General features: G+C 41.1%; 2 protein-coding genes across 2 annotated transcripts in view; both read right to left on the bottom strand.

The window, feature by feature from the left end:
* The window catches only part of srm (spermidine synthase), a 14,902-nt gene extending 2,845 nt beyond the window's left edge, over positions 1-12,057 (bottom strand). The window contains exons 1-28 of the mRNA XM_080534543.1: positions 11,923-12,057; positions 11,500-11,636; positions 11,281-11,404; positions 11,065-11,169; positions 10,588-10,747; positions 9,656-9,764; positions 9,494-9,569; positions 9,263-9,373; positions 8,240-8,383; positions 7,903-8,093; positions 6,577-6,733; positions 6,332-6,480; positions 6,153-6,203; positions 5,933-6,044; positions 5,605-5,652; positions 5,420-5,495; positions 5,230-5,339; positions 4,040-4,132; positions 3,860-3,928; positions 3,606-3,699; positions 3,394-3,467; positions 2,907-3,084; positions 2,673-2,737; positions 2,434-2,516; positions 1,078-1,227; positions 477-597; positions 260-352; positions 4-157 (exon numbers count right to left, since the gene is read on the bottom strand). Of these exons, the coding sequence (XP_080390669.1) occupies positions 4-157; positions 260-352; positions 477-597; positions 1,078-1,227; positions 2,434-2,516; positions 2,673-2,737; positions 2,907-3,084; positions 3,394-3,467; positions 3,606-3,699; positions 3,860-3,928; positions 4,040-4,132; positions 5,230-5,339; positions 5,420-5,495; positions 5,605-5,652; positions 5,933-6,044; positions 6,153-6,203; positions 6,332-6,480; positions 6,577-6,733; positions 7,903-8,093; positions 8,240-8,383; positions 9,263-9,373; positions 9,494-9,569; positions 9,656-9,764; positions 10,588-10,747; positions 11,065-11,169; positions 11,281-11,404; positions 11,500-11,636; positions 11,923-12,045 (3,157 nt within the window). The 5' untranslated portion in view covers positions 12,046-12,057. The remainder of the gene's footprint in view (positions 1-3; positions 158-259; positions 353-476; positions 598-1,077; positions 1,228-2,433; positions 2,517-2,672; positions 2,738-2,906; positions 3,085-3,393; positions 3,468-3,605; positions 3,700-3,859; positions 3,929-4,039; positions 4,133-5,229; positions 5,340-5,419; positions 5,496-5,604; positions 5,653-5,932; positions 6,045-6,152; positions 6,204-6,331; positions 6,481-6,576; positions 6,734-7,902; positions 8,094-8,239; positions 8,384-9,262; positions 9,374-9,493; positions 9,570-9,655; positions 9,765-10,587; positions 10,748-11,064; positions 11,170-11,280; positions 11,405-11,499; positions 11,637-11,922) is intronic.
* An 11,468-nt stretch (positions 12,058-23,525) lies between these two features.
* Positions 23,526-46,944, bottom strand: cntn3a.2 (contactin 3a, tandem duplicate 2; the record flags this gene model as incomplete). The annotated part of the gene is made up of 22 exons (XM_080534072.1): positions 23,526-23,623; positions 24,976-25,141; positions 25,651-25,763; positions 26,625-26,811; positions 27,358-27,467; positions 28,059-28,293; positions 29,208-29,278; positions 29,639-29,788; positions 29,870-30,028; positions 32,505-32,622; positions 33,690-33,859; positions 34,959-35,086; positions 35,382-35,532; positions 36,100-36,229; positions 36,834-36,970; positions 40,796-40,980; positions 41,712-41,814; positions 42,417-42,620; positions 42,742-42,837; positions 43,118-43,293; positions 46,227-46,362; positions 46,890-46,944. 22 exons carry the CDS (start codon positions 46,942-46,944, stop codon positions 23,526-23,528), a joined length of 3,078 nt encoding a protein of 1,025 aa, XP_080390198.1.
* Between the last annotated feature and the right edge of the window lie 25,145 nt (positions 46,945-72,089).

The following is a 72,089-nucleotide window of genomic DNA, read 5'->3' as shown; positions in this document are numbered from 1 at the left end:
CACCAACAGGGTCTGAGGAATCTGTTATAATGACATCAAAAGCATCCTGGTTCTGTTTCATGAACTCAAATCCATCTCCAACATTCAGGGTGAGTTTGGGACTGAAGAAACCTTTTGCCATTCCAGGGAGGTACTTCTTTGACACGTTGATTACATCCTGAAGGGAGAAGTGATAAGAAAACATTACTGATCAAACTGGAACGGCTGGTTAAACAGAATGAGAAGTGACTTCTGAGTGATTCCACTCACGAGCACCCACCTCATCTATTTCACACTGAATCACTGACTCAACAAGCGAGTGCTTCACCACTTCTCTCAGCACACCACCATCTCCCCCACCAATAATCAGGACCTGAAAAATGAATTCAACAATACAAATGAGAAGACATAAAGAACAGTAGTTCACACAACACCAGGTTGAAAACTGGACAAATACTGCAGGTACTCTCATTGTATGCATCATGGGAGGCCAATACCTTTTTAGGAGAAGGGTGACTGCAGAGGGGTAGATTGGCTATCATCTCTTGATAGGAAAACTCGTCCCTCTCTGTGCATTGAATAACTCCATCCAACACCAAGACATTTCCATAGGTTTTGCTGAAAATAAAGAAAGATGTGTAATTCATCAACACAACATCAATGTTAGCTAGCAAACAAGTCGCCCAAGCAGAACAGAAGGAGGTGGTTTGCCTGTTGTCAGTACCTATTGACATGTCAGATAACAGCTAGAAGAAAACGTGGTTAGCTAGCAAGCTAGCATAGCTATGTAGCTTAGTAATACAATATAGTTTTTATCCTGTGTCAGATTGAAACAGATAGATACTGAGCTAGCTAGATAGAGCTAACATGTGATTGGTAGCTAGCTAAAGCTTGAATAGAGGGGTAGGTAAGAGCTAGTATGCTAATAATAGGCTGTCATTAGCTAGCTAGCTAAAGTTAGCTTGCAAGTCAGGGACTGAGGATACCATAGTGAACCAGTGTAGCTAGCTGACATATACAAACACAAAATAAAAAAGCCTAAATGTAACGCTGCCAAGCTAACAAACTGTTATCCAAATTAAACAGCTAGCTACTGACCTCTTGAAAACCATGACATCTTGAAATTTGGATTTTTGGTGGTAAAGAACCTCTTCCACTTGAAGACTCATCGCTTGCCCCGGCCATAGCGTACATGTTTCTGTGAACCATCCGTCTTTTATGCTATCCATTATTATTGACACAGCAGAGATTTATGGAGCCAAAAAACTGATTTGTTGGTGTTTCATTAACTGCAACGTGACTATGTCAGTATACCAGCAACAACTGAATGACACGTTGGGCGTTTTCTACAATCTACCACCGAACTTAATTCGCATAACTTTAACGAATGGCAATTCACTGACGTCAGAAAATGATCTATATTGACCAATGGTATTCTTTGAAGGGGCGGGTTCAGTGGAAGTTTGTTTGACTTCAGGCCGCCCAGGCGCCCACGTGAAAGGTCCTGTAGGATACAGAGTGAGCAGGCAGGCAGGCAGGGGCACCGGTCAGAGTAGCTCTGGAAGAAACTTCCTGGGTTTGTTTCAGTTGCTATTTAGAAGTATTTCTATGTAGCGTTCATGTACTGTAATTAGATTAACTTTATTGTCATCGCAGAGTACAAGTACTATACAACAAAATGCAGTTAAGCATCCAACCAAAAGTGCAAATAGTGATATAAGGGGCATGATATAAATAGAACAGAAGGGTAGAGATAGGTAACTGTCATACACAGTATGTGCAGAGGTAGTATTGTAAACATCAGTATAGTTTAGATGTATAGACAGTTATGAGCTATGTACAGTGAGGTAGTTTATGTACAGTATGTATCCAATGTGCAGTGGTAATGGTATGTATGATGGTGGTAATAGTATTCGCTGCAATAGTGGTGGCCGTAGTAGTACTAGTGTTTGTAATGAGAGAGGTTTTAAAGGAATATTCTCTATATTTGATAATGGTATTTGGGGTACAATTATATCTACAATCCTGGTTTTAGGCTACATCAGACATACAACTCAACAAGTTGACAACACAGTTTTCTTTCTCTACAGTCACTTTATTGAGACTACATATGGCACACATTCCATACAACACACAAGAATCTGCTAAATGTCTGTAGCCTAATGTAATCTTGTAATAAGCAGGTTATGTAAATTATTCTTGGTTACAGATAAAAACATGTGCACCGTTATATTTACATAGGGTAAATAGATATAGATCCGCAAAAATTAAACATTTTGAAAATGTATGTTTCCCCCTTCTGGAGAAAAAGAAGAAAAAAAGTAATTGATGGGTAGACCTATCTTTTGGGCCAGTTATGAGAGAATCCTCTGAAAATAAAAGAACCAAATCATTGATCATCATTTAAAACAAAATGGACATTATGTATTGACGACAAATAATTACCCTTTTTACCTTTCAGATTTTCCAGCCAAATAGGACATACTTCTGTTGGCAGCACTGAAATTGGATGCTTTTGCGTTTGCTTTTGCGTTTTTCTACAGAAAAAAAGTTCACTTTTAGCTTATTTGTTAAATACACATGCAAGCGATTTTCAATATCTATAATATATATTTTCAATAAATGAAGTATTTCACATTGCTAAACGTTTATACATCTGTGATGATGGAAACAATATTAGGGTTAAATGTTACCTTTTTCCTTGGTTTCTCTCCTTGTCTGTTTGGATCAAACTGTGAACCATCCTTTCCTTTGGCTCCTAGAAGAAGAGTTATTTATTTTGATCACAGAATGTCAACAAGAAAGGTCATACAAAATGTGTGGGGGTGTGAATGAATCTCCACGGGCATAAACCACCTCTAGAATAGTATTGCCTAACCGTAGTTCCAAAAAGAATGTAAACAATCAAAGAAGATTAATATACATACCAGTAAAGGCTTTGAAATCAGATTGGCTGTAGTCATAGGGTTTGAAAGCTGGAGGTGGAGTCAAGTCCTCACGGGGTGTCTCAGCAGCTTTCATGAGTTTCTTATTGGGTTTGGGGGTCGACTCTCCTGCCTCACTGACAACCCTCTCTCTTTTCTTTCCTCCTGCTTTAGCAGATTCCTGATGAAAATGTAAAAAAAAAGAGGGAAAAAAAGGGATAAGTGCAATGAAATAATAAGACTAAAAAGTGTACATTATGTTAAGTATAACTATAACTATGTATTTACATAGTTATACAAAGATCATTTTAGGTAGGCAGAAATTACCAAGCAGATACAAACATGTTACCTAACATTATGATCAAGAGTTTATGTACATGTACCTATATTATAATACCTACATTAACTGTGTTTGCAAATGGACAGAATAGAGACTGTCTACCGTTAATAAAAGCAAACTTGGCAAACAGGTGAGGAAAACATTACTCACTTTAGCTCGCTGGCGCACAGTTGCAACATTCTGAAGTGATTCCTGGTAGCTTTGTTTTGCTTTTTTTCTTTCCTCTGAAGGACAAGAAACATCACCATTATATAGCGCAACAAAGGCAAGCATTTCTTATTCATTCACTGTACCACATTCAAGGGCTTATTGGGAATTGGTTGCAGTGAATCTGAATTAAATACACTGTATAGACACCTTACCTGTGGCTGCCCTTGCCTGTTCCTTAGCCTTTTGCTTTTCCTCTACTTCCTTCTGCTGTTGCTCAACACTCTGTAGCTTCCATCTGTTACTGATCTGTTCACAAGAGGTGGAAAATAAACATGTAAAGCACATGGAAGAGCAAGACGTGGGTATGTGTTTGACAGTGCAAGATCATTCTGACCATCTTAGTAGGTATTATTTCTGTCACAACATACATTTTTAATTGGATTCATGAATGAAAATCCTCAAATACCTCATATATTTTCGATGAGGGGTCAAACTTGGCATTTTTGGAGAAGTGGATGTTGTTCGAAGGTAGATACTGAAAATAAGTGGACAAATATCAGCCATTCAAATTGTGAAAATATCTACATTTGTTTATTTAATACAAAACGTGGTTACCCAGCATAATGATTGGTGGCAGCACATTTACCATTCGGAAAGGGTTCTGGAAAGACTCAATAACACTGTAGGATTTCTGCTGTGCCACTGTGAGTTGACCAAGATCTTTGATTGGGTCCTCGTCCTTCAAAACAAGAAGAGAAAAACTAAGTTCCCAATCCACATATATTCACATTTCTAACAGACAAGGCAGATCTGAGAAAAGCACCAATGGGCTGAAGCACACACACACACACACACACACACACACACACACACACACACACACACACACACACACACACACACACACACACACACACACACACACACACACACACACACACACACACACACACACACACACACACACACACACACACACACACACACACACACACACACACACACACACACACACACACACACACACACACACACACACACACACACACACACACACACACACACACACACACACACACACACACACACACACACACACACACACACACACACACACACACACACACACACACACACACACACACACACACACACACACACACACACACACACACACACACACACACACACACACACACACACACACACACACACACACACACACACACACACACACACACACACACACACACACACACACACACACACACACACACACACACACACACACACACACACACACACACACACACACACACACACACACACACACACACACACACACACACACACACACACACACACACACACACACACACACACACACACACACACACACACACACACACACACACACACACACACACACACACACACACACACACACACACACACACACACACACACACACACACACACACACACACACACACACACACACACACACACACACACACACACACACACACACACACACACACACACACACACACACACACACACACACACACACACACACACACACACACACACACACACACACACACACACACACACACACACACACACACACACACACACACACACACACACACACACACACACACACACACACACACACACACACACACACACACACACACACACACACACACACACACACACACACACACACACACACACACACACACACACACACACACACACACACACACACACACACACACACACACACACACACACACACACACACACACACACACACACAGTTATTACCTCAAACAATGTGATTTTTGCTGAAACGGTGAGCCCACTTGTCATGTGTTGTATGTCCACCTCTACCTGCTCCTCATCAGAGAAGAGCTTACCCTGTTTGGTCGGGAGTTCTGAAAGTGGAGTCATAGGGTAAGTTTAAGGTCTCATTGACAGTCAAATATTTCAGAATTCATGATAGCAATCCGCTTACCAATTGAAGAAAGGTCGGGGAGATCTCTCTCCGACACTCTGGATGTATCATGAGGACCAAACAAGGTAACTTCAGGCTGCAAGATGAACCAATGCATGACATTTCATCTCAAAGGGCCATTTATCACAAAACAAATAGTGATACAACAGAGCAGATTTTGTATCAATAAAATCAATTTCACAAACCTTTTTTATAGGTGTGACTCCTTTCTTCTTTTCAGTCACAATTTCAGCCTGTATACAAAAACAACATAGTTTTAAGTTTAATCTTGCTGATCCAATAATTCAACAATTACTTTGGTGAGCCTCTACATTCAACAATATTAAAGCACCCACACTGCTAACAAAAAGTTATACCATGTTCCAAACTGAGGCAACTGGTTGCATAAGACAGAGAAGCCAACACTACCACTGAGCATGGGTTTGGGCATGTTCAGTTGGTTGAATAGTACTATGCACTGAACAACACATTGTGCTAAATGTTGTGCCATGCTGAATACAGACCAGGTCATACCTTGAGGAGTGGCATGTCTCTGGCCTGCTGCACCAAAAGGTGGAGCTCATTAATCTGTTGCCGCACCATTGGTGGGACAGGGTTACAGCAAGCGATGATGCCCTGAGGCTCTCTGGGTAAAAGACAGAAGGTGAATGTTCTAGCAGCTTAACTGTGTGAAACAGTGGTTGAATTATGGGTAATACAGCTGGATTGGTGTGAATTATCATAATAAACTTACTTTGGGAGTTCCTCAGATATCTTGATCATCATATGATTGGGCAGGACATACCTTAAATAGAGGAGGCATGTTTAATCGAAATGAACTAAGGTGATGAAACAACTGTCTGAATTCAAGCCGAACACTATGAAGATCAGGGTGGCCTAAGCAAGAAAATGAAAACAACAATAACAGCATACCCAGTGCTCTCGTCCTCCTGCCTGGCCAGCTTGTCCCTCCAGCCGTAAAGCAGCCTGAAGGCAGCTAGCTGCTGGGTGTTGAACGTCCTCTTCTGCTTCCTCAGCAGGTCCAGGTATGTGTCCTCAGTGAAAATTGGCTTCACATATTTCTGCACAGAGGTACATGATGAGCATCTTAACAATGTGTGATGGGTATTTGGGAGACAAGCTAACAATCTGATGAGCCACCCAGTTTACAACCGTACCTTCAGTGAGACGTCTGTGCTTTTGTTCCACACCACCTGCAGCAGGGCAGGCTGCCCATTGCCCTTTTCGTACAGGTCTACTCTCAGCCGATCGTAAACGTAGAGGAGGTAGTGGGTGTCTGCCCGAGCATAATGGAACATCTCCTCTGGCAAAGGCCTACAGTAAAATTACACAACCCATTCAATAAAATCAGATTTTGTTTACAGGTGGGCTAATATTAACCACAGTATTGAGTGAACAATCAATGAACCATTGACTAGGGGTGTAAATCACCAGCTTCATCACGATACGATATTATATCGATTTGTTTGTATGACGATACAATGTTTGACGATATCACAATGTCAGTCACGATACGATTTCGATTCGATTCGATTCAAGATCGATATGACGATATGATCGATATGACGCGATATCATATGCCAATCTAACACAATTATCAATTGTAATAAGTGGTAATTAACATACAGCTCATTAACATACACACACACACACACACACACACACACAGGTTCAGAGAGACATCCAGACACACACACACACGTCCACACACGTGTCACACACGTCCAGCAGGTCTGATATTGGTCTGACTGGATTCGCCTCGATGAGTAGATGTTAAAAAATATCTTTGGTGTCCAAAACGGTCAATGTATTCGCCCATTAGACTCCCGTTAGACGCACTCTCATTAGACGCACTCACACAAGCCGAACATTTCCGAAGATTACCGGAGATTGCCGAACGCGAGAGGAGGAGGAGCCGAGAAGTGGAGCCGAGTGTTTCTCAACCCTCTCCTCGGGGCGCCCCAGCCGCTCCACATATTTGATCTGTTCCACCACCAGCACACCTGATTCAACTGATCAAGTCCAAAGCAATTATGATTTGGACTTGATTAGTTGAATCAGGTGTGCTGGTGGTGGAACAGATCAAATATGTGGAGCGGCTGGGGCGCCCCGAGGAGAGGGTTGAGAAACACTAGACAGTCACACACGGTGAATGCGAAGTCATTGCGAACGCGAGTATGTGAACTTCCCTGGTTTAGAGAGATGTTCCAAAATATATATTAGAAGGGACAGACTTACTGTCTCTCATCAAAAATGCAAAACATTCGTATCTTTTTCAAGTCTCTCTCTCTCTCTCTGCGCGCATAAGATGACGATATAGATCGATGTTTTTACATTGCATCGATGTAATCAGATCGTTAGTCAATGAATCGATGCATCGATGTGAATCGATGTATCGTTACACCCCTACCATTGACCACTGTGGATTTTCTCACAGGAAGCAGCTTTGCTGGCACAGTCCTGCTCTAGAGTAGCTGCATTACCGTATTCTCCAGTCGGCCAGCTGGTAGCGTTTGTCAGAGTCTACGTTGCAGAAGAGCTTCAGCAGGTGGTCCAGAGAGTGCCTGCCCAGATTGAGATTGCGGGAAGCTTGGTGGGTGTCAAACATGTTGACAACGTAGAGGCCAAAGTCCTTCTGTAGCCACTCAATGTCAGAGTCAGCACCGTGGAAAACCTGAAAAACAAGCAAATGTTATTTGTCAACTGCCCTGTTTAGGAACAATCCCATTTCAAAAGCATCATTTCTAATTAGTGGCACAATTTGTATGACCATAAAGTTTCACTGTATAATAGAACAGGTAAAGCAAAGTGAGGAATTACCTTGACAATAGATGGATTTGTGAAAGCCTCGTTCAATATGTACATATCACTGCGTAGCTCCAAGGTGTCTATAATGAAGTCTTCGTCCCTTGTTGAGATCTGCATCAAGCAGGTGATGCCCAGGAAGCTTCTGTATGAGTGGTGCTGGGAGAGAAGAAAAAGATTTAGACAGTCAAAGGCAAAGCTTCAATAAACATCACTGAATTCTAGGAATTGTTGATTGATTTACCAAATGTTTGATGGTTGATAGTTTACACATTTGTTCATTGAGTAAAGATAGGCAAAGGGGGAAAATGCCATTAAGACAATAAATAACACCCTAGAAAGACTGTGCCTTGGGCTGATGACATTCAACCACGAGTTGTCTTTGGCAAAAAGAGTTCAGTTGTCAATTCAGTTGCTGTGTTTACTGTTTTAACCTGAGATTAAATGGAAGTATTTAATGTGAGCTAAGCAATAAGTCTATTGTAGTCAAGAGTATGATAGCTGTATATCGACCCATATATTAGCAATAAGATCGACATCTCTTTTGAAAAGACTTGTTTTGAAGGGGTAAAGACATTTTATGGGATGTATAGAAAGCTTTTGAAGAGGCAATGATAGAGGCCTACTGTTGTAGTTAATAGAGGCAAAAGCATATACATTGCAATGAAGAATGAAGCCATATTTTACAGCATCTTCATGAATTCTATATTACAAAATGTATTAAGTATAAATACAGCTCACTAACCTACAGCGTAGCCAAGTGTGTTAGTGCTGTGGTGAAACAAAAGCATTCAGGACTGGCATTGGCTATCCCTAAATCAATTACTTGTTTTTGTTCAGTTGTACTTTTAACAAAGTGCAAGGCAGTGGAAAGTTGAACATTAGAGTTACTTGTGACTATGCACCTGTACAACATCTTTTGGCCCTTTTAATGCCAACATAGCCATGTATTTTCTATTTTTTTAGTATCAGAAGTATGGTAAATGTTATTTCCCCTAAGAAATTAGTCAACAGACCTCAAGCCCTCTACCCCTTTACCTCTAGATCTACTGCAAACACAGACGTCTTGACCAATTTTTCGTTTAATGCCACCAGGTCCCCTAGAGTGTCTATAAACAAGCAGTTGGTCTCAGCAAGTGGTTTGTACATCTGAAAAAAAGGCACACAACAAGTGTTGAGTCTGATAATCTAATTGAGTCAAAACATGAAGAGAGAAAAACACTCATTTAGTTAATAGTATTAGACCAAAAAAGATGTCAAATGATTTACGTGAGGTTCAGGCTTGGACAGCAAACTCTCTGCCAACAACAGATGATCCAACTCGTATTGGTATGGGTGAGCAAACCTAAGGGGACCGAATGGTAAATAGTTCAAATAAAAAGTAATTGAAGGTCAACATTAGACAAAGAAGGTAAACTGAGCATGTCTTACATGTCTTCCACATGCTCCTGAGTTCTCTGATGGTGAATGAAGTCAGCCAGGGCAGCGGGAACATCCAAATCCTCTGGTCTCTCTTTACGGATGTGTTTGTTGGTGAAATCTGCAACGGAAAGAGAAGAACATAGATACATTAGCATTTTATTTGACATCAATAACAACCGGTGCAACATTGCTGTTTTTTTCTAGCAAAAAACCCCCAACTACATCCACCATGGTGGTAGGCCTGATCAGTAACAATGATGAGTCGGCCTACAGGGAGGAGGTCCAGCACCTGGCGGTATGGTGTGCCGACAACAACCTGGCCCTCAAAAGAAGAGGACCATGGAGTTCTGCTGCAGACCCCCCCCCCCCCCCCCATCTACATCAATGGGATGGAAGTGGAGCGTGTCTCAACCTTCAAGTTCCTGGGTGTCCACATCTCCGAGGACTGGTGCCCAACTCCCTGCCATCGAAGTCCCCCCCCACCTCCTCTCCCAGCCGCCCCCTCCACCCAACAAGAGGAACATTGACTCCCAGTATCAGTGTACCCTCCCCCCATGTCTACTGGCTGCACATTCAGGACTTCAATTTAGCTTTTGCACTATTGCTTGTTTGCACAAAACATATTTATTATATTAGTCTCTAATTACACTCTAATTAATCTTATACATACCTCAAGACATATTGCCCCTGTTCAACTGTACATGTCATATTGATATTCATCTCATGTATATTCACTTTTTATATTAATTCACTTATACCCACTGTGATATCTTATAATACTGTAATACCATGCACTGTCTACAACATCATGTCTTTTGCACTGGTTACATGACAAACTATATTTCATTGTCTCTCTCAATAGAGAAAAAGGTTGCACTGTACATAAAATGGTGAAAAAAGTCATGAAAAGGATGCCATGTATAACCGTCACTGTAGCTTACATGAGGGAAGTGGTTTTACTGCATTGGGCTTGATGAAGATCTTCGGGGTAAATGGTGTGTTGCTATTGTCAACCTTTTCCCGGAATTTCAGCTGGGGTCTGTTGACGTTCTTGGCATGGAGCAGATGGAACGTCTCAGAACCACGTCCAGACTCTCTTCCCTGTTCAATACACATAGAAAACAGTCAAAATGGAATTATAGAGTTAGAACCTTTCAGAACTTAATTTCATTAAATCATTTAGCAGAGGCTTTTTCCCCCAAAGTGACTTACAACAGAATGTACAAAGTACATTAGTCTCTAGTAAATGAACTATACGACAGTCATTGTAAGTAACCCTTTGATAAGAACGAAGTCACAGTGCTAAAGAAAGGAATACATTTATTTGTTTTCCTCATTCAAGAACCCCTATGAAAACCCACTATGAACAGGCATAGACATTAAAAAAAATCCTCAAAGCATATGATTAAATTGCCAACCTTACGATTCCAGCTGGACACAACAATCTTAGGAGGCTGATAACCTGCTGGCATGACAGGCTGTTGGCTCCTGTTAACTCCAGCAGCATCGTCAAGCAGGATACCCTAAAAATCAATAAACTCAGCTCAATTGGCCATGCAGTCTCTCAAGTGCAGTCTCTAAAAATGTATATTTAAATGTTTAGAGTGGTTTACCAGCTTTAGGTGGACACTTACCACTTTCTCAAGAATGACATCATTGGAATCAATCAACAAGTCAAATCTCTCTTCCAACCCTGTGAGTTTGTTGCGGTCTCTCATATGAGCTCTGCAGCCATGATGTTGCATGATCTGACTCATACTGACAGAGGACAGAGAGACAGTTAGTTGGTAACTGCATCTTGGGGGTTGTGATTCTCAATCTCAAGGCAAACAACTGATCTTAAGTATACTCACCAGTGTAAGAGTCCGTCTCCTTGTGTTTCACAGAACTCTTGAAATCCCGGGAAGCTGCGATATAAGTCATATTCATCACCCACTTGGGGTAGACTGGCAGACGCCTTGGTAGCTGCCACGACAGTGCCCAGTCCATACTGTGGAGGAAAAGTCACGATTAGCTTCTGTAGCGTACTGTACTTACACGAGGATTTTTCGTTGGACCATAATAATAACTCGATACTTTGGTCTCGAGAATGGAACCATGACTAAAGACGCTTAGCAAAATGCCTGTAGTTCCTGGCTCAGTCTTTGAATGTGATAATGAAACATTTAGAATGCAAGTACACTAGCTCTACTGGCTATCCACGTTTTGACACGCTGCATACAGACACACCGAGCACGATAGAAACAGACGTATCACTCGCTGGTCAGCTATTCTACCTTCACGAATGCATCCACATCCTTGAACCCGAGACAAAACTCCTTATCCTCAGGCGCTGGATCCTCATCCTGGGATGAAGTACTGCTAGCTAATTTCTTTAACTTGGAACCTGAAGACTCCATCTCACAGTTGTGTGTACATGTGAGAGTGGCAGGAAGCAACTTCTTCCTCCCTTTCTTCTTCTTCTTCTTCTTCTTCCGCACGGTATAGTTATGAAACTAACGCAAAGGCAAATTAGCGCCACCAAATGGAGGTGCACAGTACATACAACTATTCATCAGGGTTACTTTTTAGGAATAGTAGGCTAGATAAAACGTATATAAAATAACTTTTGAAATAACTGACCCTATATTCTGTCTCACAATATAATCACAGGGGAGCATTTCCCCCAGTGTCTGAGGTGCTGTGATTGACAGACAAGGGTAAAGGGGGGGTAGACAGAGGAGAGGAGACCTCCTTTAATTAAGAGCCAAGAGAATGTTACAGAGAGATGGGCGTGGATTTAGGTGCACTTTTAGTCAACATCCATTATAGCGCTGATCTAGGATCAGATATATTTTAATCAGCTAAAATGTTCAGATATTTTAATTTATTTTTTTGAGATTTTTTTTTTTTGTGTGTGGACTGAATCAATTCGTGGCGGAGGAAATTCATTCGTGGCGGCCCGCCACCAATAAATGCATGTAGAGGAAACACTGGATATATATAAATGACATATTATAAGGCTGATCTGTGCATGATAGTGCTGCATTTTGACATATTTCATGTCACATCTCCCCCTGTTGATGGTATATACGCTATAGCCAGTCCCAATGGTCCAAAAGTCAAGTGCTTCGTAACACAGACGGGGTGAATTTTATGAATGAAAGTGAAAGTTCTGTCACAAAACGCTGTTACGTATCCTCACACATTTTTAAGTGGGTATACGGAAATCCTTGGCCTTTCCTAGTGGGTATACGGCGTAGTCCTGCGTATCACGTCGTAGACTACACCACTGACTACATCCTGTAGGTGTGTAACATTTACAACACATCAACTATTATGACACAATACAACTTTTGTTCACGTCTCTATTGTGTTTGGGTAACTGCATCACTGCAGCAGGGCTTTCGGAAAAACAAAAACATTTCCTCCCTCCATGGATCCCTGGACAGGTTCACCCTGTGTTGTTCGGTCTGTTCCTGCTGTCTGGTCTGCTGCTGTCTCAGGTGGCTTGTTTGTTACTAGTCTACTTTATCTGTTCTTCCGGTGTCTCTCCCCACCATGTACTCTTCTGTTGCTCCCTCTGTCTTGTCTTTCTTTCGATTATCTGGTCTTCTGTTGCTCTTTATGGACCAATAAAAAGGTTCAGGGCTGAACAGAACACACCTGTGGCTGAAGCCCCAGAAGCCCCAGAAGCCCCAGGCCTAGTGACGGCACTGCGCACCTGACGAAATATGTCAGTCTATCTACAGTGCATTCGGAAAGTCTTCAGAATAGTTCATATAATACTTCATGTAATTTTGGAATTCATATCTTAGTTAATAATTCATTACACATTGTGTGGATCAGGTTGTCATTACAAATTGAGCAGATGGAGAGGAACAAAACTGCTCAGCAATGTGACCCTGGGGCCTGGGGAGACTTACACAAATCTACAAAGTTGAATGGTGGAGAGGAAAAAGCAGAGTCGATGGGACAACATCATCAGTCAGCAAACACACACAAGACAAGACACAGACAGCAGGTTACAAACTACTGTCAACAACAATAACATTGATTACAAGATACTCAGAAAAAAACACACACAAAAAACAGTCATAATCCAAATCTACAGCAACAAAAACAACTAGAGCAAATCTCTGTACAATCTATTAACAAACATTCATTATACAGGCTCACAGGAATCGTCTGTCCCTTTATAAGGCAACCAATGGCAGGGGAGGAGAGGAAGCATTGGGCGGGTACCTTTAACTCACGGTAACCTGGATTAAGATGCTTTACGCTTGGTCCAGAAAAACTTGTTGCAAACAACAACAAAAAAATCTAAATATCTAGGGCCTACACTGGCGTGTTCATGATGACAGTCTATCTATATGTAGGTAAGACAAAGGATTAAACATTGGCTGCTTTTTCTAACCCTGGAACCAAAGAATGTTTTGCTGCATTTAACTGTGAAGTGGAACAAAGTAAGCTTTCACATGACGTATATTCTGTTTTAATAGGTCTGCAATGGTATATCAGTATTAACTGAATTCTGTGTATAGTCAGTGTCACACACACACACACACACACACACACACACACACACACACACACACACAGGTACAGACACACACACACACACACACACACACACACACACACACACACACACACACACACACACACACATACATACACAGACACACACACACACATCCTACAAGGGACAGAAAATGTATCCTTTGCATGTTGTTATTGTTAATTCTCTCTCTGTCTCTACTCTGGCTTTCTTTCATCACTCAGTGTTCAGGGCTGGGTGACGTGCAGGTGTCTCTCAACTACAGTCCGTCTCTGCAGCGCCTCACAGTGGTGATGTTGAGGGCACGCGGCCTGCAACTGCTCTCAGACACAGGTGAGATGTGTGTGTCGTATCCATGTTGGGAATATGCGTGTTTTAGGAACTTACTTACTCAACATTCTAAAGCTTTGACTATGGCATGTGATGTGTTTGCTCTGTATGTGTATGTCTGTGTGTGTGTGTGTTCGTGTTGTGAATGTCTGTTCTCAGGTGTGTATTTTCAGGTGGGTCTGCAGGTCCACACTCAGGTGGTGAAGACCATACTGACGTCTGTGGTGAAGGGCGTTAACCCCAGCTTCAATCAGAAGATGACCTTTAAGCTCCTCCCCCATCAGCTGGACGACGCCTGTTTGAGCTTGGAGCTGCAGCAGCCAAACACACTTGGCCCAGGTCTGATTGGCCAGCGAGGGCAGAATGTGTGTGTGTGTGTGTGTGTGTGTGTGTGTGTGTGTGTGTGACAAATGTTATGGTTTGGTCCAGATCTATAACCACAGAGATGTTTAAGAATTGATAACAGCCAGGGGTATTTCATCCAAAATATACAATCCAAAATGCACAGCTATCAAGTCTTTGTACAGTACAACACTGGTGATGTTCTGATCACTGATACAGTAAAAGGCATTCAGACATAGCAAAATAGACATTTTGTTAATTTGGTAATAACATACTTTATTAATAATATTTTGAAAATGTAAAGTTGTTCAATGTTAGAAAAGGTTTTTCAATGTCGTAGGAGGAGTAGGTTTTAATGTCTGGATCTCCATCCCTCGTCACGAGTCTATCTACCCTTCTTTTCTGTCTATCTACTCTTCTTTTCTCTGTCTATCTACTCTTCTTTTCTCTGTCTATCTACCCTTCTTTTCTGTCTATCTACTCTTCTTTTCTCTGTCTATCCCTCGTCTTAATCGCTTTGAACTCAAGCTGGGAGGGGGTCAGAGTTCTGTGCAGCCTCCTTAGCCCAGTGTGCCTGCAGTGCAGCGACCGCTTCATCCACCTTGGAGCTCAGGGAGTCTGGAGCCTCCAGCATGTGGAGAAGTTCAGAGTTGTCCATCTCCAGTAGCATCCCTGTGATCTTGGGAGCCAGACTGGGGTGTGTTTTCTGGATAAGCTGGAAGAGATGCTCACCTGGAGGGATGGAGAATCAAACAATCAGTAACAGTTATTATACAGTATAGCTAACGGGGATCTACAGATCTAACAAGTAGACTCACCTAGCAGCTGTTTCTGCCCCTCAGGAGGAGTGGCAGCCAGCAGGGAGGCAGTCAGCACAGCAGGCTGCAGCTGCATGGGGACCTGTGTCTGGGGAGCCATGTGCTGCTGTGGGTAGTGTTCACCAGCTGCATGCTTGTTCTGGGGCACAGCGCACATCCTGGCTGTAGCTGCATTTGCACTCAAACCCTGAGTGGCTGTGTGCATAAGAAGACACTCATAATCAAAAGCTTATTCATTGTAAATGTTCTGATATTGGTCTAATCTACTGTATGTGCAGGGTTGCTTCAATAAATATACTGACCGATTCGCTGAGAGGTCTTCATACAGGAAACCTGGGACGGTGTGGCGTTCATAGAATCGAAAGTCTGAGGCTTGATGAAGGGATTGTTGTGGAAGTATTGAGGTTGCACACTCTGGGTGGCCCAGCCAGGACTGGGTCTCAGCTGAGCCAGCTGGTTGGTGAGGTAGTAGGCAGCACAGGTCTGGTTCTGTAGGTAGTAGGCAGCACAGGTCTGGACCTGTGGAACGGGAGCCATGACGTATCCAGATGGTGGAGCAGGCTGGTAGGGGTTGTTGACTAGGTTGGGCATGGCGCAGACACTGTACTGTTTTGTGATATACGCCTGGTGCTGTGCTTGTCGATCCTCCCTGCGCTGGGCCAGGGCCACAAACAGCGGCTTGGTGGTCACAATGCGGCCGTTCATCTCAGTCACAGCCTTGGTGGCGTCCTCAGGGGAGGAGAAGCACACAAAGCCAAAGCCCTTGCTGCGCTGACCTTCCATCATCACCTTTGCACTGGTGATCGTTCCAAAGGAGGAGAACGCTTTGTGCAGACGCTCATCATCCAAGCCATCATCCAGGTTCTTCACGTACAGTTTGACACCCTGGTAGAGAGAAACCCTGTTTAGTATAAGTATACTTATATGTATATAAGTATACTTATATGTATGTATAAGTAATGTCAATGTATAAGTAATATCTGTCTATGTATAAGTAATATCAACTTCTGTGTTAGTATCAGAGAACTGGAGGCCACAAACCTGGTATCTGGTCATACGCTCATGCTTCATGTGTTCAAACTGGCGCTTCAGCAGAGTCTGGCGCTCTCCTCTCTTCTGGGCACGGCCCACATAGACCTTTCTCCCGTTGATCTTCATACCATTCATGTCGTCAACGGCCTTCTGGGCATCCTCATGCCTTTCGAAGCTGACGAAGCCGAAACCCCGGGACTGACCATTGTTATTTTATTATTATGTTTGCTGTGACAAATTTAGCCCTTATTAAAGTTGTTTTAATTTTTTTCTGTACATGTCATATAACAGTATGCCAGGTGTGATAAAAGTCTATCTCCCTCTGTAACTGGTTAAGGTGTGATTGGAAACGTGTTAGAGCATACAGTAGTATGGATTGTGTCCAGAGGTAATCTTATAGAAGGGCATGAGTGTGTTGCTGACTTAATGGTCCATGTTTGCCAGTCACCTGGCAACTCTTGTTGCTGCTTAAATACAGTAACTATGCATTGTAAGTAGCCTATACACATTCCCTAGTGGAAATATTGGTTAGCAAATGTCAGTGGGAAGGTGTGCCCAGAGCAGGCTAGGATATCAAAGGGGGAAGACCTTAACTCAACTCTAGGCAGATTTTTGACGGCATAACATGGTGGATTTGAGAATTTACAGAGGCGGTCTTCGATGATGATTTGAGCCAACTGGTTACTAATTTAGTTTACCCTGATAAGGACTTGAAATCAGAATTTAAAATGTGTTGTACACCCATTATCATCTATTGACTTTTTTTTGGCAGCCTATCCTCATTTGAATATTCAGCTGAATTTGCCACCTTAGGGCATATAGGCTGTGCTGTGTCAGGCTCATGTATTACCTCAGGGGACATAGGTAGGTCAAATTATTCTTTTTGTTGCCTTCCAGACAGTCCAGTTCTCTTCTCAGCTTTCTCAAGAGAACTGGACTGATAGGGAGAGTAGGAGTTGGCTAAATCCAGAAGATGGCAGTAGTGCAATGTTATAAATGCAAGCTGGCGTTAGATCCAGCAGAAGAAGAAGAAGGGTACGCTAGACCACCCATATACGTATATTATATAGATGAGGCTACCCCCCATGCATGAATACAACCACATGCCTCTGCTGTTGACAGTTCGCAGGTGTCACATTCAACCATGGAAGACCGTCAAGCTGTCGCCGACGCCATCGACAAAGAGATCATCGACAGTGGAGAATTTATGGACTCGTTCATCCACGACGAAGAGGAGGAGAATGGCATTCAGGAAGAAAAGGACGAAACGGAAGACCGTCAAGTTATTGCCGACCAGAGCTGCCAAGTCTCACGCAATCTTTTGGTGAAACTTGGCAGCCCTGATAATCAGCAAATAATATTCCTCAGCCTCCTATCCATCTCACATAAACAACTACCAACTACCACCATGAGACAAAATAAAATAAAATAAGCATTATGCCCCACAATGACACATCTTTAACAGTCTGTTGCCACGTGTTCAGTGCTCACTGCATCCCCACTGCACTTAATGTATGTCAATGCAGGGACGCCCACTACACACAGCACCAACCTTTCCCCATACCCAACAGTCCACGACTATTAGATGCTCAGTAGCCTACCAGGAGGGGGCACTCTTCACCTGAGAAATGTTTCCTGTTAGTGTTACCTTCACTTAAAGGGATAGTTCACCCAAATTACACGATCACATTTCGCTCCTTATGATTTTTGGTTAAACATTACCCATATAAACAGAATCAACGTGATCCTTGTCCAGACTCATTTCAGGGTAAGGAACAAAAGATGTGACCTTCAAATCAAATCAAATTTGTCAATCAAAATTGTGTTGGAACGGACCTTGGAATGGACCTGGGAATGGAAGAGAATTATCCCTTTAAGTGCATGGAACTATCAAACGGGAGATAAACCTTAAATATGTCTTATATTAATCATCTAGAATGTGAAAGCAAGCATTACTCTTCTATAAAATATATTAACCTCTTTTCAACCATTGTTGTTACTTACGGTGCAACAGTAGTAGCCTATCTGGCTCAGTACTCCAACAGTAGGCCTGGCCTGCTTTGGTTGTATGTGCGATAGTTATGTTAACACTACACCCGTTATATCATTTCTGGTGTTAAAATAGACACCTCCTGTGATGAATAATGTGTCTAGAGCAGTGCTCTGGGTATCGGCACACAGACCACTGATTATGTGGATCTGTGGTGAGTGAAAAGAACCTTCTCTCTTCCTCTCCTCTTCATATTGATCTTCTCACACGACCCCATGCTTATTATCTTAAAAGCCTCTCTACAGCACCAGATTAATCAATATTTCAACATAGGGTTCCTTCCGTTGTTGTTTATTTAAGGCAGTTCTTATAATCAAGAGCAGTCAAAAAGATAAGGCAACAATTGGATGTCCAGCAGTATTAGTGATATATTGTGTTTTATGTTATTATGTGTCTAATTTTGTAGGAGGCATTTGCATAATCTTAATATTGATGTAAACTGCATACTATACTACTACTACTAATATACTACTACTACTACTACTACTACTACTACTACTACTACTACTACTACTACTACTACTACTACTACTACTACTACTACTACTGTAGATGCCAAACATGTCTTGTTTAGGCAGGCACAGAATTGGTCTAGTTTAAATACATTGCCCTGTGTAAGTAATGGGACAGTGAAGCATTTAGTCTTCGTTTGGCTCTATAGCCTACTCCAAATTTATTATTATTTTTAAATCAAACAATTACTGTGAGTTACTAGAGATTCTCAACTTTTAGTTGATATTTGTGTATATTGGTTTCACCATTCAGAAATGAATGGCCCTAAAAATAATTGGCCTAAATTAGGTTTGCCAAAATCTATATTTGGAACACAATTAGTGGATGGCCGAAGAATTCTCACTATAAATAATAAGAATAAAACCCATCTGTCCCACTGATCAGTAACTCTATCCCGGAGGTAGATGTGAATGTGTCAGAGACTACCGTCTGCAGAATATGTCACTAGCCGAACTATAGAGGCTTCATTGCAAGGTGCAATACGTGTTCTTGACTGGTCAAGTCAAATTTCAGATATAAATCCAATTTAACATACATTGAATTTTCTGATAAGAATTTAGGCAAAATACCTACAAACAACTGAAGATGGCTACAGTACAGGCCTGGCATAGCATCACCAGAAAAGACACCCAGCGTCTGGTGGGGTCAATGGGTCGCAGATTTCAGGAAGTTATTGCATGCAAAGGATTGTCGACAAAATACTAAACTGAGTGCTTAATTTGGACATTTGATCAATCAAACCCATCACTTTTGGGTGCCCCGAAACAGGGGGACTATGGATAAAAAGTGTTGTAATTACACAGAGCACTGATACAAAAAAATCATTGGTCAAAGTAGAATGTCAGTTACTTACACAGAGCGCGCCGCCCAAAAAATCATTGGTCAAAGCAGAATGTCAGTTTAGGATAGATACATAGATGGTTTTACTAAGAAAAATCCATCCTTCCAAATCTCACGGCACAATACAAACGTTCAAAAGAAAATCCTCTGTAAATCAGTTTTTATTAATTTTCAGATTTAGAAAACACAAATGCACCACACAATATTGTACATGCACATTTTCAGTTTACAAGATCAGCCAATGACTTTTCAATTTGAAAACTTTCTTGATATAATCTCATGGAGATCACTTGACATAAATACTGTACTGAAGAGTCAAACAGAAAGGCCAAGCATTGTTTACCACATCATTCATTAAGTGTTTATTTTTTCTTAAATAAATACTGTTTATTTCCTCTTAGTCATAAGATTGAATAGGAGGCTTCTGATGCACCATAGGCTAGAATTTCAATTTCTTATAAGAATGCATTCAGTTAAGCCTTTTGAGACAGTTTTAAAATATTTAAATAATGTCGTAAAAATATACTGTTTTAAAAAGAGAGGAGAATAATAATAGTAATAATAATAATAATAATAATAATAGTTTAGCCTTCTGCCTTTCATCAGGGAGAGTTATAGATCAACAGGGCTTATTTTTTTCACCAACATGATACTTCTACTGTCCCTCTACATGTCTGCTCAGGTGTCCTTTCTAGAATTCATTGAGGATTGCATTTAGAATTTATATTGGTGGAGAAATCCAATAAATATTTCCTCACTTTTTAATCCCCTTTCAGGGCATTGGTCCATGTCATAGTACACGAGAAAGACAGTGCCATCAAAATCACAATGTAAATAACTAATATTGTTTCTCTTTTAAAGCAACACTTGACCTTTGTGCAGAACAGTCAAAGCAGAGAAATACATGGCCCATAATCAAGCATTAAAAACCAAGATCTCCACAGTACTTATACATTACAAAACTAAGATGAAGGTGAGTTGATGTTTTTTTCTGTTAAGTTTAACATTTAAATCAGTCATAAGAAGACATTTTCTTTGTAAACATTGGTTGGTTTGCAGATGCGATGACATTCTACAGAAAGATAGGGTGTACAGAAGCACATAAAAGCCACAAACAGAAATGCATTACTCCAAGACAGCTCTGTCTAATAGTGGATAACAGTGACCATTTGGGATGAAAAACTTAGCACTGAAGCAGAACTGTGTCTAACATCTAGCTAAGCCCTTTACAAATGCTGTCTTTATGAAATTCATAGGTAGAACCAAATCTGAACAGAAATATTATTAATCAATTAATTAATTTCCTTTGATTGCTTTAGGTGTGATTAACTAACTTACCCAGCACCCTAGGTCGACAGGGTTTACACTTCTGGGACTACTCCATATAGCAAGGTCAATTGTCCAGGCCAAAAAAACAATTACCTTTAATATCGGAAAATCAAACAAAATATTTCAACCTAGATATTTGGTTTGAACCAGGTTCCATTATCTCCCAGGTTAACCTCATGGTGTTTTTATCCAATTTGAAAATAAGCACAAAAATGGCCCCAATGTTTCAGCTGTCCCAAGCCTTGAACCATGACAAGTACAATAAATGGTTTTGAGCTTTTTTAAATGGTTGAATGGCCTTTCCAAAGACACAGTCATCTGTGACACAAAGTGGCAAGGTAATGTGCAACCATTAAGACACACGCATGCCTGCACCTGCATCCACGCACGCACGCACGCACCCACGCACCCACGCACACACACACACACACACACACACGCACGCACACACACACACACACACACACACACACACACACACACACACACACACACACACACACACACACACACACACACACACACACTCTCAACATCCTGATGGAATCGTCCTGATTTAGCTCCTCTCCCTAAATCCTAATACATTTGTCTTCTGTAGGTGTCATTGGAATCATTACTCCTATGCCCTTTCCCATAGAGGGCCCCAGGCCCCCTTTAATTTATTAAGAGGTTAATGGGTGTTAAAGTATGACATATATCAGACTTCCCATTTGTCAAGTCAGAGCAGTAAATAGACCACTGTATCATATGCTGTCAGCTTTCTGATCTATCTAGCTGTTCTCTATTTTATGACCATTGAAGGTTTGCATGTAAAAAGTGGAACACCTGAGCAGGCAAAGCTCTGTCAAAATATATAATGGGGGCCCTAACATAATAGGGCCCTAAGTTCCGTAACAGAAGGAAAACTGAACCTTGAACAATTGATGAGTCAAGTACACATTTAACATGGTTGATGATAAATAAATGCATGAGCTCTTTGTAACATTTCTTGGGTGTAAATGACTACGATTACATGGGTCACAGCTGGTGGCTCAATTTCATTGTCAGACTGCCACAATTGGCACCATTTTCACCTTTCCTCTCCACTGCAATGAAGGATGTGTGGTAAACACTCTGGCACAACATGTCCCCCGCCTGTGTCACCCAGATGGGTTCGACACATTGGTCGCAGATGAGGTGAGACATAGTTGCCTACTTATCCATAGAATGCAAATGTAGACCTAGTGTAAACACACTTTGCACTCCATCCATCCACTGGCAGGCAAGCATTCTGAATGTTATTGAAGTTCAGTCAAGACTCTAACTCTAACAATGACAAAATGAGAAAAGGAAAATGGCTTTGTCTTAAAAGTTTCATGTAGTACTGTATATGACAATCTTTTTGTTTAACATAAATTTCCACAATAATTATTAACAGTTCATGTTCCAAAACACCAACTCCAGTGTAAGTCAATGGAAGCCGTTCTCTTTGTTACACTCCTACACAGATCTTCAAAGGCACGAGCACAGGCGAATGGTCATGTTTCTATTAATGAGTAAGCAAGAACTCAACTTGGATCAATCAAACACAAGCATTTATAGACTATCAAAAAAGAATACCTGAAAATAAAAATAAAATAAAACGTACGGTAATATCTCAACTTGGAAAGTTTAAAGGATACATATTATTACCACGGGTAATAACTCTTATAACAAACTTCCAATATGCAAGATTAAAAGTGAAATTATGAAAAGACAAGGTGTAGCTAGCTTAGCATTACCACCCAAACTGTTCAAACTACTTTGGCACATGAATGAAGTAAGGCATTTGTATCTCTCAAGATGTGAAAGAAGATCAATCACATGAACCTCTACTAAAAATGTACAACCCAAGCAGAAAAAATCTTCAGTACTGTATTTAACAATAAGCACTTGTCATAATGATGTTATATCATAACATGCCTCTTAACAAAACGTTTTTCTTAAAAATGTAGGGACTATACCATTATTTTCACATAGAAGAAAAAAAAACATTACGGGTTTAATTTGGAATGGAGCAAAGCCAACATATCTAAGCTTTAAAACAGAGAGTAGCCTATCATTCTGTCATGATAAAGACCTGAACGTTGACAACGCGATGGTTAGGAGTAGAGAGAGAGGGGAGGTGTCCATAGACCAGGCTTTGGAGCCTTGCACACTCATACCTGCAACACAGCAGAATGCACAAAGGATATAACACATAACATAATTACATAATACCCATGAACACCAATTGCATACCTCCTTTAAACCTGATGGAATTACATCATCTATTAATTATTTTTAAGATTGAAATGTGAGTTTTTAAGTCTAAACAAATTAATGTTTGCACATACTAATACTCATGGCACTGGTGTGATCAGTTTCCTGTTCTTTGTCCACTTCATCATAACAGTAAAAGTGTTTTGTATTTTTTTTACTGCTAACATATTGCCAAGTAACTAAACTGCTGATTTCCCCCAAGCTATTCTCTCCTTACTAATGGTAATGCCCTCTACACTCACTTTTTTCATACATGAAAAAAACATTGCACCAAACAAGCAGAATAGCAAGGTGGGGAGGTTTCTAATGGGCTATGTTGATATACATCTTAAAATATTCAATCAGGGTCTTTAAATTAAAGGTGTTTTAAATGCAAATCTCTTGGTAGGAGAGATATATTTTCGATAGATTTAACCACGTTACCCCTTAACATGAAGTCTAATGCTTTATAAAATATTCATTAAGTATTCATAGGACCTGCATAGATGCTTCACAACTAATATTATAAATAACTTCTTAAAGGGTATTATAAGAGGCCCTCATAAATGCTCCGTCAAATGTGCCATGTTTTTACAAATTATTTGTGAAGCAAGGTTAATCCCCTTTAAAAGTGGTAATTTGTTTAAAGTGCGATCACATTTTGTTTTTGACAATGAGAACTGAGGATAGATTAAAAAAATAAAAAATAAATGAAAATGAAAATAAAGAAAAGATGAAAATCATATCTAAATAACATTTTATAGAAAAGGACAGTTCGGTATTCAACCCTCTCCATCCATTTCAGTGCCTCAACATAGAATATCAACAACATTGTAAATTAGCATATAGAGGAGAGGAGGAAGAAGCTTCCTGGAGTCTCACAGGACAGTAATAGTATCCAGTGAAAGAGGAAGTGACACTTTCTGACAGAGATGGATTACACTGCATATTTCAGCAAAATATGAGCCTGCGCAGCCCAGAGGAGGACTGGAGTATATTGTCACAAAATGTCTGGGCTAGGTTTTCAAGATTATAATTTACAGAAAATATCACTCCTCACAAAGATCATATCCCCAGTGGATTGAAAAGTAATATAGCATTTTGTTATAAGACAATGTCTGCTTCTGTACAAGTTTTTACAAGTGACCTTATAAATGGCGTTTATAAAAAAGGCCTAATAAGTGTGTCGATTATTTGATACAACCCATACAGTATGTTCTCATTTAACCTACCGGTACTGTATATCAGTTCATGCTTCACATAATGGCCAGCTTACTTAGTTTGTGGATGCGTATGGGATCTGTTGCAGGACCCAGCCCTCCCTCGCTCTGTGACCTGATACGGATGATGTAGTCATCATCAGCAGGGAGGGTCAGCTCAGCTGTTGAATTGTTTGTTCTGAAGGTGTTCTGCTCCTTGTGTTTCAAGCTCCTAAACGATAACTGATGAAAAAACAGGAAAAATCGGGTTAGGCTCTTTATATATGGGCCGAGAGGCATTCTAAGCCATGAGATAATAACAATAATGTCATGGTTAAATCACCTATTATGATATTCCTACGCCTCAGTAGACAGCGTTTGTAATTTTGGGAACTATATATCTCTCCACAATCTATCACAAAATAAAGACTTTTTTTGTTACAATATTTTGGATTTGTTGTATAACTGTTAAAAGCAATAATGCCCTCGAGGATGTGATTTATCGTTAATTTTGTCAGTTGGTAAGCGTTTGCCAGCACTCCACTGCATGTCATGCTTAACAACTCTCCCTATCCGACAAAAGCCTGAAATAGCCTGACAATATTGACGATAAATCATGGCTTCTCAGACAATATTGCTTAAGTAATACGCTGATAAAGGTGAAGGTCACTCGCTGTCATTGTTATGGTATTCTTTGGTTATGATGCAATCACTTTACCAGCATATTGGCCCTGGGATTCAAATAAACTCACCTGATAACCAGTGACCTCTGATTCTGTTTCCATGGCCACCACAGGTTCCCACTGTATAGTGAGCTGAGAGCCAATCAGGGTCCACTCCACATTCAAAGGTGGTTGTCCTGGTGCTGTGAGACACAAGCACAATTGTGTAATGTCACCACCGTAACATGTCAAAATTCACTCTGTCATTCATGTGTGATTGTATTGTATCAGGCTCATTCCACTCAATAATACGTATGTTACCTAGAATGCAGTTAGAAATAACTTTAGAATAAGAGGTATTTGTCAGACCACTCAGGGTTCGACATTAACGGTTACCCGATTGCCCGGGGCAAGTAAAAAAATATCGTAAGGTTATTGTATCGTGAGTTACCCACCCCTAATGTGAACTGTGACCCGGCATTAAACATGTGGCTCACCTGTACAGAGAGGGCACGGAGGGTGTAATTGGCCCTGTCTGAATACTCTGAAATGGCACTTATCATTTCACTGATCTGAAATGACTACTGATTGACAGGTTATATTGCTTTTACCCGTCCATGCTACAAATAAGTTAATATTTGGAACCAATTCTCATCTACAATAAAATATAATGATTGATGTAATATAGCTAATGAACACAGTTTTTTAAGAAACATGTCTTCTGTAGCGATTTACACACAATCAACAGGCAACGGATCTTAGTTATAAGTATGTTGTGAGAGAAATATATGCGCCGCACAGCCGGCAATGGTAGGCAGGGCAAGTAAAAATGTAGATGGGGCAAGTAGATTTGAGAAGTACTTGCCCTGCAGGGCAAGTAGGAAAAAACCTTAATGTCGAACCCTGCCACTTCTGTGAGAAAATAAAAACATGCCAGATCGTGTTAGTCTCCTCCTCTCTCAACTTGGCCTAGAGTCAATGTTGTACTAGGCCTTTGTCCAGCTCAAATTCATTAATAGTGTGCTGCTACCTTTTTTCCCGTCTTCTGAACAGTTGACACTCACGTGATTTCCTGGTGGTGGTGTTGATGGCAGGGAGGAAGGGTCCAGTGCCAGCAGTGTTGAAAGCGCTCACTGTTAGAAAATACTGACAGTTTCCACCCAGGCCACCGACAGAGGCTGAGGTTTGGTTCCCAGGTACCCTCACTTTCCCCATGGTCTCTGGCTTGGTATCATCTTCCCAGTAAACAACCTGTTGTTGGGGGGGGACATTTAAATGTCATGTTTGATACGTAGTGATATTCACAGTGTCACTGAGGATAGGCATAAAGTATTGAGGTGTATTCACGATCAACTGAGGAACAAGAAATAACTTGTGGATGTTATTTTCTTGAATTTTATTGAATTCCATCCAAGACATTCTAATTATGGTACTTGTCATATCTGTTTCTTCTGAATTTTAAGACATATTTTTTGAATTTGATAATTCTATACTAGCACATTCTTCAGCACCGTGACAACACTGTAGTTTTGTATTGTGTGGTACAGGTGACAGAAACTAGGAAAGGGTGGGTGGATGGACAATTTGCTTTTGTATTCTTAAAAAGTGATTTTTGGTGCTGCTGTGAAGGCCTGTATAATTTAGCAATACAAGCCATTCAATTTAATCAGTTGTTTCCATGGGAACATGGAGTTTAGAAAGTGAAAGCTTTGAGGTACACTGTGGGTGAAGACAAGCATTGTAATTGTGTTGCACAAACTTGACGTTTTACATTTACATTTAAAACAGGAAATGTACCTCATAGCCCAGAACTCTTTCAGTGCTGAAGGAGAGAGCCTGCCAGTTGACTTCAATTTCGGAGGAGGAGACACTTCTGGCCCAAACTCCCCCTGGCATCCCACTTGGCTCTGACATGAGACAACGGAGGAGAGGTGCAGGAGTCATTATTCAACAGCAGCCAAGGCAAACGACTGTGCAGGCAAAAAACTACCTGAAATAACCCCCTTTCCAACCCAACATTTCTGACATTCTTATGTTTAATGGTACTTTATCTTATTGAAAACCAGAGTTAAAGGGTCTAAGTCAAGTAAGACTCTATCATAGTTGATATACATTTACCTACTACACTTGTGTTCACTTACAGCATACTATCCCAATTGCAGGTAGACTGCAGATATTTGAACAACTTCTGAATTATTTAAATATGCCTGTCACTCAGTAATTGAAAAAGGTCAAACTAACAAAAAAACAGTCAAATCAAACAGGCAATTTTCTGTAAATTCCTATTTTCTTCCCAGACGGTGTTCCTGTGTTCCAATTGTCCTAATGGCTTGCTTCTCTTGTCTCCTTTCCTACGGGAACACTTGTTATTTAAATTAACATATACTGTACAGTAGGTGTCCACCATATTGCTTTCACCTATCAAATCAATTTAGGTCAGTGGTCATGGGAAAAAATAAGAAAGCAAAGGGAGCCATGGCAATAGACTATTTCCTCACCTTCCTCTGCAGAGTAGATAGTGACCACAGGACTGAATGGGCCTTGGCCTTTACTATTGTAGGCGCCGACCTTCACATGGAATGGAGAAAATGGAGCAATGCTGTCGTTGCGGTACACATATCGGGATGCCCCTGGTGCCGAGGTGGCTACATGGGTCCAGGTGACCTCACCAAAGGCGCGGAAGGCGATGATGTAACCAAAGCTTTCACCGTTCTGCAGTTCCTCAGGGACAGGCTGAGAGTGAAACACAAAACTATAGTGATATTAAAACACATACAAAACACTCCCATTCAGCGAACCAACACACTAAAAACACAATCACTTTAATTTACAAGTAAGATTGTCTATATGATATTTAAATGAAAATCCAGTAATAACAGGGTGGGTGAGGATTACCTGTAATTGTATTCACCCACCCAACTCATTGTGGCTGTAGTCATGAAATACATTGTTTGTATAACAATAAACATTAATCCTGATGTTACTATACTTTGCAGCCATGCAGGATTGCCTCATTGGTGGATTTCCACAGTGCTAGTTGGATTGAATGTCTACCCATTTTAAGTTGTATTAATGGAAAACAATTCATCGGTAAGATGCCATGTTCTGCTAGCATAACGCGTTATAGTGTTTTTGTCCGCATTTCAGCATCCGATTTAAAAAATCAATCAAATCAATGACACTCGCTAGTCAACTACACAGCTTGTTTTGTGAGCCTGCTAACAATGTAAAGTAGTGTTGTAGTTAACTAGGTAGTAATGGGGATTACTCACCGAATCCATTGTGTGGCAGTATTTTGGCTTGACTAGCGAGTTTGTGTTGTGATTCTCAACTATGTTGAAACGTATTTCTGTGTTTCTAAATAAATTCCAGAACATTTTGAGTGTGTGGACCAAAACACTAGAACGTGTCACATAATTATGCCTTGCCACGGCCTTATACATGAGTGTCTCAACTCATGAATTACAACTGCTGCTACAGAGCCACATTTCATTGCCCTGAATTTATGACATCCACAAGCCAACTACTATAGACCAGGGGTTTGATGTAGGATTAAATAATAAGAACCACATTCAATGATATGCAAGTATGCCTAGCTGACGGTTGCCCTTTCAAGGGGAAAGTGGAACATAAGACAGATGACTTACCTCCCATGTAACAACCAACTCAGATCTGCTCCCGCCCCCTCCTCCGACCTCAATGGGCGCAGCATCAGGGACTACACAAAGGAGACCATGCTCATTACTCACAATGCCAATATAAGAATGGAAAGGTAAAGTTTGTATTTAGTTTCAGCTAGCTTGATATATTTGTTTTGATATCCAAAGAAATAGTATGTCATCTAACAAAATCAATTTGTCATGAAACACCATAAACTGTTAGTTTATGAGTCTAGAGCCATGGGTTTTCCTAATCAAGAAAAACAATGGATCATTGTAATAGCTTATACCTACTGTAGGTAGAGTTTTGGGTCATGTGGTCAAGAAAAACTCCTGACCCTAGTTACAGTATGTCTTGACTCACCATATGTTTTATAACATTACCATGCTTTATAAAACTGTATGGGAGAAAGACTGACCTGCATCTTCGGTCCTGGTCTTCAGGGAAGTGGGGCTAGGTTCCCCCACTCCTACACTGTTCTTGGCCACAACCCTGAACTCATACTCCACCCAGGCATTGAGATCCACTACTGTGGCTGTCAGGGTGCTACCATCGATCACCTCAGGGACTGGCAATACAGAGAGGAAGAGAGAGATGAGATTGAATGAAATTGTATTGTAATTGTATGAGAGTGGTTGTCAATGCGCACCTGTGTCCACCCTCTGCCAGCCCACGGTGAAGAGGGTCCTGGTCTGTATGAGGTAGCGGGTGATGGGGCTGCCGTTGTCCCTGCCAGGGCTCCAGGAGAGCTGTGCTGTGCTGTCTGTCACCTCCTCCACTGTCACTGTGTCTGGAGGGCCTGGGGGGCCTGACTCAATCGCAGAATAAGCAGAGTTAGTTTCCCAGCCTGGTTATACGCAAACACGCACACACACACAAAAAGGCATAGGTGAGCAAACACAAGCACACTCACATGCGCACGCACGAACACATACATACACACCTCTCATAAACACACACACACACACACACACACACACACACACACTCAAATTACTCCAAATTCCCTTTACTATTAGCCAAAGTCAAAATACAGAAAAACATGTGGCTAAAAGTTACAGAAGTAACAGGGAACAGCAAGCCATTGGAAACACAGCCCTATAACTAGTGGTGGATAGCCTCCATGGTTCTTAATTTATCAATGAATTACTAGCCTGAACAAGTTGTCCAGGTCTAAATTAAAGTAATTAAAGTTAGTAAAGATGAAAACTGGCATTATAGCCCTCCAGGACTATTAGTGGTGGTCTAGTGGATAGTGAGTTGGACTTGGGATCGGAAGGTTGTGAGTTCAAATCCCGCCTGAAGCCACACCACTACTAGTGTGCCCTTGGGTAAGGCACTTAGCCCTCAGTTACTCCAGGGGGAATGTCCCTGTAATTCGTAATTGTAAGTCGCTTTGGATAAAAGCGTCTGCTAAATGGCAAAATTATTATAAATTATTAACCAATCGTCTGATGTTTTACAGTAGCTTAAGCTCATCTGCTGCTTCCTGTGACACCTAATGAAGGTGTCATTTTATCAGGAACAATAGGCCACCAGAGAGTTATAACAATACTGGGAGCACTGACACTATGCCTTGGCTCTGATTGCAGCATAACACTAAATGCAAAAATTAACTGATATAACAGATTTAACAAATCTGACAAAAAATGTATTTGTGTCTTATAATTTGAGCTATGTTTGAGCCTATGTATGCCTTCATTATGCTTCAAACATGTTGTATGTGCTCTATGTAACATGACAATATCAGCATTATTGAAAGATAAATGTAAAACTCATTAGCTCTTCTTGATAAAAAGCTTTGATACGTTGCCCTCATTAAAACCTTTAATAGAACTTACAATTTAAGGATCAATTCTTTATCTCCTTAATTATTTCCTTGGCAGTGTCGAGAGGATGTTCTCAGGGTCTCAGGGTGGATAAAATAGACTAAATTAAAACTGACACTTAACTGTGCCTCTTATTGTAGCATCAGCTCAAGTGAAAATTAAAAGAATACCTTTGTTATAAAATGCCAAATGTCTGGATATGTTTGCAATGTTTCAAATGACAGTAGAGAAATTAAATGTAGAACATTACATACGTTTGATATGTCACTGCTTATCCTACAGTATGTCAACCTGCGGTCGTTGACATAAGATGACATTATACATTTTTGTAGATTAAAAAATGTCATGTGTTCTTAGAAACACACTTTCACCAAACTTAGGGCCTAAAAAAGGATGCAGCGTGGATATACACTCACAAACACTTTAATAGGAACACTGTCCACCTGTCCACAGTCCAAGCTGATGGAGGTGGTGTAATGGTGTGGGGAATGTTCTCTTCTTACTTTGCTTACTTTACTTCTTTACTTTGGGCCCGTTAATACCAATCCATCATCGCTTGAATGCCACAGCCTATTTGAGTATTGTTGCTGACCATGTGCATCCCTTCATGGCCACAATGTACACATCTTCTAATGGCTACTTCCAGCATGATAATGTTGAATGTTGAAGATTTGAATCCAATAGAACACCTTTGGGATGTGGTAGAACGGGAGATTTACAGCTTGAAAGTGCACCTGAAGAATCTGTAGGAATTGCGTGATGCAATCATGTCATCATGGAGCAGTATCTCAAAGGAATGTTTCCAACATTTATAGCGTTCCTAATAAAGTGTTAGATGAGTGAGGTGCAGAGACAGTCTTGTGGGGATATTTCACGTTTTCTTTTTTCTTAGTCATGGTTCCTTACCCTGAAAGTAGTCCATGGATCACTTGAAAAATGTAATCCATGGTTCAGAGTTGTTTAACATCAACTACTAACTTCAACTAACTTAAGCCATGGCTAAACAAAAAACAATGGTAGTGATTGGGACAATTAGTCAAAGTTGGCCAAATTAACTCAAACCCTAACCCTAACTTTCTGACTTGGTTGGTAGTTACTTTGAGGTGATTTGGACACAAATATTGGGATTTATCTAATCACTCTAGAGTCAGGTAGTGACTTTTTAAACAACAACCATGTATTACAGTTTCTCCTGGCCCACACACTTACTTTCAGGGTAAGGAACCATCTGACTATAAAGTGTAAAAAAGTTAACTATCCCTTTAAGCTTACTCTATGAGCATATGTAGCTCTATAGCAACATGTTGTTTCATGTATCACCTCTCTGTCTTCTCTAATCTTACATCATCTCCATTCCTAGTTCCCACTAAACATGACACCCACTCTACTCCCTCTATGTTGTGTTGAAAGCAACAGTCTCCAGTTGTTAGCAAGTGGGTAGCGGAGTTGTCTTACCTTTCACAATCAATACAGCTACTGCTGACAGGCTCTCCACGTCTGTGTCCACCACGCAGATATACTTGCCAGCATGGTTCAACTGGATGTTCCTGATCATCAAATCTCCTGCTGTTCTCTACCGAGGCAATCACAAGGCATCCACAACAATCTGGTTAGTAGACAGGAAGCTCTACAGACCAAATGCCAGGGGGCATTTTGTGGATCCAGAACACTACCATTTGATTTAAGACACACTGTGGTGTGGTCTCTTGGTCCCTCACAACCTTCAAGACCGAATGTAAGGATAGAGACAAAAGCCAGCTGTTCTTATACAAGTATAGGCATATCATTTTCAGGACCCTGTAACTCAGATAACTCAACTCAGATTGCCTATCAGAAGCAAATGGTGAAATTCCTCTTTCTCTTGGCAGGTGTGGGGAAAGTGTCTGATTTGGTTAAATTATGAAAATGAAATCCTTGAAGCTGTGAAAGTTGATCATATATTTGGACTGGGGACATTAGTGTTTATAGCTACCTTAACTGTACATAGCTTACTGCTATCCATCTCCTGTATATACCTCTAACTATTGTATTGGCCATACTATACCTATCACTTATCACTATCATGTTTTATATCACTATTTGCACTTCTGGTTAGTTGCCTGGTACTTGTACTCTGCAATTACAATAACATTCTTGCAGAATCTAATCTAATCTAATTTCTTGTCAGCTATTTTTCCTTGTGTTTTGTGGTAGTGACAGCAGAGTATTACATAGTTGTCTTGAATACATTATACAGACAATGTACAGTACCAGTCAAAAGTTTGAACACACTTTCCCCTTCAATTTGAATGGGGAAGTGTGTCCTAACTTTTGACTGGTACTGTATATTTCTTACTTTAATGGCCATATATACTGTAGCTGTAACTAGAATCTGTCTCCCCAACAAACGTAGTAGTATCAAACCAACCTAAAACATATCAGTACATTGCTAAAAAAATAAATATCTGTACAGTACACAATGCATACTAAGCTGCCAGTATTTAATTCAAAACAATAACTTCATTAAATTAAGGGGACACTCTCCAGATTAAGTTGAACATTGAGAGTCAGTGCTCAATATAATGAAGTTAAAATCTAAAACAGAATGCAACAGAGTAGAATGTCTACACATACTGATAACTTAGTCTGAAAGTCACTTACCCCTCCTACAAGCTCAAAATGTCTGTCTCCCTTGGCGACGAGCTGTCCGTTGAAGGCCCAGGAGAAAGAGACGTCGAGGACAGGGTCACAGGCCACCTGACAGGGCAGAACGATGCTCTCGCCCACTATGATCTCCATGTCTACTGGCCCCTGGGTGATTCTGGTAGGGTCTACCCAAAACATAGTGACAATCCAATCTTAAAAAAGTGTTACTATGCCATGTTTAATCATGAGGAAATTATGGACCATAAATGTTATGCCATCCATCATAAAATAACTTGTTTTGGGTCAGCATTATGTAAGTACTGTATCATTAAGAGATCAGTCAAGTAAAGTATTATCAAACAGGACTGTCACTTAGAAGAGCTGTTATGCTCAGTGAACATGAATAGAGATTTTTTTGTAATCCTGAGAGCAATAACAATACACAGATAATCAGACAAAAAAACATGGAGATGATTGATTCTTTGAGATGGTGAGACTTATCCATGTGATGGGTTACTGTACATGCTGAGCATAAATGAGGGGCACTGAGTTGCAACCACTCAACCCTTGTTTGTTTGAAGCCGCTCCGATTCAATAGTCATGCTAATTACAATCCTGATAAATAATACCAATAAGTCACAATAGGAAAAAGGAAGGATGAAAAATATACCACGCATTTGACTGTATATGAAACATCAAGGCATAAACAATGACATGTAAAAGATGTCACATGAGCTTCTAAGCCACGGAAAATCAATGGCCGGGTCAAGCAACTGTGGCTGCTGACTGTATTAAATCCTTGAAAAACGCAGCCACAATGAACATTTTGGCAGCCAGAGAGAGACAGTAACACACAGTTCAGCTTATTAATGACTGAACGAGGATCCTGGAGAGGACCCAACAATCACTCATCTCTAAATACACTTCAAAACAAAAATAATAGCATCCATAACACCTTTTTACCAAAACCTTTTGTTATTTCTGTTCAAGAGCATTTCATTTGTCAAAGTCAATTAAGATTTTTCACAAAGGCCCAGCTGATGCATTATTAAGCCTACTGCACAATGTACGTACACAAAGAATAACAGCTCAATAAAATGAAAATCCCCATACCAAATAAACAAGAAGTAAAACAACCATGTGTGTTTGTTTCTCCACCTCGAGTCTATGGACTTAGCCTCAAGAGGAGCCACAACTCTTGCACTTGGTAACCCTTGGTTGGATAGAGTTAACAGTATGTTTGTGTGGTACTGCACTCAACGTGTGTATAATACAACAGCTCACCTGTTACAAGGAGTCTTCCAGTGGTGCTGGAGGTGCCAAAGCGGTTCCTGGCGAAGCAGGTGTAGCTGCCTGCGTCTGACCTGGTCACGTTGGAGAGCCTCAAAGTTCCATCTGGGGAGAGAGTGATCCTATGGGCAAGAAAATGGAGAAGCTGGTGTGCGGACATTGAGGCTGAGTAAGCACTCTACTGCTGGAGAGTAAACATAAAAAAAGTCCATGCCCTATTGGATCCTGTTGTTCGATTGTAGGCTTACTGAGAAAGAAGACTAGTGATCAATGAATGCTTGTATTCTGGCAGAAAACCGTATTTCATCAGTCTTGTACTATACCTGTCTTCAGACTTAAGATACTGTACATTTTAATTCAAGGACCAGCATTGTGGAAGAAGATAACCATACAGCAACGCAGAATGTCAAATTTTACCTGTCATTGGTGTGGATAGGCTGGTTGCCTTTCTTCCACAGGATGCTTGCTGTGGGATAGGCCTGGGGTTTACACTCCAGAGCCACCGTGGTGCCAGCCTTGGCTTTGAGTAGGGAGCGGAGGAGGTTCCCAGTGAAGTCAGGAGGAGAGGCTGATGGGACAGTAAACAACAAGGGGTAAGAATAAGTCAAAGAATAAACAATTACCAAGCCATGACACTCCTTGGAGACATCTCACAGCCTGCTGGTATTACCCTAGCCTTCAGTGACTGACTTAAACCTAAAAAAAACAACCTGCTCCAAACATATAATTGCTTGTTTGATGGTAAAAGATACATATGGTTGAGAGTGACGGGAACCTTTCCCTAGAGATGAATAGAAGATGTAATCATTCTCAAAGATCACATTCAGCTTCAAGAGATTGTAATCATTCTCAAAGATCACATTCAGCTTCAAGAGATTGTACTTTGTTTACAAAAACAATCAAGATAAAATCACCTACCATCTACTGTTCAATCCCTCCACCCCAACCTTCAAATCTAAGTACCGGTATTTCAAAATATCATGAAAGGTAAGTGGAATATGTGTGCCACAAACCCATTTCTTCTGACCCCATCATCAACTAATCCGCATAACCTTTAAAACGACAGTAATATGACCTTTCAAATTCATGGACACAGCGCAAGAGGGACTTAGGGAATGGATGAAAGCCACCTTACCTAACACCATGAGCTCTGCACTGAAATAGATGACGCCATGTTTATTCTCTGCCACACACTGGTACATCCCAGCATCTGACAGGTTCAACACAGAGACTGTCAGGACCCCATCCTCAACATGGACCCTCTCCTGCAAAGACATAAACGGTTTGGAAACAAATCAATACATTCTTACTCACTGCTTATAAGTCAACTGTCTAGACAAGAAGAGATACACGAAAGGCACAGTAAGCAGCAAAAGGATACTCCCATCTAAAACACTGCATGCAAATTCAATGCCCAGCTATACAGGGCATGATGCTGTAGAAAGTTCACTGTAAAAATTGCTCAGGGGCTTAGTATAGATAATTTTCAAAAATGTATGATTTTGACAAAGAAAAGTTTCTATCCTTACATGAATATTTCTAGTACTTCATTTTAATTTGTTCCACAAACATCATATATTCAGAAAATAATACAAATTACTCACAATTCCCTAGCAAATATGCAAATGTTTTACCTTCTGTTGCAAGGGCATTGTGGATAATTGTGAATTTCTGTTCTTTTGGACCTTTAAACAGAGAACAAGCTAACCTTACGGGAGCTTTTCCTATAAGCAGGATAGGTAACTCATACTAGACTTACTAGACTCTAGTCTAGGCCCTACGTAGTTATAACATCACAAAATCAAGTGACCTGGGAAAACTCCTGGCCCAACTCACACACATGGGTATAGATGGGGAAATAGCATTTACCTCTGTGACCAGCACTTGGCCGTTCTTCAGCCAGCTGTAGGAGGGTTTGGGCTTCCCATTGGCCCTGCATTCCCAGTAAAGCCTCTCCTCTATGGCTACGGCTGTGTCTTTCATGGTCTGGATCCACTGTGGTTTGGCTGAAAAAACCCCAAAGGCTCCAAATGAATGACTGCAGATAGGGCTGGTCAAGAGAATTATTAAAGGGGAAGTAATCCTTAAACAGGTACTCCATTGTGTGAGAAGAGGGGTGTGGAACAATATGGGTGTGTCACCCCCTTGTATGCTTTAACATTGTGCTGTGATATGTATATGTACTAGAATGCACAAACAACGAATTTCTAACAAATGACGCTAAGCTTTTTACCTGTGACTTTAACCATTCAGTAATTAACTTAATCTGAATCTGTTTCACAGTCCAAAAAAAGCCCTCTCACCTATTTCCTGTACTGAGATGGATTTCAAGAAGCTTTCACACCACTGTCATATGTGAATGTGCACAATGCTCATCTGCAGTACCATGCTGTCAACTCCAATTACAGAAGTGTCATTTTCGCTCAGCCACAAGACTATGGAAACACAAAGGAGTGGCAGCAGAGGCAAGCCAGGCATCAAATATTCAATAATTGCAGTGAAATTGTGACCAAATATATATGTCCAATCTGAGATACAGTTGGCAGACGTTTATAGCCATAATGACGATGTCACAATGGCACTGCTGAGTTATTTGTCAGCTCATTTACCTCATCAAAACAACCACCATTGTTGAGCATGATGGATATGTTTGAACACCTCGCATTTGGAAAAGGACTGTCGAGATGAGTTATTTGCAGACTATTAACTCATTGTGAAACAATAGTGCAATGAAGAGAATAAAACAAACTATATTTTCACAGCTTTACTGCCCCTACAGTATAAGTGCTTTGAACACCTCACATTCCCTGGCAGCTAATGTGTTTTTATTTATTTTTTGTAATTAACTCATTTGTGTGTGACAATATGGAAGTATGTGCACCATCTGGGCTACTGGTTAAATTGTGTGACTGCTGTTAGATTCAAAGTTTTTTACTTGCACTAGCCCCTAAAACAGGCAGCAAGCGTCAACCTCAGCAGCAGGTGTGCGTTTCATTCTGGCACCCATGTTAACGGGTTAGAGCAGCCATACAGCACATGTGAGGCTCGCATCTCAAGCGTGTCTCACGCTGGCTTCCGCGACACGCCTATTTTTTCTGCGCTTTGCAGGCAAACCTCAATGTACAAAGATAGGGCTGGCAGTAGCAGCTCACAGTTAGAGCCACAGAAGACACACAGCCAGTGTGGAAGCTGCAACAGTGAGAGCCTCAGCAGTTCCGCCACACACACTCGCTGCTGAGGTTGCGGTCTATTTTAGGGGTAGCCTAACCACTATGTTATTCTCCTGTCAAAAGTAATCAGAATAGCTCATTTAACAGGTGATAGGCAACAGTTTGGCTGGGTACATAAAGGTGGGGGGACGGGGATACATCTTCTGTCATTGTCGGAATCTGAACAAAACCTCACGTTGACATAATATAGTTGCCTGCTAGATTGTAGTGCAGGATTGGATGAGTTGGGATTGATGTACTGAAAAATGGATGCAACGCTTTCATCTGAGCGGGTGCACTGGTGTCATTTACCAGAGACTTGATCATTTCATGCTTTTCACTCGCACTAACCACTACGTTATTCCATCTAAAGTCTCCAAAATTGCCTGTTTAACAGGTGATAAGCAAAAAAAAATCGTTAGAAAGGGGGGGCACAGCCCCTCATAGGTTTGGGCGGTATAACAGGAATATGGTATCCCGCGGGATTTGAAAATGCCCATGTTCTTTAAATTAGATCCAAATTTGTCCATAAGAAAATGCCAGGGCTTCTATATGGCAGTATTTCAGGTTCCCACCCCAAGATAAAAGAGAGCCTGCAGATATGGATGAGGTTATTTGCAAGATGTGCATCAAAAAGATGACGGCCAGAGATGGGAACACTAATGGTAACTAATCTACACCCGTACCTCAAACTGAAACATTCACAGCTGCACGGATGGGATATCTGTATCAAGTGCTGCTGTCGGGTTCAGCTATTTGCTGACTATGGATATGTGGTCGTCAGTTAACATGACACCATACAAGTCGTTAACCTTCCACTTTGTCATACCTGATTGGTAACTATTTATAGACAAATGGTAGCCTATAGCTACCTATTTCTAACGTGGCACCATTGAGAGCATCCTAACCAACTGCATCACATTGTGTTACGGCAACTGTGTCTGACCGGAAGGCTCTGCAACGTGTGGTGAAAACTGCCCAGCGTATCATTGGCACCAAACTCCCCAATCATCCAATATGCTGTAATAGAAATATGTTCATAACGCTCCCTAATCTTGAACAGCACCTCCCAAATAGGCAATGACACTATTATTATTATTATTTATTTGCTCTATGTTTTAACGAAAATCGAGCTATAGCCTACTGGTGATAGTTGTTCTCAACGGTATCAAACAGACCTTTGTCATTAAGCTTGAGAGATTTGAGCAAATATCACTTTATTTAAGTCAAAGTTAATGCTGATGTAATGTTGATGGGGCAGAGTAATATTTCCATTACAATGAGTGTGAGAGAACCAGAGGGGGATGAGGGGGACCAGAGGGGGCAAGAGTGTGCAGGACGTTATTGAATGTGTCATTGTCACCTTGATTACTTCAATGTTACTCTCCTCCTGTGCACTTTAAAACTTTCATTTAATGGCTAAGTTACAGCAACCTCATGTTGGGTATAGGCTGGGTAAATGTGAGAGCCTCAGGGATTCAGTAGTCATTGCAAACTCCAAAAGATTGTTTGTATTTGTAGCAATATGGAATTAGCAGAATCAAGGGGAATTCTGTTCATGTCCACTATCATAAAATGTCCATTCTAGTCAGCTGTACAGAAAAAAAGACATGCCTCTGCTGTGGAGACATTGAAGAGAGACATGGCCAAATTAGTTGTCAATAATGATTGTCATTTTTACCAACATGGCCTCTCAATAGTGTCCTATTTGTCACAAAAATATCGGACTCTGCCTCTCTTGCCAGAGATGATAGAGAGAGCACACACAGATTATTAGTGCCACCTAAAATCCAATGTGACTGCAGCGATTGTGTTTTTGTAATTGTTTAATGTTGAAACTGCAACTTCTTGAGCCAGCTGGCCAAAGTTTAATCTTAGGATATACTGATGGGGGAGGATAATTGTTTTCTTGATGGTTTCCGATTAACAAACATTGTCACACCTTTGTTAATCGGAAATGTAATAATTAATCCAGCATGCTCTCCCCCTTCAAACGATCCCTCAAAAAGCACTATACAAAATAAATCATTATTATTATTACATTGTGTGAATGAGATAAGGCTGCCCTTGCTGAAAATGTGGACATTCGCAGCCTGTTAATAACTGTAGGCTACTTTTCTACCTACTCTCAATCCCAGTGAAACCCAAAATATTGTACTTGATGTACTGCTATCTCACATGAACATTCATTCTGTAATCATTCTGTTACATTATTATAGCCGACTCATGCTTATTCATGTTAGACTGCGCTAAAACATTTCCCCCTTTTCCTCTGCACTGTGAGAGAATGCCTGATCTGCAGTTCATGAAGTGCCATAATAAACTTGATTTTGTCAATCTACATGTATCTGATAAGGAAAACCATTCTCTTTTCAAACATCCTTCACAGCTCTTCTCACCACCATATACCAGTAATGTTTTATACTGATTACCATGTATAATCAATAATCTAATGTGTGTAATAAATGTGCACACATTAGGCCATAATTAACAGTTTATGTTCATGTTCTCCATAAACATGGGCAAACATGTTCCAAATCAATAAATCTATCCAATATAATACTTCATTGTTTTTTGAGAGTAGTAGGTTATTGTATTTTTGATCCTAATGCGTTACTGTACCGTGGAAAGCCACTCTCCCAGTGGCAGAGTTCTTGCCCATCTTGTTTTCAGCAACACACTCGTAGCCCCCTGTGTCGTCTTGCTGGAAGCTAGGGATCTCCAATACGGCATTGGAGTACTTCATCTTCACTTTGCTGGGGAAGGGAACACCGTTGGCTCGCTTCCAGGTGATCTCAGGGACAGGACTGGGGAGAAAGTGTGAGAGCAAACCCTGTTGAACATCCCATTATGGTCTTGATTCAAAGAGCTCTGTGTATCTTTATGAGACAAAACACAATGTCATTGTCGACTATACAGTACGGTAGGTTAGAATTTGTTACCGTGGTAAAGTTTGTTTCATATTGGACATTCGTCAGACCTCTTAAAATCTCAAAATCTCTAGCTCTTTTTTAGGGCATTTTGTTTTATTGGGATGGAAACAGTAGAGATTGACAGGAAGGATGGTGAGAGAGAGGAGGGATGACATGCAGGATATGTCGATGGCCGGAATCAAACCAGGGACCTTGCGATTTTGCGGTATGTATATACTGTATGTGCTACGCCACTAAGCACCCAAAACTCTCTAGCTCTTTAACGGTGTGTTCAATTGACTTAATTTAAAACCAACTTCATTCAAACCAGACATACAAGGTTGCAGTCTTTATTCCTCCAGAAATCTATCTTCTTTTGTCACCCAGAAGTGTGAATGATGAATATACAATATAAAACTAACTTTAGCACGGTGGTTTTATGCAACTTACATTCATACTTTAATAAGGGGGGGGGGGGGGAAGAAGTATGCCAACAATGACAAATAATGGCAAGTTGCCACAGTCTAACAAACATAATTGCCCCTAGTGGCTATAAAAATCCCAAGGTTCTTTGACTGAATGAAAGATGGGAGAAGATTGAGCATGCTTCAACAAATCCAGCTTACTTTCCGAGAGCAAAACACTCCAGCGTAACCACTGATCCTTTTGCCGCTGGTACGGTGTCGGGGAAATGAACTTCTATTTTGGGCTCATATTCGCCCATCACTCCTACAAAGTGCAAGCACAAGTAGTTGTTCGGCCTTCCATTATTCATGACTTACAAGCTATATGCTGTGCTTCATGGGGCGAACATTATAAAAACTAAAAGAGAAATCACAGCATAAACATTGTCTCTTGGGTGAAGTGAAACTGCTACTATACCACTTACACATGCAGCCATGGGAGCGTTGATAAATAACAGCAACAAATAATTTAAACCTTTCCTGGGTGGAAATACAGTATCGTAAGGCTTTTGGAGGGTCTGGCTGTTTTTAGACTTATTGCTAATGTTTAATTAAACCCAAAGGCAATATTTATTTTCGGAGAAAGCAAAGTTATTCCTCAAATGCACTGTAAATGGTTGTTGTGGGAAAAAAAGCTAAGTAAGGCAAGAGGGCATGTGGCTCAGGGTTGTCAACTTTACATAAGTCTGTTAGAACTGTTCATAGCAGGTCAATAGCCGTTTGTGATTTAACTACACCAAATAAAAAGGATCAAAACAACTATCGATAACGTCCTGTTTTTAATGGCATTTTGAGGGCTTCCTGATTCCATGCATACATGTAAAATCTACTATGCCTCACTTAAGGTATTTTGAGTGGCATGCTTACCATCTTTTCGCAGTACCAGAGATGTGGGCGAGCTGTGGACTTTGCCCTTTGTGATGCTGTTCATCACTACACAGGTGTAGTTGCCAACATCTGAGGGATCCACCTTAGCGATGTACAAGTTACCCGTCTCCTGCGACACAAATCGTCGATTGTCTTGCTGGACGAAGTATGGATATTCATTGAAAACCCATGCGTAAGTCAGGTCTAGAACAGGAATAAGGAGGATATGATATAACAAGCAGTCATAATAACTCAATGTGCAAATTGTCTACACACAATCCTGACACAAAATACCACGTTCTGACCTCCCCAATGGTAATATTACCTCCTGAAGATGTGGGTGTTCCACAGAGCAACACAACTCCTTGTCCTGCTCGAACAGACACTGCACTTCTTGTGTGGAGTTTGAAATGATCCAAGTCTAGGGGACAAGAGTCAAAATAGCCTGATGTCTAATAATGTGGTAAACCTTTTACAAAACTTCTGACCCTCTTACTTTACAGTGAATATTATTGCATTTATGCACTTGTAAAATATCTTTAGAATCCATGATGTGTTATGAAGGGTTACAGCAACTGTTATAATACACTATGCATGCAGCAGAAGGCTCTATATGTGCATTATTCACAAATGGCTCATAGAAAGCATTATTTGGAAGCATACATTCCAGATAGAAAAACAACAACACTGGCATAACTTACAGGCAAACTGTAGGTTTGCTCTCCTGCTGAGAATAGCTCCTACTGTGTTATAGGCTGTACACTGGTACATCCCTACATCCTGGTACCTGTCCAGACTCCTTATAATGAGGTTGCCCCCAGACAGACGACGCCGGCGGTCCAAGTCCAGATTTACGAGAGTCCCATTCAATGACCATCTGTGAGGGCAAAGACACCATCAGCTCCTGGCAATATGACCACTCCATCTCTATCCATGCACCGAGGCCGGTTGATGGGAGCATATAGAAAAAAACAAAACTCAATAAAGCAAGTGACAGATATTTGTGTGGGTAACTTTTAGGTAAACTACAGGTATGGTTTGTGGTGGTTTTGAAAATGTCAAATGTAACAGAATATTTTAAATGAAGAGGTATCCATAAGCTTTCACCATGTACAAATTAATAGGAAGTATTGACATAGGCAAATAATGTAAAAATAAGTTCATGGAAGGCTGTGCTTCTCTTCTATTGAAGATTCAACTACTGTAAAATGCTCTTTACATTTACATTTAGATTGTTGGCATTAAGCAGACGCCTTTATCCAAAGCGACTTACAACAAATACATTTGTCTAAGTAAGTGAATCATCTACGGCTGTAGCGCTGTGGGACTGCAGGGTGGCTGTGGCGCAGGAGGTAGAGCCGGCATTTAATGATCGCAAGGTCGGCAGATCGGTGGTTTCGAACCCCGGCTGGCCACATGTCAAGATGTCCCTGGGCAAGACGCTGAATCCCAGAAATTGCACCCAATGAGCGGGCCTGCACCTTGTATGGTAGCTTGCTGCCATGGGTGAATGAGAGGCCATTGTAAAGCACTTTGGAATAAGCCGCTATATCTTTATCTTTATCATAAGTCATTGCAAGAAAAAGTATTCTATGCTCAGGCCAGAGGCCATTGGCAGTAAAAAAATGCTAGAGGAAGGAAGAATTAAGTTGATTTTGTATTATTATTATCATTATGTATTAGTAAGTCAGGTGTAATGAAATGCCACAGCCAATCTAATATCATTACAGATTTGAGGATCCTACAGTAACTCTACTGAAGAGAAACATATTATTAGCTACAGTATATCTTTAGGTTTTAGTCTTTTGATCCCTGTAGGCTGTATGAGACAAAAATCGGCTTTTCTTGCACTCACAGTAACACCTACCTCCTTGTTTATAGTGACAATACGTGCCGCTTTTCTTTCATTAAGATAAGGACATCAACACCTTTATAAGTACTCACAGCAAGTGCAAGCTTTATACCCACACAGGAATGCTTTCACACATTCATGGCACACACGTTTTTCATGGCACCCCGTCCTACGCCCTCATATGTGAAGAATTCAAGCTGGTTGAATAGCACACCAACAGGACAGACCTATTATTAAATGAAAAGAAAATCTAGCTCAGACTAGCTTTAAAATATTGGAACATTGGAGGCATTGGAAGTAACCAACTAACTGTTTCTTCGTCTCATGTTTTGCATAAATGAAATTGAAACAGGTAGAAGATCAATTTCCATTTCTGCAGGTTTATAGAATTATCCTTTATTTAAACCGCATTCTGGACAGAACAGCAGATACTTATGTCTCCAGTTCAATTCAAAGGATGTTACACTCATCTGAACCACTAAGGCCCCTGACCGTTGTGTTTCTGGGCGGGCAGAGTGACCTCACACTGATCCTCCTGTGACCCAGACCCAAATCCATTTTGTATGAGACAGCCTACACAGAGGCCACCCCTAGGGGTTGCAGCTACTGCTGTGGGGTCAGTTCATCTCTGAATCACCATTTTCACCTCCTTTACCCCCACTCTGAAGTAGTGCCCTCAACCAGGCGCAGGTTACAGAACTCAAGCTTAAAAAGACTTTGCATGAACTTTCCCTCATAAGTGATTTGACTTACTAAGTAAGTTCGCTCTTTGGGGAGCATAGATCCTTCACAAATTCCATAGATCATTCCCTCATGAGAAAGACAAGGAGTATTTTCAGACCAGAACTGTCCAGGAAAAACATGGGCCCTAGTTACAGGCTATGACTAGGGCAATGAGTATCCATACTTACCACTTAGAATACAGCATATTGCTTCAATTGGTATGCAAATGCAGGTATTCGAACACAGCTCATGTCTTCAGTGTTTGTTGTGAGCGAAAGTGACAGAGAGAGAGAGGGGCAGAGAAAATCAAGGGAGCAGTGTAGCCTATTTAGACTTCAATAGAAGAGCTGAAGAGGTGCTGAGGGCATGTGGAGCAGAGCTCAACCAGCCAGAGAAGACGCTACGCTAAACATGCTTGTCTCGCCTTTAATCAGCACACGCAAACACCTCATCTTAGCTTGGGGGGGGGGGGGGTTAACCAGATAATATATGCACTCTACATTTGCTGTGTTGGAGGAGTACTGTACACGCTAAGTATAGTTATAGTCAAAGCTTGTTTGTGCATACGTCTGCATTGATCTAGTTCTTATAGGTGAAACACTCACTCACTCACTCACTCACTCACTCACTCACTCACTCACTCACTCACTCACTCAGATGCTACTCAAGTGTTATTCATCTCTGAGGTGGATTGATTACATGAGCAGTGAATAGAATAGAATGGAAAAGCTTTATTTTTTAACTTCAAGATATTTATAACATCAACGTTATCTCAATGCAATGTACTGTAACACTATAATACAGTAGCATAACTGCTATTGCATAGTATGACCGTGACTAGGGTATCCCCAGATGATCACTGTATGCATGTAAACACAGTAGTCACAACCGTGTGTCTGTGATGGCAATGTAGGAGAGCCTAGAAATCTGGCACACTAGCATATAGCATGTAGCCTGTAAACCAGTGGTGCATAACCTCTGCAGTGCCTGCTGGTTTTCACTTCTCCTTAAACCATAAACCAGCTATTACAGTGAAAATCCTGCACTGAAGAGATGCGCCACATAAACTTAAGCCATGCCAGATAAACGCTAGCTAGACAGTCCAATCACCCTATTCCCAAGGTGTGAATTAGTTGCTGATTGAGAAGCATAGATGGAAACCAACTCAGATATAAACATACTGTTTGTCTAGACACAAGAGCTGACGAAAATTGGTTTGTAATGATGTACAGTACCTGTACTGAGAAGGGGGAATTCCTTTTGCATCGCACGTAAGAGTAGCCTCCTCCTCTATAGATTCAACAGGGATGAACAAGTCTCCAGGCTCCATCCTCCATCTTGGACCATGGAATGAGCCACCATCCAAACAATCTAGGAAATATGTAGGGAAATTTAGGCATGGACTCCAACAGCATGTTGAGAGGTGAGTCTTGTCAAACATTAAAGGTAGACTCTGTGACATTGTGTGAAGTAGTGGGGTGTCTTCTGCCTGAGACAGGGGAGATGTTTACTTGTTCATCCTTTTTGTCACAACTATCGCATTGCAATGGTGCCAACAAGTGTACATGCCTATGGAGTTGCTGGTGAGTGAAACTTTTTTTTAAACTATTTGTATCTGAATTCCCTTCACTGCTAGTGGTAACTAGTGGTCTACTTTTAAGGCCTCACTGTGGACAGAAACTGTTATCAATCCAGATTTGGAATGAGATAGGATTTCCAGTAGTTATATCAGACATAATATTTGAGTTGAAATAAAAAGAGCTGCATGATCTTACTCCAATAATTATTTATTTTGTAAACCAACATTTTGACAACAAGCTACCTCCTTCTCCTACATAATACTTGAGTTGTAAATGTCCACACCAAAGAATCATTACACATATAAAATACATTTTTACCTCCGAGACAGTCAATGATTGATAGCAGCAGAAGCTGTTTCCATGGTAACGTCATCTTTGGCAGCCAAGGGCGAATAAGAGATTCATCCAATAAGCTCTGAAATGACACTCTTTTCTTTGGAACAGCTTGACCTGTAGGAGGAAGCCATTATGGGGGAAAGACCAAACTCAGCAAACATAGTAATCATGATAGCTTCAAATAGGTCCAAATCATTTTAATTGTTGTGCTTAGTAATCATTTGGACAGTAGACAAGATAGATATCGAGACTTATTGGCATTGGGAGTGACGGAATGCGGGAATCGAGAATCTATATCCATTTCTGCTAACCTGATGCTTTTCAAATCTCCACCTGTCGACTAGCAAGTGAACCTGTTCTTGTATGGCCCAGTGTATTTCGGTCCAGCATGTATTAAGACACACAATACGAGCGAGCAATAAGTGGCATATGGGATGGATCTATTAGGGGACCAACTGTTGACCCAGCTCCATCCTTCATCAGGATGGATTCATCCTCTCCAGCCCAAGATGCTTGGACCTGGGAATTGGGCGCCAGCCAATCAATTAGTTTCACCACCACCAGGATGTCTTACCACATGCTGGGGGAATCTAGAGAGCCTGATGAGAAATCCATTCCACATAGGGGTACATAATCAAGGGCCAGTGTCTGCTCTCATGCTCTGTATGTGTGTGTGTGTGCAAATACTGCTGTTTCCTGCAGGAAGACTATGGCGAGATCTACATAATGAAACCAATTTCCAGAAATCAAACACATTACCACACAAATGCATATTGAACAGTACACCGACACTGACACACACATTTACCTTTTTTCACGAGTTGTAGACATAAGCCATAATTTGCACATTGAATGTCTAATCCTCAGGATAGTCTGGTTTAGTGGGGTAGTTATAGAGGGGCTAATTGTTTGTCAGCTACTAGAGTGGCAGTCTCAGGAAGGATTTCCTCCAGCCTTTCATGTTTGCTGGGTCCTTTTCCCCCCTGGAAGTCCAAAATTGGATTTACACGCCTTCCCTCATGAGGAATACTGCATGCTTTACCCCTCTGACAGGCCCACAGTCCTGCAAACTAGCACTGTGTGTTGATGATTGTTGTATGAATGGATGATTCAATTAAGAAGCACACTTTTATGAATGTTGCTTTTAGAGCTATGTAGTAACGTTATAATCACTTAGCAACAACATTGTACAGTAACAACATGTTGCAATATAATAGTAATTGTAATTTAGTAATTGTGTCATAATGTATACATGTTTATCTGTTATTGTTATTACACAATTTAAATAGAGAGTGTATTATCTAAATAAGGATATAGGTAAATAATAACCTAATTGCTAATGGTGTTATTAGGGGAAATACATTGTTGCAACACATGTATTGAGCCAGAGACTCAATCTGCATAGAGCAAAGTGATGTAATGTGTTTCCCTATAAAGTTTTTAGTTTTTTTTATTATTACATTCAAGCTGCTCAACAAACAATTACATCAGTAAGTTGAACACACGTAGAAACACCCAGCAAAAGCATCATGCTGCATTACAAGTGATGGTGAACAAACACTGAACCAGGATTAATCACAGCCTAGGAGATGATGACTGTGGCTTGCTATGGCAAAGCAACCCCCCGCCCAACTGGTGCACAGAGGGCAGTGGTGCACAGAGGCCAAAACTGAACACTTTCCAACAAACAACAATTCTGTCAGTAACTGTATAACTGGACTCAATCACACTTAATGGAGGAATATTAAGTGTGTTACTGTACTTCATTATCATCTCATTCCTAAACAAAATCATCCAATTACTCTATGTACTGTATTTTTGCAGGTTGCTGGTTCATTTAGGTTGGTGCATAGATATAAATGTTTTGGTCCTTTTGGAGATGCTGAACCAGCTATATTAGCCACCCACCTCTCAAGATTGGTTCCTTTAAAGGGGAATCCTTGAGGAGCAGCACCTTGAAATCACTGCAAGGATTCTGTTTCTGTGGCAACTGACAATGCTGAATTGTCTTTGGACATGCATGCAATACTGAATGAATGAGTGAAACCTTACAATGCCCAATTGTACCTGAAGGCTACCTGCTTCCAATACATTTGGAAAGGTGAATTGAGGCTGTCAAGGGATGCTGGTAAGAAGACAAAGAGAGTATGTGAAAGATAGGGTAGGGAAGATTAGAAATGTTGTGAATATATAGAACCCCCTATCCAACACATTACTGAACAAGAATTGCATGGCATAGCTGAGGTTCATAGCCTCCAAAATGATCGCTCTGCAAAAAAAAAAAAACAGCTTTGTATCAATATCTGGCCCTCAATACAAAAAAGACAGCATGGTGGAATTGAATGCAGTTCCTGGGAGTACAGTTCTATATTGTTTCTCAATCCTAAATCAATGTTCTTCGGCCCAACACTAACAATTCAGGCCATTTCATGAAGGTAGAATTATTTCAACTGAGATGAAATGATTGATTATTTCAAATGAACTGAGAAAATCATCATGTCATTGGTCTCTATATTCAATTCCATTCATATTCAATCTAATAGAATTTTTCTATATTGTTTTTATTGTCAATATTGCCATATAATAACGCATTATTTTTTACAGTTTCAATACCCGCATGACACAAGCTTTCTTGTATTTTCCTTACCTTATAGCTGCCGTCTATTCCCTTATCTTGAGATATCTTGCGACCAGCAATGATCAAATTCAGTCCTTTTAGCCATTACAAATAGTTGACGCTCCATGGAAGCCTTTTCCACCGATTTCTGTCGAAGCTCGTTCATACAGGTGAAATCGAACCAGTGGTCAGCGTAAAAAAAACATGCAATGAAGGCACAACATAGGCGTCTCATATCATTGCTATTTCTCCGTTACAAAAAAACAGCACCCACGCAATTTGCCCATGAATCAAAATCGGTAACCCTGATGAGCACACATGCTCTCCCATCTTCCCGCAACATTAATGTCGGCAATAGAGGTTCATAGAGGAGTCTTGGGCGAAGATTTACGTATGCGCATCATGTCAGCTCTCCAATGGAAGTAGCAAGCGATGGAAGTAAAAGATGGGAAGGTAGCCTATGGCATACGCACCTGCCGAAAAACTGCGCCACCCTTCGCCAGACACCAGAGCTGCCAGAAAACACTGGGGCACGGACACTGACCAGTCACTGCGTAAAAATGATCCGGTTATCAAAATTGATACTTAAACGGTATATCAATAACATTGGATGTGTGCGCACTTGTTAACCCAGAGCATCAGTATTGGCCTATAACGGAAAAGGTAGCCTACATTTTTGTCTTGTTGCCTTTTGAACTCCTTTCAACCTTTAAAGATGTGTTGAGTGAGTCTAGGCTGCATGGGTACAATGTTGGCATTTTGACCAACCTGGTTATAAAAACTGGATGAAGCCATTAGAGTCATCATAATGTCACACAGTTGACATTTGTTACAATGTGCCATATTTGAACTTTTAAACTGTGGGGAGGAAATCTACAATATATGTTGTGTGTCAGCAATACACCTGATCATGACAAGTCAGGAAAGTGTATCACTTCAGACTGGAATAGGCATAGGTGGCAGCAAGCTTCCTGTTTGCAGTGCTTGTTGAAAACACAAGCATCCTTTTTTGCTGCCAATTAAACAGTCTGAGTGAGAAGACAACAAGATAAGACACAACCCCCCAAGACACACAGATAAGACAAATTGCCCCATAACACACTCTCTCTCTCTCTCTCTCTCTCTCTCTCTCTCTCTCTCTCTCTCTCTCTCTCTCTCTCTCTCTCTCTCTGTCTCTCTCTGTCTCTCTCTCTCTCTCTCTCTCTCTCTCTCTCTCTCTCTCTCTCTCTCTCTCTCACACACACACACACACACACACACACACACACACACACACACACACACACACACACACACACACACACACACACACACACACACACACACACTGGTGAGGGTGGTGAAAAGAAAGATGAAATATTTTTCTATGACAGTTGAGAGTAGTTACATTTCTCCAGTCTCATCCCTAAGCTTTGTGAGTCTGCTTTGTTGTTGTTTGAATTTGCACCAGATTTGTGTTTCTGTCCAGTATGCAAACAAACACACACACACACACACACACACACACACACGCACGCACACACACACACACACACACACACACACACACACACACACACACACACACACACACACACACACACACACACAGTCAACAATAGGAGGCTGGTGAAATGAAAGATGAAATATTTATTGGTGATGAATATTCAGCTGTTGGACCTTTTGTATCATCCTACCCAACACGTTTACAGTTTAAATATTTATCACTGTTTAAATAAATGGGACAGCATCAGGCCCTGACAAGTGAGAATGTCTGTGTGAATATAAACAGGAGAACCGTTCCAGAGGATATCAGGATAGCAGGAGAGTCTCCTGAGGCGGTGGTGAATTGAACGGTTACTTACAGTATGAACTGTGCATGATGTAGGTTCACCTCAAGATATAGTTAATGTGCATTTTACACTATATTACAGTAACTACCATATATCTACATAATTACATACCCCACCGATATTAATATAAAGTAGATTATTTCTGTCAAATACCACTTGATGCAGTAGGTCTATAGTGTACATAATATTTGTTACCCTTTCTGATTAAACTACTTCCCTGTCTGAATGCATTAATTTAAATCTCTTCTCAGTTATCACTCCATTTGTTTCAGTCAATTACCGGTAAGCTTTTAACAACCAACAAGCGCTATGCTGAAACTCTCAGTCCAGATTGGCACTTGGATGCAGTGGGAGATGCCTGCCACCTGTTCCTCTCGCAATGTTTTACGCTCAAGAGCACAAGAACACAGACGGGGTGCCTCGGTTTGTCTAGAGCAAGATTTAGGAGTCAGGGTTGTTTTCTATCGAAGCAAGGAGGTTAGTATAAAAATGTACACTTACAGTGTGAACATGTGCAGCTTATCTTATAGTACAATGTATTATAAACACATTATGATGTGTTTTAACTGTATGCTTTAAGTACAGTGTTACCTACAGTAGCTTTATTGTGGGTGTAAGATATTATGAGCGTTTATAGCAAGCCATATAATGCATTGTATTATAGATAGTACTCAAAATGCAGTAAACACAGGTGATTCATAAATGTTACCGGATATTTACAATACAAACTTAACAACTGAAACATGCATCATGAGAAGCATATTCATTTTGACAAACCACAGACACTCGTTATGGTTTGACTTTCGATGCTGTCTAGGGTTGTCGGTTGTGGCACTCACCCAGACCTCAAGCTAGATTTCTAATTGTCTTCAGGAACCAACCAAACTTCTAGAAAAGGATTTATCTACAAACTGGATTGCTCCCTTCATTAGCGTGGCCTAGACTGCCTCATAGGGAGAGAGTAAATTCTCCGTACTCAGACGTAATGGACCCCACAACCATGGAGCTGCAGTGTGCAATAAAAGGTATGCTGGGCCATTAGTCTTATGCAAGGCTATTGAAACCAGCCTGGCTAATGAAGTAAGCACCCCAAGAGGGCATCCTCTGTACATTCTGATATACTTAAATGAGCAAAAACCAACAAAGCCCAGAGCTTCTCCGGATTAACAACCATGTTCATAAAAAAGTGGTATAGTCTTCTCCGATTGCAGCCTGATTCACACAATTCTCTTTAGAAATGTAGATATGCAAATGTTGATATAACTATAGCAACATGTGAAAACACTGAATATGTATACATTTGTGTAATGCAGGAATCACAACACTCGATTTCAAATGTGTATCCCTATAAGAGAAATTGCTGTGTCTTGCTGGCAGGTTTACAGACAGACATGCAGATTGAGAAAATTAACAGAGGATGTTTTTCTCTAAAACTGGGTTAAACATTGAGGTTGTTCCATTGTGCTATTAACATCTACCTTGCAACCATTTGCACTTTTCTTTTTAACTCCTGGTATTAGACAAGCTAGTCATACAGGAGAATTTACATTAAATCCTCTGAATGGTTGAGAAATAAGGCCTAATGACTTTTACAGCTTAACACACAAACACACGCACACACACACACACACACACACACACACACACACACACACAGAAGGAAATAATACCTTCAGGGCTCGCTATTAAGACAGCTAATCCGTGGGTCTCAAGAGGGAGGATAAAATATTCTTAGAGGCAGCTTTTCACAACAAGCTCCTAGGATCAAGTGCATGAATAAATTACAGGGTAATTAAAGGAAATGTCAAAAGGCGACTGTATATGGAGCTTTATTAACTATGCCCTGTTGTGGTGAAGGATCCTGGACTGAAGTGAGTATGATCAATGTGTGTTTACAGTTTTTTACGATTGCTAACTCACCATGTTCAATACTGAAACCACAGTTTCACAACTCTTCATACAGTCTGCATTCGTAACACTCATGTTGGCCAATGACTTCATTCATGTCTCAAAAGAAGCTCGTTCAACCACACACTGGCAACAATGTTCACTCAGAAGCATACACTGTCATTCATAACATTCTGACTTACAAAACACTAACAACAGGGAGCATTACATAGTTTGAATGATTTTCACAAGAATGAATATTTCATTATAAGAATGGTTTGATTTATAGTAATCATAGACAGAATAGTTGACTGTACAACTGTAAAGTATTAGGCAACAAGAATGAATCAGAAATGCCACAATTTGCTTCTATCTTTTACAGTATTCTATCTTTTGCTTCTATCCTTTATGTTTTATCCTTTTTTTTCAGTATCTTTGCAGAAAGTAAGTTACGGTACATTTACTTCAAAGTACACTACATTTACTTGTGTAAAATGAAAAGTGACAAATTAAGTGGAAGATGCAAAGTTCAAATACTGTAAAAAAGAAAAAAAGAAATTCCAGGGCTACAATACAATAGCAATCACACCAAAAATGTCTCACTCCTGAGGGTTTTGGTCCACCCTCTGGTCTGCATGGTCACATCTAATGTCTTCCCTGGCAATGCATCTAGTCTATTTCATTTCATTGTATATATTCTGCTAATATTTTCTAGACATTTCAATATGATTACTGCAAATAGTGAAAATACCACCGCTCATCCGTTATCAGACTTTGCTGAGGTGCTGGAACTGAAGAGTATCAATAGAGTGCAAAATAACAGCATCTGCACACTCAAACACTGTGCAAAAAAACTGTTTATTGCGAGCTTTCTGTCATATATGATAGGAATATGATTACTGCAAAATTGCACCAAATAATTCATTTTTGAACGTGTTCTTCAGAGTTTTGAACACAGTATGTTAGCAATGAAAAAATGTGTTGCAAATACATAGTATTTTGCATGTGGGGGAGTTTGAATGAGAGAAGTGTTATGGCATTTGGAGAACGTAGTCATTGAATGCATTCTGTATGAAAGCAATGCACAAATCACAGAGAAAGAGTCACAGTTTTGTTCACATGGGTTTCTGCTCTGCTGACTGTATGAAGAGTTGTGAAACTGTGGTTTCAGTATTGAACATGGTGAGTTAGCAATTGTAAAAAACTGTAATGGGAACCAGTAGACGATGGCACAGACTGTAATAAAGAAAGTTTGTTTCACTTGATTTGGCTCAAGTATACAGTGTGTGTGTGTGTGTGTGTGTGTGTGTGTGTGTGTATTTGTGTGTGTGTGTGTGTGTGTGTGTGTGTGTGTGTGTGTGTGTGTGTGTGTGTGTGTGTGTGCGTGCATGTGGTATTCTGGGTACAGTAACAATGAAAAACACTATTACACTATTGGTGGCAGTTTGGTGGGAGAGTAGTTATATAGGCAAGGCAAGGTAAGGGAAGTTTATTTGTGATTTAGGGTTAGGGTTAGGGTTAGGGTTAGGGTTTGTGATTTGTACAATTAGGAGTACTTTGAATTCAGTTCTCTGGGAGACTGGTAGCCAGTGTAGAGATCTCAGGATTGGTGTAATGTGTTCAAACTTCTTTGTTTTTAGGACCTTTGCAGTGGCATTTTGGATGAGCTGCAATTTATGAACAGCCCCCTTAGATAGGCCTGTTAGTAGACCATTACAATAATCAAGTCTACTCAAAACAAATGCATGGATGAGCTTTTCATGGTCTTGGCACATCCTTATCATCCTTATCAATAACTTTTTAGAAAACATGTTGGTGATGAGGATTCCAATAGACCACATGATGACTGATGCACAGACCGTGTTATGGATTGCCAATCCTCTTGTGTCATGACAGTCCAAAGACAAGGCTTGGTACTCAGGGAGTAATGGGTGTCATTTCACCAGAATGGATCGAAAGCTGTGATGTACAATAATACTGTTGCTACTGATTAAACTAGAAAAAGCATTGTCATTGACTCCTGGGTTGATGCTACAGTATATGAGGATTGTCCTAGAGTAAAAAGCTGTGGCCAAATGAGAATGTATTCCAATGTTTCCATGTTGTGTCATGTGTGATGCAGCAGCATATGACTCAAGACAAAGAGGTTTCCAATAGAATCATTTTGGTCAAGGAATGGCTTGCTTTGAAAATAAGGTTATCAAGAATTCAAGATTGCAACAGAACACTAAACACATAAGTATCATCCCACCACTTTAAAAAGTTCAATATACTCAAAAATGTACAACAAAAAGCAGTTTTGTTAGCGTCCTGAAACAGCTTTGAACAAAAGCTACTCTGCAGTTGCATGAAGATAATTCACATGATTTCTCTTGCAGGCAAATGTTATAGAAATAATATTTGAAAAAGTCTCACTCATTATGGCCACTATAGGCTGTGGCAGATGTGCTTGGCTCTCAGATTTCCATGAATGATGATTAGCTGGTTAAGGGCTAACACATCTGTTTTCATACGCCTCTGTGAGTTGGTAGCGTCCGTGGTGTGGAACTTATGAATTATTCAAAGGTGTTAATTAACATACAGTGTGCCTTATATTGGTCGACATGCTGACTATTGACTGCACTTAAAAGATCCATAATGCAAGTTTATAAAAAGAAAACTATGTCTGAATTCAGTTTGAAATGTGTAATGGTAGATTTAACATTGTTTCCAAGCAAATGCTACCAACTGTCTAGATGAATTGCTCATAAAACATGTGAGCTTGATGATTAAATTGTAAAGTTAAATTGAAGTTTCACTAATATTACATTTGACTAAAATGCATATGTATGAACCAAGGACATAAAACATAAGAATTGCAAGCTCTCTTCTAAGGCATCCAAAGTCAGGCAAGCATGCTATGTTAATGCAATAAATGTAAGCAGTGATGATTTAACTATGACACTGTGACATTGATATTACACACACATGTTAGGCCTAACACACACTCACACCCCCAGGCCTTGAGACATGAAATAAAGAGACCCCGTCTGGATTTCAGTCATTAATCAATGTTTATATCCAATCCATCACCATTTACTGCCAATAGTTTGAATGACATATCTGTTGTGCAGCAGGTATGAAATAATCAATGTGTTTCCACCATGGGACTATTGCGTGGTGGTTTTCATAGTCAAAGAATAATCCATTCAATGAATACCCACAAATCATTAACAAGCACTGCCTGCACTCCACAGCACACTGCCCATCTCCCAGGGATATGAGGCACACTACTCTTGAATGCATTCATTAGCAATGGAAGCATGCCAGCAGGAACCCCCCCGCCCCCCCCCCCGCCCCATTTTTCTAATTTTAACACTCTTTCTCTGACACTTAAAGGTAGCCTTGACAAATACCATACAGTGCAAGTTGCACCAGCGTATTTCAATTATACTGTCTGAAATCAGATTTCTAGAAAGGAGAATAGGCTCAGAGAAAGATAATATTCCTGACATATTCAAGTCAGTGTGTCCACGTGCTGCTGTTGTCCAATAGAAAGAAAATAGTGATTTTGTAAAATGGTTGGGCACTACATTGTTGTTGTATGTTATTAGCTATTCTGTTGGCTGGGGCATTGTGATATGGATATACAACTCTTTATTGAGCCATGTCGTAAACATAGTGCATGGCATTGCCTTTCTTTTCTAAGAGGGAGACATTTGGTTAATCTTTGTTGGGCATAACACAGGTATACATGGTATTAGATACAGAACAGGTATGAACAGGTGTGTATGGTTTTAGAGGACAAGAGATTTTCAGATTTGTATAGACTGCAGAGAAATGCTATCTGGTGGCCATTTGTTACAGCATCAAAAACATCGTTATATTTGTAATAGTACCTTACGTCACAAGTATAACATTGTGTGATGTCAATACTTCTCTCCTCAGATGCAGGCGGCTGTGGCTCAGGAGATAGAGCTGACATCTAATGATCGCAAGGTCGGCGGTTCGGTGGTTTGATCCCCGGCTGGTCACGTGTCGAAGTGTCCTTGGGCAAGACACGGAACCCCAAATTGCTCCCAATGAGGGGGCCGGCGCCTTGCATGGTAGCTTGCTGCCATTGGTGTGTGAATGTGTGTGTGAATGGGTGAATGAGAGGCTATTGTAAAGCGCGTTGGAATAAGGCGCCATAAGTGCAGTCCATTTATGAATGAATGAATGAATGAATGAATGAATGAATGGACTTTATTGTCATTGCTACAGTACAGGTACCAAACAACGAAATGTAGGAGGGGTGGCTCCCCTGGTGTTAGGAAAGGGGGAAAAAAAAAAAAACTTTTAGAAAAAGAATAAAATCACAAGAAGGTAAGGAGCTGGTTTACATAAATAAAGGCTATGTACACAATCCACTGTACTATACTGCACAGATAGTCAACTAGGGTTGTCATATTGCACAATAGTATTTTTTCACGTTATTAAATGGTGACAGGAAATAAAACTGTGCTCTCTGGTGGACTATAATTACTGTAGAGGATTTGGGACAAGTTAATCCCAGCCAAACTCCGTCAATCCAGTCCTTACCTTTTCCATATGCCAATCTCTGTATTATTAATATAGGTTGTTATAATGAAGTGCCACAATAGACAGTTCGATTTGTCGGGTTGGGGGCAGGCTGCCCTCCAGCTAATAGAAACACATCGAAAACACTGTGGATATTTTGTGATTTTTATCAAATAATACAATTATTATTTTATGTAGATTTCTCACATCCTTTATTGGCTATTGGTCGAATCAAAAATCAGCTGGAAGTCAATGCAGTGGATCTGTCCAGTCATGGTCACCGTATGATTGCAACAATTCTAGACAAATCTCTGCTACAACAGATGAGATATGCTCCCTTCAACCTTAATTTAAATCTGGATTTGACAGCGATAATAGCTTTAATATTCTCATTAGCTTTAACAGTCAGGCCTACTACCTCATCAAAAATAAGACAAACAGCATTATTTCACACAATTTGGCAGTGGAGGAATAACCATACAGACAGCTTACATCAGGGGTCTAGAATTCAGGTCCTGATGACCTACTGTGGTCCCATAGTGAAGATCATGAGTAGTTTGAAACAGGTGTGTTAGTTCTAGGTTGTAATGAATGCTTGCTCTGCACACCCAGTGGCTCTGCATGACCTGCATTGGAGAGGCTTGTTTAGATCATAATAGTTGACCTCTGAAATCACTAGGGGGCAGAGTTGTACTACTATAGAGTAACTGGTCTCTCAGTTGTGTAGTATGTGGGGAATAACATGGTTTTATCACCATGGCAACAACAAATCTTATCAACATTGTTTTGAGTTGCTCTCTTTCTTTCCTCAAGGATGTACTTTTGGTGGTACAGTATCAACACAATAATGCAGCATTGCTTATTTGCTTATTTGCTTTTCCGACTCTGAATTGGACCTCTCTACATCCATGGTTTACCACGCGAGCCTCCTGGTGCATTGTTACTCCTTTACCTTTTGACCCATTTTTTTCAGCCAAGGACATAATTCAGGGACCATTCAGAGACCAACATAACCGTGGTTAAGATCACAGGTCAATGGAGCACTCAAGCCTTGTAATGGTACAAATGCTTTCCTCCATGCAGTAACAACACACAAAATGACCCAGGTCAGCATAAAATGCTTATGGCTGGTATATATGTAGATATAGAAATGGTTTGAGTATGGTAACTTCCAGCACTATCATCAAGTTACTACCATCAAGTAGGATACAGTAATACAAATTCTCTGGTTTATCCCTATTTATGGCTGTACATTTAAAGGGATGTTCCACTTTTATAATTGTTTTAATTTGTTCGTTTAGCCCTGACCTGGCTGTAGCTGATGAGCCCAACTCAGTTTTTTGTTAAATATTTGACTTCATTAGATACTGAGTAGTCATAATTTGAGCCCCACTGGGTTCCATTAATTCTGGAGAAAAAACACCTTGCAGACACTTCAAACCTACTGATGACAGAATCCCCCTCGGAAGACTTTGTCTGCATCACATTTGTGAAAAGTCACTTTATCAACTTCAGAATTTTATATAACCATGACAACAACATGCAAAAGTGTATTACACAGTGTGACTTTTCTGAAAAAAGTATTGTCTCTGACATAGGATAGATACCACTGCTATGGAGACGTTTGACATATGCAGCATTCTCAATAATTATGTTGTTGAGTCTGATGCTCTGAAGTGAGGTTCTTCATGTGATTTAAACAAGGTTACTGTAATTGACATAGGTATGGAGATTCAAAATAATGGAGCATAAGAGACATTAGTCGTCAGTCCACATATTTATTCTTTGTAAGTTGATCACAGAAAATGTGCCACCTCCATCATCTTGTAAGAAGGGTGTCCTTTCATCTAATTATTCACTATGAATTGAAGTTACTGTAGTATTTGCTGACATGGAAATGTCCAGTCAACATCTTCAGTGTTTTTAGATATGCAGAAAGGGCAATTACTTGCATGACTGAACAGTGATTGTCCTCTATAATCACCAATAACAAATGTAATTGTAGTTTATAATGAGGCAGAGATACAGTATGTTTGATTGAATATGCAGTATACCAATGCACGTTTTCAAATGAAAAAATGGTGTCCCACATTCTCTCTCCCTCTCTCTCTGTCATACACACACCCACACACCCACCCACCCATCCAAGCACACATGCACGCACGCACTCACACACTCACACACCTGCTTGTAGGCTGAATGAAAGCTTGGGTAAGTCGCCTTTTTATAGGACGAAAACTGTTAACAGCAACATTATCCTGTATGGTCTTATAACCCCCTCCCAAGACCCTTTATAAGACACATAGCTATTAATATTAACATAAAAAGTAGGCCTAACTCCATCGTTTTCTTGATTGACTGATATGGTGAGCGCATTGATTTCCAGTTACCTGCCCTCAGGCAATAGTCCAGTTGTCGAATTTGATTGCCTAAATAGCGAGGGGCTGTACAGTATGTCACTATGAACTGCGGGGAAGTTGTGATTTGTCATTTTAACCATTTCTTTCGGATGTAGCTAAAACCTCATTAAAGGTGATGTTGATATGGCAGTGCAAAGGGGAAGGAAACACCTCAGACGGCGCACTGGAAAGAGTCTCTAGACGGCAGTCCCACAATCAACCCAGGTCAGCTCGGCTCTATCAGGACGTCTCTCCTCGGCAGCCTCACGATCAGTCCAGGTCGGCTTGGCTCTACCAGTACCACCCATGAGAACTTGACATCCCATTACTGGGTCCCATTTCATCTCATGACATGTTTGCGTTTGAAAAATGTAAACTTAACTTAATCTTGGTTGAGAGACCATAGTGGCCACACAAACATATATGGTCTCTGCACCAATAGGCCAGTGGTCAAACTGTGAGAGTTCTCTTTATGTCTCCTCCATTTGAGGGGGAAAATGGCCCAGGCCATTGGCCACGGTTGGTCCTCTGTGAAGCTTGTCTATTCAGTCCTCTGCAGCTTTGTACATGGAAATGGGTCGAGCCTCTTTCACTGTGACCCAACTTGACTGAGATGGGGTAATTGAGGAATCCAGAGATACTAACTCCCTGCTGTGATGTTTGAGCCAGCCAGCATTCAGTGGATTCATTTATAACACAGTGTACCACAAATGCTACATAGGATTCTATTTTCATTCAGGCTCTTTTTTGGAAGAAGAAACACGCACGCACACACACGCGCACACACACACACACACACACACACACACACACACACACACACACACACACGCGCGCGCGCGCACACACACACACACACACACACACACACACACACACACACACACACACACACACACACAATGTACCTGTAGCCCTACTTTTCATGCAACCATTTCCCAGCAAATTGAGTCTTGAAGTGGCAAGAAGGTTAGACCATAGATATGATGTAAGACCATGATGTGTGAAACACATTGTTAAACCAAGATTGCTGTAGAGCAGACATTACCAGCTTCTGTATCCACATGCTCTGCAATCTTCATCTTCACCCATCCACTTAGCCTCCAAAGTAGTTCGGACAGCTAACCCTTACCTACCCCTCAAACTGTCTAATTGAGGACTGCTGGGAGGATTGTACAGTGCCCTACCCTGACTTTGTTGAGACACTGAGTTGGTAAAGATGTGTAGGTTTAGTGTGGCATTTGATACCTTGAACATTTCAGTAACACTGGTTGGAGCTAAGTGCCACTTTAGAATAAACGTTTGAAAGAATGCAGGCGACATGCTATGTGACAATAAAACCTTGCCAACAGTAATACTATGTCAGTGTTAGAGGCCTGAATATCCTTTGTTATCCATAAGAAGCAGACATGCCAGTGCTCTGTAAGAGCTTTACCAGGCAGGGGAGGCATTCCTAAACCACTTATCAATGTGGTACAGTGGGGGGGGGGGGGGGTAAGCCAGTGTGCCAGTCAAAGATAATCAAGGTCAGTGGAATCAACCAGCAGGGCTGACTGTGCCGAGCCTTAAGATGTTTTCTGCTGAAAGGATACAGTATAAATACCAAAAAGCCAGAATAATCCAATTTAGTCATACGATGGAACCATCTAGATTGCAAAGCACCTTCCCACTGTCAATCCAAGAGGTTTCCCCTCAGGCTAATGGCTAGGTGTGGATTATGCCAACCATTTTCAGGGATGAGAGCCTGCGTGAATACGACTCCACCTAAACGAGGGGAGGTTCAGATGGTGGAGGTGAAAATTAAAGGACAGCTCATTGTAATGCATGGAATGGAATGAGGAATGGAATGATGGAATGAGCAACCATTCCACATGTTTGATAACATTCCTCATTCCATTGTATGCATTACAATGAGCCTGTGTATTAAATTCTACCTCCACCAGCCTCTCCTGGTGGTCCTCAATGTAAACATTGAGTTGTTTTAAATTAATCAAGGAAAATGGGAGAATGTTGACAGTGTTGTGTAGCTGTATCGCTTCATAAAGAAGGGGGGTCATTTAGGTCAAGATTTATGTTCTTAGTTTTGGCCTTCTCTTCATTTCAATGCTTACAAACCTGGTAAGTCATATTTGAAATGTACTTCCACTATCTAGGATCTATCTAGGACTGTTCTCTGAAACGTCTATGTCAAATACCGATATACAGTAGTATTCATACTCATTTTGTATTCCAAGGAAGCTGAATGTAACGAAGGTAACAAATGTAACCTAGATTCTCTAAAAGACATGAGGGAGACCCCTCACTATTGGCGGTTTTTTTGGGGGGGGGCGTGCCGTGCCGGTCAATGGAACATCAATCGACCAGACCAGACCAGCGTCCTCACCCAAAAGGCCCTCAGTGCCCTTTCTCCCCCACATGGGGGACTGGTGTACACCTATGTCACCTTTAATAGGAAGCACTTTACTGATTTGCAGAATAAATAAGCAGGCTATGCATGAGCCTTTATAGGCTGGGCACTAGGTGAGGCTACGTGCCTGCAAGCGTCCTCAGCCTGTAGAGGCGTGATTGAATAGGGTTCCAGCAAAGAGTGTCCTACAGTGAGGGGTCTAACCGAGTCGCCTGAAAGTAGTTAACAAGTAGTTAAATAGTGTAAAACTTTATAAGGCTGTAGAATTGAGTGAGTAAAGTTCACATTGCTGTGCTGAGATAATTTACATATATAGTAGGTCACAATATAAAACTCACTTTTAGTGTCGGCAAGCCCCACAAAAGGACTCATTTATGTTTGTATATTGTATATTTGCTTTCCCAGAGAAGTCCAACAATTGTGAGTTTAACATATCAATAGTTAATAGTCTTAAGAGAAAGCACTCAACCAGATGAACTATTCAAGAGTGCTGTTTAAGCAGATAATCTACAGATAATGCATGTGCATAAATTAAGCAATCTCCTTGGTGAACCGTGATGTACTTGCTTCAAGTGCATTGAATGATTCAACAAAATTATAAATGATGCTGGTACAAATTATGTCAACATTAATACTGTATGTGTTATGTTGAAGATTCATTTCAATTCATAATTTAGATTCGATAGATGATAGTATCCCTCCACACTTCATAGTTTTATCACAACACACACACGCACGCACGCACAGACACACACACACACACACACACACACACACACACACACACAGACACACACACACACACACATGCACGCACTCTATATGCATGAAAAGAGGCATTTTTCTATGGGTCTGCAGCGGAAAGAATGGGGGATGGTCCCCGCATTGACCTTTCCCATAGAACCGACTGTTGCCTGCTGTGTGGAGCGGTGGACTCTCACTCCCTGCCTGTGTGGAACACTGCCTGGGACACTCTGGATTCTCTCCACCTTATCTCAGTACCATTAATTAGGTTAATGGTGCTTTCTTGGCTTTGCTTGAGAAATGCAGGAGAGAGAGGGCCTGAAATGATCATTGAGCGCTGGTGTGTGCACTAGTGACAATATTGATCCTCTATTTTCTCTAAGAGCAGTGGGCATTATTTGAAAAACATGACCAACACAAAAGTAATTTCCTGTTTGAGTTTGAATCAGACCGACATATTCAAAGACATCAGGCCATCTTTTCAATTGTTGAATATCTGCCTTGCAAAATTCTCACTCATTGAGGTCTGAGCTGAGACTTGGTTTGTTAATGAAAAGTTTGCATTCACTCTCATCTGTTTTAGCGGAATTAACATTTCATCACACTTAATTCCAGATTGAAACATTAATTTCCACCTTATAGCTTGTCTCATTGGATTTTCAGTCATCAGATTGACTAAAAGGGCCAGATTCCAATGTTCCCAGCCAACCTTTCTGGCCTGGACCCCAACATTCCTATTAGCATGGTTTCTGACCTCTTGCCTCCAAATATTTACAACCCGTAGAGAGCATGGGCAAAGGTTGCAATCCCACCAACCGGCCAATGTTTGGTGTTATCACCATCTCACACAGAGGGTACAAATAACTCTACTGAATAGAGACAACAATTATTTTCACCAGTGACCACCTGTGGAGGGAGAGGAACTGGGGGTTTTGGGGTTCAAGGACACCCACGCATCTACTGCCCCCTCCACCCAAACCATGCTGCAATTCCAAGGGCTATCTCTTGTACAAGCTTATACAATAGCCTGCATTCCTCCTAGCAAGTGAGGAACATGGTTCACTGGCACTCCAAATGCACTTTACTTCATTCACCCGGGGCTCTTTGGTTTTGAACAGTGTCCTCACTGTTTGGTGCATTTTTAGACAACCCTCATCTCCTCCTTGGTCCGTGGCAGAAATACTCTACAGTATATAGGCTCCCCGGTTGACAGTGTGTGCCAGCAGTCGGAGCATGACCCCCATCCCCTCCCAGCCCCAGCCTCACATACTCTCTTCCCATGGTGTGGGGAGCTCTCTAGCTGTTGCTCTGAGAATTCAGAGTGGGAAAACCCAGTTATCAGAAGTTCACAGTGCACCCTCATCGAAAACCAATGATTCTGGCACATGCAAGTAAGAAAACAACGATGGGAAGTCTCACATGGGAGACAGGAGCCAAGAGGGTGATGACACATGAGGGTCGTGTCAGTACATGTTTCCTTTTTTTGTACGCAAGCCTCAACTTCAAACTTTGTTTGTTTTCTTCTCAGCTTTACAAGAACACACTTTCTCAATGTTTGGCTGATAAAGAGAGCTCAAAACCATCAGTACATATTCAACACGCCTCATGCATAGCTAGTTAAAGAGGGATTTATGACTTTGAAGTTCACTCTTAAATCAAATTTCTGTACAGTACCTTCACTCCAGTCCTTACACCAAGACAATTTGTTAAGGTTCCAGTCATGAGAAGAAAAACGTCATTGTGCTGGACGTTTGCTGCTGTGAAGGGATAGTGGTGGCCTCACCCAGAGCATGTTAGGCAGAGTTCAAATCTCACCTGGGAACACCACCACTAGGGGTAGTGGTGGTCTAGTGGATAGTGAGTTGGACTTGTGATCGGAAGGTTGTGAGTTCAAATCCCGCCTGAAGCCACACCACTACTAGTGTGCCCTTGGGTAAGGCACTTAGCCCTCAGTTACTCCAGGGGGAATGTCCCTGTAATTCGTAATTGTAAGTCGCTTTGGATAAATGCGTCTGCTAAATGGCAAAATTAAATTAATTATTAGTGTGCCCTTGAGTACCTCACTTAACCCTAAGTTACTCCAGGGAGACTCTGTCCCTGTAATCAGAGTGCGAATTATACAATGACAATCGGGGGGTCAACTTTTTCTCCACGGTGTAAAGGGAATCAGAATCAGAATTGCTTTTATTCTCTAAAGTACAATCCAAGCATGCACAATGAATTTACTTTGGTGTAATTGGTGCTACAGAAATAATGGTACATGATTGGCACAATGAGACAACAACATTTTAATATCATAGTTGCCTGAAAATGCCCTCAGCTCAACATTTCTCATATGCTGTTTAACTCTCCAAGTACAGAAATACTAAGATAAATAAAACAAGTTGCGTACAAGACAGACATTGGACACACACATGGTATAACGACTTAGGTATGCAATACAAATCTATACAAGACTAACTTGTAGACTTACTTACTAACTTGTAGTACTGGAGTACTAGAATGTGCAATGTGCAGTAAGTAAGGTAACTAGAGTCATTGTACAGCACATACATGTAAAACTCACCATCGCCCATACTATCCTGATCAGTATTAAGCCAGCATGACAACCACAGAAAGAAAATACAGCCTGCATTATGATCAGTCCAAATTCTAGTTTCTACTTAATCTTTTTTTAGCACCAAAAAAGTGCTGGATATCTCCTTTCCTCTGGCTCAAGTTGACTCTGTGAATGAAATCTAATCTGAGTTCAATAAAGTAGTCATACATTTGAATTAATACAATTATGCCTTCAGCACACATGGATTTTAATATTGTTAAATTACCCAACCAGGTAAAACTCCTGCATTCTTGAGGGAAAACAAAGGGGGTGCCTATTATAAAAGCTAATATCAAAAAGGCAACTAACTAAACTAACTAACTAACTAAACCACCACAGCCACACAAAACACAATTAAAAAGAAATAGAAATGTAGCTATTCACCAGACTAGATAAACATGGTTATAGCTAGCTCATCAAAGGCATCATTATAAAGAAATAAGAAGTTAGATACAGCCAAAAGATAAGTTCAAATGTAATTTTAAAAAGCCGCTCACATGGGAATGAGGCAGGCAGACCAAACGTTCAACTAATGTCAAGGTTAAGAAATGGTATGGTCCACTTTAGGGGTGTCTGAAATCATGTTACAAGATTGTTCCAGGCATGAATATAGGAAATATATTGTAATATTTACGATTACAGGTAAGAAGGATATACAAATGTTTTGGCCCTCCCGATCTTTGTTTTTACCTCTTTTGGGGGGGCCCAAGTCTTAATTAGGGGGGTCAGATCCCATCAACCCCCCCCTAATCATGCCTGTAATCTCTAGTTGTAAATTGCAAAAAAAAAAAAGCATCTGCTAAATTGTTAAAATGTAACTGAAGGTAATAATTTAATTATAATTATATACGTAGAATGAATGGCTCAGCCTTTAGCCACTTCAGAGCATTTTTTTTTTTCCACACAACAACCAGTATTTAAAGGGTCCATAATGTGTCCTTAAGAATTTGTTTGATATTCTGTTCAAGCTGATATTTCCACTACCTTGCTCCTGAGATTCCTGGCTCCACTTTTGGAGTACACTATGGGAGAATTAACTGGTATTCCTAACAACAGGCCTTTTGCAGAAAGCCAGCCTTTTCCTGGTCCTGGAATCTGATTCATATGCTAATAGGTTCCCTTCTCATGGTCCTCACCCCCCACTGCGCTCAATGCTCAGTTTAGAGGAAGAACTCACAGAACTGTATATCCATTAATCTTATCTAGTTGTAATTGTAACAACTTTAGCAATAAAGATCAATTGAATAGTAGGGTCCAAAACCAAAATTCTGTGACCACTCTCTGGCTAACATGTTTTGATGATTTATTTGACTTCTAGGGACCTTTTATGAAAAATTTACCCTCCAGGTCCCTCCCAAAAATCCCGTTTTTTTTTGCCAGAGGGCCAAATCCAAAATACCTGTAACCTTTAAGGCAGGTGGGTAAACAAATTAACTAATAGCTATCACTATGAAACTTCCCCAGTTATTCACTTACATTAAGACAATTATTTTTTGTATTACAAGTTTTCTGAAATTGTATGTTTAAATATGCAAATGAGGCGTTACCTAATTAAATGAAGGAAACTTTTCCTGGATACATGGTGTACAGGTTTTCGCCCTTGCTTGCTTGCTTTGCGCCGGTGGTCCTTGGGCCTCCCCTTGGGGGCCCCCGGCTGCCCCGTGTGCTTGGTCTGTTCCCCCGCCGGGGCACCTGCTTGGCCGTCCTTGTGTGGGGCCTTTATGGTCTGTGCTTGCTTGGCTGGGCTGGGTGTGCTGGTGGTGGGGCGGGCTGGGTGTGTGGGGCGGCGGGGGCTCCCCGGGGGGGGATGTGGGGGCCCACCGCTGGGTGCTGGTAGGTAAACTGGCTAGTAGTCGCTCTATGTGTAGAGGGCTGCAAGGGAATTTTTCCTGGCTACATAGTGTACAGGTTTTTACTTTTGCCTGCTTGCGGCTCTGTCAGTATTGATTGATTGATTGATTGATTGATTGATTGATTGATTGATTGACTGAGAATGTTCATTATGTGAAGCGCATTGAGTTGCATCTTGTAAGAAATGCGCTATACAAATAAAATTTGATTTGATTTGATTTGATTTAAATATGCGGTAATTTGCATAACATTCAATGACTTAAATCTGAACATTGGATAAAGCCAGGTTAAAAATTCTTGTTTCATCTTGTTGACATATTAGAGTCAAAGGCTTGATTAATAATTAATAATGGTAGCGTACAATAGGTATGGGAGGTGGCTGCCTGACTTCTGGGCAATGCTGACTAGCTCTCCTTGCTGATCAGGTCGCCTTCCTTAGGACTGATTTCACTCAGTCCATCACAGGCAACCCCTAGTCCTACATGGCCTGGGACATGAGTGTACAATGAACAAGGGCAGCAAAATGAAGTCTGGCTGGCTCTCCATCCTCTAGAATGAGAAGCAGCTGCTAGTGCACTCCAGAAATATGAACAATGTGACCCAGATCCGGGCGGCTCACAACACGCTGGCCAACTGAAAAGAAGCCAAGAAGAAGCACATGCAATGTGGCCACGGATGCGAGAGGATGAGCAGTGTGTGCAGGACCTGGTCGCATGCATGAGTTTGACTCCTTCCCGTTCGACCCGGCCTCACCCACCCTCCGCACCCTACAGTCAGCCATGCCTGCCTCTGATGAGCTCATTGCTGACTTCAACTCAGCCCGTGCTGCAGGAGAGGAGAAGTTGACCAGCATTTTACGAGACAGAGTGTTCAGTAAGAATACCTCCCTCCATGCATCCGTCCCATTGAGCAAACGCTTGACATTTGCCAAGGGGCCATGCACGAAGAAACCCGGGGAGGAACCCAAGGTTCTGCTGAGATGGAGCAGGATGCTCTCAAGGCAGTGATCGACCTGGTTGAGGTCAGTTAACTTGTGAATCTCCCAGAGTTGTTGGAACACTGTGTTGTCGAGGAGTGTATGGCCTTATTCAACTCCAATGGCACATACAGGAAGACGCAGAAGAGCAAGCTCATCCAGAAGCTCTCTCTCCAATCTGTAGTTCTGAAAGGACCTTACATCGCTCTCGTCGACATGGGCATGATTTGGAGGATCAGCAGAAGATCGACAGACACAAGATGACACCCCATACAAGTGGTCGGACGACGTCCACAAGGTGACTGACCGTATCATCTGTGTGAATGACCCCTACGATGGAGCATACTCAACGAAAGATGACGAGCGAGACCTGCGGGTACAGGGTAAGGCACATGTCCCCAACACCTACATGAAATTGGGCGACCCCTTCCCCTCTGCCAGAGTGTTCAAAACGCTTCTGTGTAGCGTCAGCAACAAGGTGCGGCTGCAACAACTAATATGCAGCTACCTGACCGACCTTGCACAGACTGTAGATGCAGATATTGTTTACTCTGTTGGCTCTCATCGCACCAACTTGTCAACACAACAACCAATGCAGAACTAGATCTTTGACCAGTCTGAGGCTGACACCATCCTCTTCTCTGCTTATGCAGTTCTGCGTGAGTCAGGCTACAGTGGCCCTGTTGTCATAGATGCAGCTGACACCGATGCCTATGTCGCAGCAGCGGCCATCTCACAGCAGTTGCCAGGTATGCTCTATATCAAGAGAAAGCAGGAGATAATTGTATGCCGTGGCCTAGTGACTGAGGAGATGGCAGACTGTATTGTGCAGCTACATTGTATTACAGGCTGTGATGCCAACTCAGGCTTCTATGGAACAAGGAAATTGTATGACAAGGTGGCTAAGAGCCCTGTGGCAAGACGGCAACTCTCACGGTGTGGAGATAGCCTTCACCTTGAGGAGGAGGTGGTAGAGGAGCTCTTCCAGTTCACACGACATGTCATCTATGGCCACAAAAAGAGCAGCACCATGGCTGAGGCGCGTGCCGAGAAGTGGAAGAGAATGAAAAACAACTCTTGGACTTCATCCGTCTCCCTCCAGATGCAGAACGCCAACACTGTCTCCGTGCCAACTACTTGGCATATCTAGTGCGCCACCCCTCCCTGAAGCACCACCCTTCGCCCCTCGGACATGGCTGGGAGCTGGTGGGTGGTCACTGTCGTCCTGTCCGCCACACACAACCTGCTCTCCCAATGAATCTACCTGCACCAGGGCCAGCTGAAGACAAGGAGGAAGATGAGAGTGAGGAGGGAGATGAGGAGGAGGGAGAGGAGGATTCAGAATCTAGTGAGGCAGAAGGTTCTGATTCAGAGTGATCACATATGTTTAAAGTGGTTCAATTGTTCTGTTATAACTATTCAAGTTACAGCTATTAAAGAGCTTATTTTGAAGTATAATTACGTCTCTTGTTATACGTTCATAATAGTTGATACCCTGGTGGCAACTAACGGGCATCCAATTTAACAAACAAATTAATCAAGCCTTTGACTCTAATATGTCAACAAGATGAAACAATAATTTTTAACCTGGCTTTATCCATGTTCAGATTTAAGTTCTTGAATGTTATGCAAATTACCACATATTTAATTAGGTAACACCTCATTTGCATATTTAAACATACAATTTCAGAAAACTTGTAATATAAAAAATTATTGTCTTAATGTAAGTGATTAGCTGGGGAAGTTTCATAGTGATAGCTATTAGTTGTTTTTTTTACCCTATTCACCTGCCTTAAAGGTTACAGGTATTTTGGATTTGGCCCTCTGGCAAAAAAAAACGGGATTTTTGGGAGGGCCCTGGAGGCTAAATTTTTCATAAAAGGTCCCTAGAAGTCAAATAAATCATCAAAACATGTTAGCCAGAGAGTGGTCACGGAATTTTGGTTTTGGACCCTACTAGAAGTGCAATTATTAGTTTTGTTGAGGTGTGTGGAGGGTTGTTGCCTGTGAATACCATGAGTTTAAAGGGTCACAATGATACAACAACTTCAGGGGTTTCTATCATAGCTGCCTGAAAATGCCCTAAGCTCAACATTTCTCATATGCTGTTTAACACCCCAAGGGGCAGGAATTTATTGTTGTGAGCTGCAGAAAAATGCTGCTGATATTATTTGGCATTCACTCATGTTTTTTCTATTCTTTTATGGCATGTACAGTACTAGTCTACAGTCAACAGATTAGTTCCTTTTAACACTTGTTTAGTTTAATTCTAACCACATCAATCTCCATACTGTATCTTAGAGGTTAGGTTTTAAGCATAATATTATTGTTTACATTTTCTAGGTCCATGCATCATACCACCGTCATCTTCACACTGCCTGTGAAGATAAAAGGGATATACACTGCTCAAAGAAATTAAGGGAACACTTCAAGGATATGCCTCCCCAGACCATCACTGACATGTCATTCTGGATGACGGCAGGCAGGATAGCGTTCGCCACGGCGTCTCCTGACTCTTTCACGTCTATCATATGCTCAGTGTGAACCTGCTCTCATCTGTAAAGAGAACGGGGCGCCAATGGCGAACCTGACAATTCTGGTGTTCTCTGGCAAATGACAATCAAGCTGCACAGTGCTGGGCTGTGAGCACAAGTCCCACTAGGGGACGTCGGGCTCTCATGCCACCCTCATAGAGTCTCTTTTTGACAGTTTGGTCAGAAACATGCACACAAGTAGCCCACTGGAGGTCATTTTGTAGGGCTCTGGCAGTGCTCCTCCAGTTCCTCCTCATACAAAGGAGCAGATACCAGTCCTGCTGCTGGGTTGTTGTCCTTCTACAGCCTTGTCCAACTCTCCTCGTGTAATGGCCCGTCTCCCGGTATCTCCTCTACACTCTTGAGACTATGCTGGGAGACACAGCAAACCTTCTTGCGATGGCACGTATGGATGTGCCATCCTGGAGGAGCTGGACTACCTCTGCAACCTGAATGGGCTGCAGGTACCGCCTCATGTTACCAGTAGTGACAAGGGCACTAGCAAATGCAAAACTAGAGAAAAAACAGTCAAGAAGGATAAGGAAAGAGAAATGGTCTGTGGCCACCACATGCAAAACCATTTCCTTTTTGGGGGTTGTCTTGCTGTTGCCTCTCCTGTCCACCTGTTGTCGCTTTCATTTGCACCAAAGCAGGTGAAATTGATTAACAATCATTCACGCTTCCTAAATGGACAGATCGTTATCCCAGAAGTTTAATTGACTTAGTTCTAGACTAGTTCTCACTAGAACATTTGCTTCACTTGAAACGGAGTTTAGGATAAAGTTCGCTTTGCTCTG

This window comes from Nansenia antarctica, assembly GCF_963989245.1.
Source record: "Nansenia antarctica genome assembly, chromosome: 6".
Lineage (NCBI taxonomy): Eukaryota > Metazoa > Chordata > Actinopteri > Argentiniformes > Microstomatidae > Nansenia > Nansenia antarctica.
Note: the sequence above shows the minus strand (reverse complement) of the source record. Positions and strands in the feature narration are given on the sequence as shown.